General features: G+C 41.5%; 1 protein-coding gene across 4 annotated transcripts; it reads right to left on the bottom strand.

The window, feature by feature from the left end:
- Positions 1–642: 642 nt before the first annotated feature.
- Positions 643–40,345, bottom strand: ZNF507 (zinc finger protein 507). 4 transcript variants are annotated; one of them, XM_044256244.1, is made up of 8 exons: positions 40,197–40,345; positions 38,668–38,761; positions 37,169–37,291; positions 30,607–32,741; positions 29,078–29,195; positions 25,401–25,515; positions 4,575–4,709; positions 643–4,462 (listed from the first exon to the last, which is right to left on the bottom strand). In XM_044256244.1, exons 4-8 carry the CDS (start codon positions 32,737–32,739, stop codon positions 4,096–4,098), a joined length of 2,868 nt encoding a protein of 955 aa, XP_044112179.1. In that variant the 5' UTR covers positions 32,740–32,741; positions 37,169–37,291; positions 38,668–38,761; positions 40,197–40,345; the 3' UTR covers positions 643–4,095. The 4 variants fall into 4 exon arrangements, with proteins under 4 accessions (XP_044112179.1, XP_044112180.1, XP_044112181.1 ...); XM_044256245.1 differs by having other exon boundaries at positions 37,169–37,287; XM_044256247.1 differs by lacking the exons at positions 643–4,462; positions 4,575–4,709 and adding an exon at positions 21,626–22,556.
- Between the last annotated feature and the right edge of the window lie 20,603 nt (positions 40,346–60,948).

Raw genomic sequence — 60,948 nt, 5'->3', positions numbered from 1 at the left:
TTACAAAATAGGGGATGGAATTACATTGCTGCAAGGGATAAAGGACAGATTATAGCTCCTGAGAAGAAGCATGTGGCCTCAGACACTTTAAGCTGAGCTGGCCTAGGATGCTGGGGCACAAATGGGTAAATGAGAGCAACGACAGAGTCGGATGATGTTAGCGTCACGTGTCAACGCAACAAACAAATCTAGTTAAAAAAAAAAAAAGCTTTGATATAGACCACAAAATGATCAAGGTGTAAATATACCACTGTAGATTTTGGCCTTCAGTAAAAAAATGCTGATTGTTATTAACAGAGCTGGTCTTCAGCACTGTCACTATCAGAACTGAAGGTGTCTAAAAATGATTGGGAAGATAAAAATGGAAAACCGTGTAGCAGGGAAGAAAAAGAGCTTCAAAAGTAGACTGAATTTTTAAAATGATTAAAATGATCTAAGTGCTTTTCCAATTATTTTTATATAACAGGGTTTAATGCTAGTTGATAATTTACCAAGTTCCCAAAGGGTAATCTTAAGCCATAATCGTAAGCTCAAGCCTTGAGAAGTTCTTCAGTATTTAAACCTAACTTTCCAAGTGATCAAATCAACATTTCTAAGATAAAAATGGATAAGAACCTTTTGGTAAGAAAACGTAGAGGCAAGTGTTTTTAACAAAAAATTTATTACCAAAATACAATATTAAAGTCAATACATGACAAACTCCTGTAAAGCAAAATAAATTATTCTAACATTGTACAGTATTTCCAAAGGTAGTTAAAGAAGCACTATAGACCTTGCTTCACTGTTTGTGGAACAGATGAACTGTTCTACCATGAACACAGTCCTAGAGTTTTAGGCTTTAAGGCATGCAGCTCGATGTGCAGGATAATTTTACAAAATGCAAATCATCCTATTTTAATAAGATACAGTGTCAGAATTAACTGTAGTCTTTACATGTCAGTGTTCCAGAAATTTTTAGACTTTGGCTATAGAAGCAATGCCATAGTGTTACACAATACTCATTTCTTAAAAAAATACATGTATTCATGTCCATGAATATCAAACTCAAATTTCTATTAAATATATTTTATAGAATATTACTTAGAGCACCTTGCTGTACAATAAAAAAAGATTAAATAAGTGTCTATGAAAACTAAAAATATAATAAGTCTCAATAGAGAAGCCTGCTTGTCTTTGTCAAGCCAAGTACATTGTGGGAAGATACAATGTAAACATGGGTGCCCACCATCTGCTTTGTGAGAAACGACAGAAAATAAAGAAGCCACCAGTAACTACCTCAAATAGGATGAGAGATCTAGAACAAAGGCTTCCGTCAGTGCCCGTACACCGCACCGGACACAGAACTAAAGTCTACAGGCAGGGCACTGGGAGAACAGTGGGGCCGCCCACCACCTTCTGGGTTATCAGAGGAGGAAAGAAAATGCTGGCCCCCTGGAAAGTATTACTTGTAATCATCAGAATGCATCATCTTGTCCCCTTTCCACCTTTGCCTCATATCTAGTACGTTTCTTTTAAAAACTATTTTTACTATCAAATCTTAGAACTCCAAAGTGGAAAACAAATACTATGAGCTTTATTATGGCAAAAGATCTACTACAAGTAAAATGTTATTCCTATAAGGAGAATTCCTGCTGATTATTGAAATAGCTATCTCCTCTACAATTAAAATTGCATACTTAGCCTTCATTATTACTTTTAGAAATGTTCAATTGTTTGTAGTAGAGACACTGTTCATTTAAGGCTTGCCACAGAATGCTAACAGGAAGGTACAGAACACCAATGGCATATGGGTCCTCCTATCGTCCTGGGGAAAGCGTGTGAGGATATTCTAGGCTAGAATCGGATGAATGTGAAAGATTTTGAACTTCTGGATTAATTTTTTCTCCATGAGTTAGGTAAATTTCAAATCCATGATTCCAAATGGAAAATTTAAGTAACAATCAATGGAAGTGGTTTAGGGAACTGAAGGTAATTTAGAAAGTCACTATTGATGTTTTTGGGATTTTGGGGGGTTATTAATATTTTCCAAATGATTACATGAAATTAAAACCAAGGAAACGTTATAAAACAAAATCTGGCTACTAAGGGGGTTAATTTTCAGAGTAGGTGGTAAAAATGGAACCACTTAAAATACTTAAATTTGAAATGAAATAGAATTGTATTTTAATTCTGAAAACATGAGAAAATATAAATCCACATGCAGTGAATTTGGGTAATATAATTTAGTATATATATAAGTTCATTTTATCTTTTTAAAAACCACTTATCAGAAATGGAGTAACTCTCATAAATAAGTTAAAGCTACCTAAATCAAACGACTGCAAAGTTAGGATCAATTCTGTTTAAATATCATCAACATGAGATTAAAAAAAAATTTAAACAATGTTTCAAGATGGCCTGGCCCCACTTGAGTAGTTCCTGATATGACCTTAAAAATATTCATTCATTCAACCCATACCTGGAGTTTGGGAATTCTTTCCTAAAGGTGTCTACGGAGTACTCCACTCAAGAAATTGTTTTCAGTGTGTTCTAAGGTTATCACAGTCACAGCCTCAGCACTAGAAGGTGTTAGAAATCAAGTTCAGGAAGAGCACCATGAAGATGGTGCACTGCGTGGTGCACCCGCCTTTTGACTTGTGCGCAGAATTTACTTTGACAAAACAACACAAAAATAAATGATCAGCACTACCAAAGCGAAAACAAAACACCCCTGTTCTCTTCACTTCGAACACGCTATACTAAAACGGTGTAACTGATGAGCAGCTTACATGTATCCTGTGGCGAGTTTTAGAGCAAAAGCACTGGTCGTTGGTCTTCCACAGGTCCTACTGCCCACTGACAAAATGGAATATCCGAGCTGGGAGAAACCCTGTGGACCTGCCAAATGTTTGTTATTACAAGTTTTATAAACAACCTGAATTTTTACTAGAGTGTAGCCACATCTGATTATACCTCTCATGCTAAATACAACTAGATTAATAAGCTTCCGGAAGAGTCAGATCTCAGCAGCAGTACTCATTTTAAGAGGATTCTGAATTTCACCACTCTTCCCCCAAATGATTTTTATTTAAGAGTTCCAAGTACTTCCAAGGTCTGATGATCAAATGCAGCTTTTCATACTTTGTTGCCTGAATAGACCTTTGTGATACCACACTTGGTCTGGTTTGGGAAAGAGGACTACAGAGCCCGTGTAGCTACGAAGAAAACTGCGGTGTTCTGTCAGGCACTTTGAAAAGAGCCTTTGGGAATGTGCTGCGCTAAAGGAGTCCCCATATTCACGAACCTCCTCATTTGGTTTGAGGCTGGTGGGAACTCACCTATTTTCTCCTTTGCTCACAAGAAATTCCCTGTAAATTTAAGACAGTAAGTTACGTCTTAAATGCCTACTTATACTCTGGATTTGGATTCAGAGGTTTCTTTAAGAAGTAATGTTTCTTTAAAAAAAAAAAAAAGATAAATACTGTATCTTAGAATGAGCATAGGATTAATTCCTATCAATTTGGGGGAAAATTCAGGTAGATCATTTCAAAGCCCTCTGGTGATCTTTTCCTTGTTGACTCTGTTGGGGACAGTGAAAATCCCTCAAGAGAGCAGCCTCCCACTGCCCCCAAGAGGCCTGTCCCTCTAGAGCTGGCCCGTCCAAGTTCAGAAGGAAGAAGAAAAACTAAACTCTGCTTAAGATTGTGACAGTTCTACAAGTTTTAGCATAGTTCCAGAAAAGCTCTTTCTTAATTCTTTTGCTTGCATTTCTACACTATGATAAGCTTTGAATAATAAATACACTCAATACTCAGAAGAGGTAACAGGGTAACACAGGGTTACGTCTTTGCTTCCTGCTCAAACCACTTCCCCTCACTCAGAATATTTAAATATCATTAGCGTGTATCCACTTGGAATTTTTTTTTATTACACTGCAAATTTGGTTCTGAAGTCACATGTGTCTCCTCAAAAAAACCAAAAACCAAAACCCAAATACCACACCAACTACTTCTTCTGTGTCTAGTAAGTTACTTCAGTTACTTGATAGCGCAAAGGGGAAACCGTGGTTTAAAGGATTTCTCTTCTACCGTGTTCCTCTTCAAGACATTATTCAATCTAATTTGTGTTTAAAGTGGTGCCGTGGTCCTTATTTAGGATGATGTTTACAATCTCACCCTCATGCTCTTTCATATGATCCAAGAGATTTTCTTTGCTGGTAGATTCGAAGCCACAGATACAACAACAGAAGAGTAAGACACAATACTCCATGCCAGGAGGCACCAGACTGGAGTTTTTTTCTAAACTATATGAGGTATTACTTGTAGGGCTCAGTTTCTCATTGTCGTTGGAAGCGACAACTTCGCCAGGAGCCTGGGAAATCAGCTCTGAGGATGATATCAAATTTTCCGAACTTCCAGTGACAGGATCGGCTCTTTCCTCGCTGCTGTTTAAGAGCGTCTTTGCAGGGGATTTCCCCAAAACTCTTAAAAACAAAACACAACACACCAAACGCTGAGCTGGTTATACTGTAAGACTAGCAGGTTTAACTCTCTCTTTAGCTTACGTACAACAGGGAAAGAGGTAGGATCAGGTACCTGCCGCTCTGTGAAATGGCGTCATTGATGGCCTTGTTCACTTGTTCATAGTTGTAATTTTGGTCACTTGCATGCTTCCACATGTGAGACTTCAAAGACGGAGGATGGCTGCACACGTACCCACACAGAGAGCATCTGAAAGACACGTGTGAGAGGCAGAACGATCCCGTGACATCACTCGAAGAATTATAGTGATTCTGTAACAGTTATGAAAAGTCCTTCTCCGGAAGCCTTATGAGACATCCTATCTCCCTAAACCTAAGACATTACTGATTGTAAGAGACGTATTGATTTTGGAGGCTAAAGTGTCCTAGAAGAGATATCCGAGAATCAATAAAATTAAGTGTTTTCTGCTATAAAAATTTTATTAGCATCATGACAAACATCCCAGATTACTTTGGCTATTATAGTTATTTGGAAAGATTTCTAATATAGTAAAATACAACATCTTTGCTCTAAATTACTTAAATAACTACACAAAGAAAGAAAAATACATAAAATCAATACTCTATACCACTCTATTTTTTAAGAAAGTAAAAAGGGGGCACCTGGATGGCTCAGTTGGCCAAACGTCTGCCTTTGGCACAGGTCATGATCCCAAAGTCCTAGGATCGAGCCCAGCATCAGGCTCCTTGCTCAGTGGGGAGTCTGTTTGTTCCTCTCCCTCGACCCCTTCCCCCTGCTCATGCTCTCTCAAATAAATAAAATCTTTAAAAAAAAAAGACTGAAAAGGAATTAAATAACTTTAACATGAACTCTGCTTATTTACAGATCCACAGAAAATGGAAGTAGTCCTTAAAAGCATCAACAATTTAGATGTCATAAATAAAACTATTAATTAGTAATCTTTAAAAAGTTTCTATTCAAAATAACATTTGTTTCACATAACTGGTTATACTTGGTAAAATCTGAATAGAATGAAGTATTTAAAAAAAGTAAAAAAAAAAAAAATAGACTTCTTGGGAATAAATTCTTTTAGCACTTTTAGGTTTATCCCTTTTCCCCCTGCATCCAGTTCCCCCTCTTAGTAACATCTTGCATCAGTGTGAAGTACCAGTTAGAAATAGTGAACCAAAATGGATACACCATTATTAACAGCTGACTGTTCACTGTTGGTGTTACACAGTTCTGTGACAATGCATAATGTCACGTATCCACCATGACAAATCCTAAAGGATAATTTCCCTGCCTGAAACATCCCCTGTGCTCTATGTATTCAGCCCTCCCACCCTCTTAATCCCTGACAGTCACTGAGTCTTTTGCTGTCTCCATAGTTTTGCCTTTTCTAGAATGACACAGTTGGAATCATACAGAATGTAGCCTAAGGACTGGTTTCGTTCATGAAGCCGTATGTAGTTAAAGTTCCTTCACGTGTTTTCATGCCTGAGAGTTCTTATCACCAAATAACAGTCCACTGTCCAGAGGCACCATAATTTGTTTATCCATTCACCTTCTGAAGGCTATCTGGGCTGCTTCTGTATTTCGGTGATCATGAATAAAGTTGCCGTAAACATACATGGGCAGCTTTTTCGATGGATATGAATTTTCATCTTTTGGGTAAATACCTATGAACACAACTGCTGGAGTGGATGGTAAAATTATGTTTATTTTTTATTTCATTTTTATTTTTCAAGATTTTATTTTTAATTAATCTCTATACCGAACGTGGGGCCTGAACTCCCAACCCTGAGACTAAGAGTCGCATGTTCTATGGAAGGACCCAACCAGGTGCCCTGCAAATATAGTTTGTAAAAGAAATTTTTGTTGAATACTTCAGCAGAAGCCTAACAAATCAGCTAACTTAGCTGAACTCTTCACAACAGTAAGAGACATGCTCACTAATAATGAAACACAAAGAAAACAAAAGGGCACAGGTAAATACAATTAAACAGGCAAGGTCTGAACTCTCCCTCTAACCCGCTTTCAACTTTATGACAGAAGCAGCAGTATTAGCTTTTATTACACGTCCTGAGGCATCAGGTCCAAGGCTAGTGAAGGGCCTTCTACCTCAGGAAACACTAGGCCATTTAAAGGCAATAAACGTGCAATTCCTGGAAGAACTTCCATAAATTCAAACATAAAAAAGATGTCCAATTTTCATTAATAAGCAGAAAAATGCATCATGCCCACAAGCCTGACAAAGGTGAGTAAGTCTGATAATGCCATTTTTGTAGAGATGTGAAGAAATGGAAATGTCTGTAAGAACAAGTACTGTGGAGAGTAACTCTTTGAAGACTGAAGAGGGGCACACATCTGTGACCATGTAGTACAGATGTAGTATAGATGTAGTATAACAAGAATAAAGATATTCTTGTTTTCACCAGGGCACATATGCAAGAATCATCACCACTGTAGCCATGACCAGTTAAAAAAAAAAAAAAAAAAGGATGCAACTCACAGCCACTGTTTTCCCACAAGGAAATGGAAATAAAATGGTTTATCTTCTTCCTTCCTTTCTTTTTAAAGATTTTACTTATTTATGTGGCAAAGAGAGACACAGCGAGAGAGGGACACAAGCAGGGGGAGTGGCAGACTGAGAAAGAAACAGGATCCCCGAGAAAGGAGGCCGATGTGGGGCTCGATCCCAGGACCCCAAGATCATGACCTGAGCCGAAGGCAGATGCTTAAGGACTGAGCCACCCAGGTGCCCCAAAATGGTTTATTTTCATATAAAGGAACATTACACTCTGCCTAAAATGAAAGAACTAGATGTATACTTGTCACTATGAACCAATGAAAAGAAAAAGTAACTAAAAGATTTGTTTAGTATATCATTTAAATAAATTGTGAAAATACCAAAACCAGTATATATTAATATATACATATATGTGTACACACACACACACACACACACACACACAGTCTTGAAAAAATGTTAGGAAATGATACATATTAGTATCAGGACAATGGGAAGGAAGGGGAGAAGTTTTAGCTGTCCCTGTTTTACTTCTTCAAAATGTGGTAAGATGTTTGAAAGGTTTTAGTATTTAAAATATTTTAAAACTGTTATCCCAATCTCTTTAAGACTTTATAGCTTGCATAATAATTTTATGATTGGCCACACACAGAAAACTAGCCTTAAATCACTTTATTTTGCATATATATATATATATATATATATACACACATATACATACATACATCTCTCTCTCTCTATATATATATATATACACATATACATATACATATACATACATACATATCTCTATGTATCTGGGATGCAGTACTTTTCTCTTTTTAAGTGGTCTCCACACCAGAGCCCAACGAGGGGCTTGAACTCACAACCCTAAGATCAAGACCTGAGCTGAAATGAAGAGTTGGACACTTAACTGACTGAGCCACTAAGGCGCCCCATGAGTGCAGTACTTTTCTGACACATTCCAATAAATCTGTTTCACTAATATCTAGAAAAGGGCTGGCAGCTGGTGATCACTCCCATCTCCATGCCATTAAGCTCAGCGTCCATGTCTGACTATACTTGCTACACTGTGGGGTTAAGTGTGCTCTGGTACAGTCCCTGGACTGGTCCCTTGAAAGGAGAGACTGCCCTGCACCACTGTGGCCTGGCACCCAGGTCTACACTGAGCAAGTGGGAGTGAAACAGCCAAGGCCAAGAGATGCCCACTCATTCCCACCAGAACTTTCACCAAGCACAATGCCTCAATGGATGTCAAACACTTCCACAGTAATTTATAATATACACACCTTTATAATTGTATTAGAAAAGGGGGAAATATACATAAACTTCTGACTCTTCAGATTACTTGTCTCCTTGTATGGATTAAGACTCTTGCCCTGAAACCTCACTGGAAAACTCTGTACCCAGGTGAACGGCAGAACGCTGCACGTGAAAGCATCCTCTGAATGAAAAGTCAGTCTTAGCCAATGAGAACTTTATACTTCGAGAAAAATGGGCCAAAAAGAAATGTCAGAAATTGCAAATTTATCCCATTGGAACATCTCCAATATTACTCAAATCTTTTAAAAATAAGAGCAGTGAATTATTCAGTTAAAGAATAGTTTTTTTTTTAAAGCAAACTACTTTAGAATAGTTTTTTAGAGTTTTACAAAAAAGTTGAGTTCTTCCTATTGTTAACATCTTTTACTGCTGAAGTATATCTATCATAAATAAGAAGCCAAAGTTGATACGTTATTATTATTAACTAAAGTTCATACTGTATTCAGATTTTCTTGGTTTTCTCCTTTTTCTACTCCAGAATCCTATCTAGGATACCATGTTACATTCCTATCTAGGATACCATGTGACAGTTAGTAATCATATATCCTCTGATCTTCTAGACTTTAATAGTTTCTCAGACTTTGAAGAATACTGGCCAGATATTTTATAGAATGTCCCTCAATTTGGTTTTGTCTGATGTCTTTCTCATGTTTAGGGTAGGGTAATGGGCTTGTTGGAGGAGGAAAACCAAGGGGTATAGTGCTATTCTCATCACATAATACTGTCACAACATGAACAATGTTGGTGCTGACCTTGAGGTCAAGTTTCTCCACAGGAAAGTTGGGCTTTCTTATCTCCTTTCCACCCTGCACACTTTGAATCAAAGTCACAATGTGCAGTCCACACCTCACTTAAAAGAGGGGGAATTAGTTATCTATGTAAAATTACTGGGAATTTTGCACAGGAGCTTTCCCTATTCTCATCCATTTATTTATTCAATCATTAATGTCAGTATGGACTGCTGCATATTTTATAGTCTGGGATATAATTCAATACTACATTACTTATTTTACTGCTGAAATCAGTGGGGGCTCCTCCAACTGGCTCCCATGTCCTGCTGACATACTCCCATTGTTTTGTCTGTTGAGCATGTCCCTTACTTTTTGGCACTACAATCTGCTCCAGGCTACAATCTACCTATGTAGATCAGTCATTTCTCTAAGTCATTTGTCTTTTTCCTTTTATTGGTATTAGAAACCAAGATTTGGGTGTTCAATTTCCCCCCCTTTTTTTAGGCATACTTATTTTAGAAAGAGAGTGAGCTTGCAAGGTGGAGCAGAGGGTGCAAAGGGAGAGGGAGAATCCAAGCAGACTCCCCACTGAGCATGGGGCCCGATGCGGGGCTCGATCTTAACAACCCTAAGATCATGACCTTAGCTGAAATGAAGAGTTGGATGCTTAACTGAAAGAGACACTCAGGCACCCCTGAATTGCTTTATTTTTATAAATAACTTACTTCCTGACTTCAACAATTCATTGTGGAAAATTAGAAATACGCAAAAGTATACAAAGAAAACAAAAATCACTTATAGCTTAACCACTAGATGTAACCAGTATTATTTTGATGTGTGCTTCCAAATCTTTTTTTTTTTTTAAAGATTTTATTTATTTGACTGACAGATCACAACTGACACAAATGACTGACAGAGAGGCAGGCAGAGAGAGAAAGAAGGGAGGAAGCAGGCTCCCCGCTGAGCAGGGAGCCCGCCGCGGGGCCCCATCCCAAGACCCTGGGATCATGACCTGAGCTGAAGGCAGAGGCTTTAACCCACTGAGCCACCCAGGCGCCCCTGTGCTTCCCAATCTTAAAATAGTTTATAAAACTGGAATCATGCAGGTTAACTGTTTTGTTAATATTCCTCAATATGACTTAAATTTTCTATGATAAAATATTTATGGCTGCCCACAATTCCATTCCTGATGGAACTGGTGAAATTCCATCCATAATTCTCTATCAAGTTATGCAAAAAATGTAATTCTAAAAATGGACAATCAAACAACAACAACAACAACAACAACAACAAACCAACAAAACAAAACAAACAAACAAAAAAAAACCCCTGACAATCATGACCTTCTGGTTTCAGGTCCAGCCCATAAGAAGACGGACAGTAACTGATGACTTGCTGGCTGTTAGACCCGAGTATAAGAGTTAAAAACATGAAGGGACGCAATCACAGGGGGCCCTCCATACTTTTTTCAATTTAACTCCTGGAGTTCTATCAGGCTCTTAGTGAATGTTGGAGAAAAATCCTTCTATGTCTTGGCAGGTGGAGAGTTAAAAGAGCCACTTCAAAATATGCCATATCATTCTGTCCTTAACATGGTCCAACCCTAGGACAAATGCTTTAACCAGATCCTCACTTGCTGGAGTTTACCGAAGCACCAGTGGCCTGGAGGGAAGGCAAATACCCAACTCCAGCTCACTCCAGCTATCTTGTCCCACAAAGATGGGGACTGAGAAGCACACGTGAAGTTCTGTCCGGAGGCACAGACTCACTACACAATTGACACCCAATCACAGGACTATAGAATGCATCCCCTTGCCCCACATAGTACCCACTACTAAAGGCCTATTTACAGCACTGCTGTTTACCTAGCTCATCACGCCTGGCTATCAAGAAAAAAATGACAAAATTTAATACCAAGAGATAAAAACCGAAGCTTAAAGAGACACAGCAAGTGTCAGAACAAGACTGACATATGGTGGGACATTGGAATGATTTGTGACTTACACAACTGGTGATTTACACAACTATGATTAATATGCTGAGAGTGCTAGTAAGTACAATACACAGTGTGCAGTAACAGATGGGTAGTGAAAGCAGAGAGATAAAAAGTCTAACAAAGAACCAAAAACACGCACAAAAACCTGGAGATAAAAAATATGTCGCAATAATGAAGAATGCCTTTAAGGGGCTTATTAGTAGACAGGACATGACTGAGGAAAGAATTTCTGAGCTTAATGATATCTCAGTAGAAATCTCCAAAATTGGAAAGCAAAGAGAAAAGACACTGGAAAAAACAAACAAAAATATACAACCAATAAAGGTGTAACATGCATGTAACAGGAATAGAGAGAAGAAAAGAAATAGAGGAAATATTTTTAAACAATAATAACTGAGAATTTCCCCAAATTAATGTCAGACACCAAACTGCAAGTCTAAGAAGCTCAGAGAATACCAAGCAGAATAAATGGAAGAAGAACTACATGTAGGCATATTATTTTTGAACTATAAAAAATAAAAGAAAAAAAATCACAAAAGAAGCCAGAGGGAAAAAATACTGTAACTATAAAAGAGTGAAGGTAAGAATTTTATCTGACTTCTCAGAAATCAGGCAAACAAGAGAATGGAGTGAAATACTTCAAGTATTGAGGGAAAAAACAACCAACCTAGAATTCTGTAGCCAGCAAAATTTTTCTTCAAAAGTAAATCAAGGCTATCTTAGACAGACAAAAAAATTGAAGCACTTTGCTGCCAGCAGACCAGCAAGAAATTGTCTTACAACAAATGTTAACATTTACAAGTATTTCTCCAGAAAGAAGGCAAATGATATAGGCCAGAAATGTGGATGTACATAAGGAAAGAAAGAGAATATTTAATAAACCCTCATTTTTCTTATTCTTAATTGATCTAATAATAATTTGCTCAAAATAATATCAATAATGTACCTGATTATATATGCTTATGTATGTGTATACACACACACACACCATTATGTATAAATGAAATTAATGACAGAAATGATACAAGGATGGGAGAGAAGAATTAGATTATTATTATGATTTTTAAAGATTTTATTTATTTATTTGACAGAGAGAGAGACACAGTGAGAGAAGGAACACAAGCAGGGGGAGTGGATCCCAGGACCCTGGGATCATGACCTGTGCTGAAGGCAGATGCTTAATGACTGAGTCACCCAGATGCCCAGAATTAGGATTATTTTATTATAAGGTACTTGTATTCCCCATGAAGTTGGTGTAATGTTATCTGAATGTGGACTGGATTAGTTGTAAATGTATATTGCAATGTCTAGGGAAACCACTACTAAAAAGTAAAAAAAGAAGTGTAACTGATAAGCTAAAAAAGAAAAGAAAATGAAATCATACCACATCTTCAATCAAAAGCACAAATGGCAGAGAAAGAGCAAAAGAAAAAACAGGAACAAAGAACAAAGGCAACAAACAGAAAATGGTAACAAATATGGTAAATATAAATTCAATGATAGCAACAATAATTTTGAACAGCAGTGGTCTAACAATACTAATTAAAAGACAGAGGTAGTTGGGAGTGGATTAAAGACAAGAATCAACCACATGTTGTCCATAAAAAACCCATTTTAACTACAAATACACACAGAGATGAAAAGTAGCTGGATGGAGATACATACACCACACTAATACTAATTAAAAGAAAGCAAGAGTCCTCTATTCATTTTAGACAAGGCTGACTTCAGAGTAAAGGAAAGTGATCATGACTTGAGGAAAAAGAGGGGTACTACATAATGATCAAGGGGTCAATTCTCCAAGACAGATGGTCGTTAATATGGTGTGCCAAACAAAAGATGAAACTATATGAGGCAAAAACTGATAGAACTGCCAGGAGGAACAGATTAACCCACTACTGTAGTGGAAGACTTGAGCAGCACCTCTCACAGATCGGCAGACATCACTGAACTCAGTACCACCCCTGATCAGCTGGGTGTAACTGACATCTGTAGACTACTTCACCCAACAGCGGCAGAATACAAATTCTCAAACTCACATGGAATATTCACCCAGACAGACCACACCTTTGGCCACAACACCCCTGAACAAATTTAACAGAAGAGAAACCATGCTGTCAAACCACAATGGAATTAAGGTAAAATAACAAAAATAGTGAAAAATCTCAAAATATTTGGATATTAAACAACACACTTAGAGTGAACAAAATGGTATAGTATTTTGAAATAATGAAAAAGCAACTATCAAAATGTGTGGAATCCAGCAAAAGCAATGCTTGGAGGGAAACTGACAGCACTGAATGCACAGATTAGAAAAAAAAAAATCTAAAATCAATCATTTAAGTTTTCACTTTAGGAAACTAGGGGAAAAAATTAAGAGACTAAACCCAAATAGGTAGGAAAAAAAAAGACAGGAAAAAGGTCTAGAATAGCCAACAAATACTGAAGGAGAACCAAGCTGAAGAAGGGACACTGTACAACCATGGAATCAATTAAGAGATCAGCGGTCACTAGGAGTTTGGAGTGTGTGTGTGTGTGTGTGTTGTGGGGGCGTTGACAAGCACGGGGAGCACAGGGGATTTTTAGGGCTATGAAACTACTCTGTGTGATACTGTTATTACTGTAATGGTAGATACATGTCATTATACATTTGTTCAAACACACAGAATGTCCACCAAGAGTGAACCCGAAAGTAAACTCTGGACTTTGGATGATAATGATTTGTCACTGCAGGTTCATCAGCTATAAGGAATATACGCCTCTGGCGGAAAATACTGATAATGAAAGAGGCTATAAATGTATGGAACAGGGAGTATATGGGAAGTCTTTGTACTTCTGCTCGATATTACAATGAACCTAAACTGCTCTAAAAAATAAAGACTCAGTCTTTAAAAAGACTGACAGCCCTATATTAAGAATTTTAGGCACTTAAAGCTTTTTTTTTTTTTAAAGAGGATTTCATTTATTTATTTGACAGAGATCACAAGTAGGCAGAGAGAGAGAGAGAGAGTGAGAGAGGAGGAAGCAGGCTCTCCACTGAGCAGAGAGCCTGACTCGGGACTCGATCCCAGAACCCTGAGATCATGACCCGAGCTGAAGGCAGAGTCTTAACCACTGAGCCACCCAGGCGCCCCATAGGCACTTAAAGCTTTTGATACAAAAAGTCACTGAGAACATTGCCTGTAAACTCTAATATTTGTACCAGTATGTGTTCATTCTTTTAGAAGATACTTAGAGTAGAAATTAGGGAAAGAAATGAAGTATCAATGTTCTTTTCAAAGGACTACTGGGTCCTATGTCTAAAGTCAACAGAAAATAGCTAGTTTCTTTGTATTCAAATTAGCTTGGGCCTTAAAGTTTCAGAGTTTTTAAAAAAGTTGTTCAAAGTCTTTCTACAAAGTTAGAATCACACTGATACGGAAACCTGGCAAGTACAATTGAAAAAAAAAAAACAACTACATACCAAATCTCAGTTACGGATATCAACACAGATTATTCTGAATAGAATGCTAGCAAAGAGATTCCCACAGTGCACTGAAAGAATAATATACCATGACGAAGGGAAGCTTATTCCAAGAATACAGAGAACTCAGTATTAGGAATTTATTATTATCATTCACCATTTGAAAGGATAAAAAGAGAAGTCACATTTTCCCTGTTGTTGCTGAGACTTAATCTAAAGAAATTCAACAACCACTTAAACAAAATTTTTTACGACAGAAATCTTTTTTTTCCCCCCGAGAAAGAGTATGCTTGTGTGTGTTGGGGGCCAAGGGAGGACAGAGAGAATCCCAAGCAGGCTACATACCCTGCGAAGGGCCTGATACAGAGCGTGCGACCCTGAAATCATGACCTAAGCCTAAATCGAGAATTGGACGCTTAACCAACTGAGCCACCCAGGAGCCCCCTTAATATATTTTAATATGAATAAGTCCTTAAAATCCTCAAGAGTGGAAAAGAGAGAGAGAGTGTGTGTGCAAGAGCAGTGTATGGAATGACTAAGCCCTAATCCTAGGAGCATTGACCTTAGGTTGGTAGCAATTTTCTGAAGGGACACAAACAATGGTAAATATTCACAGAAAGATCCAAATATGAGAAAGGTGGGAAAATATTGGTTAACTGGTAAATAAGGTTAAGCACTTATTAAAATAATTTTCAACTGATTAGAGGAGAAGGATACTATAGGAGAACCCCAACTTTGAAGTTTTGTATAGGTAGCTTACACTTATTTCTACCTGCTTTTTAAAGAACAGGTTTCCTTTAGCTAAAGCACTATTTCCCCACTTTCCATTCCCTCTGCATTCTTCCTCTACAATTCCATGGAGGAAACCAAATTCTCCTAGTTTACAAAAAGAAAGTGAACTATTATTATACGATCATCTTGTTTTATTCACTTTGCTTACCATACACTTATTTTTCTGAAATTCTGTTGTTTACTTATTGTCTATCTTCTTTCATGAAGGTATTGTTAACATAAAAAAAAAATAAAGCTGCCAGTTATTTATCAGGGAAAAAACTGGGTTTATTCAGGAATAACAGAGAATTGCAATCTGGGGCAAAAGAACTTTGGCAAAACCAAGTCTTCTGAACAAAGAATAGGGATGCCCTTTCACAGAGGAAAGCACGAATTGGGAAGACTGTCATAAATAAAAAATCCACTGCGGTAAAGTGGGAACTAGAAGCATAGTGGGTTTTCAGTGGCGGAGCTGTGACGATCTGTCACTGCCTGTGCTAGCTGGGTGGTGGTGAGGAGGTAAGCCTTTCCCTCTCCTGCTGGGAGAGTAAAGTAGTATCCACCTGCAAGATCCTGGTCTTCCTGCGGGGTCTGCAACTGACAATGAGTGGTAGGGCCCGAGAGCTCCCCCTGCTGCACCTGCAACTCCATTCTAGTGAAGTTTCCCTTTACTGACCTTCACAGTATAAATGCCATGAGACAGAAAACGCACAGGTGACCCTATACCAACCTGACCAAAATACATGCAGTACCGCAACAAAATATGTTTTGAAACAGAGAGCTATCTATGTCTAACAGATCATTTCTAACCATGTTACCAGCAGACCATCAACATCCCTATTTTCCAATTACTCCATATACTGGCAGAAAAAAAACCCAAACAAACCCAAAAAGCAAAGCAAAAAACCCTACTGACACAGCAACAGCAGCAGCACACTTACATGACATCACTTACCACAATTTTGTTTTGCTTTTTTAGTGGACCTACCTGATGCTCTGATGACAATCCCCTTTGGTACCTCAGTTATTCCAATCTATCAAGGCAAAGTGTACGTGCAATATTTGGAAACAATAAGCACCCTAACAGATCAACTGCTGGTGCAGCCTCTGAATAAGGCTGGACCAAAGCTTTGGAATACCAGAAAGAACCCTATTATTCCGTAGGCCAATAAAGTCACATCCACATTTGTATGAAAAATGAGATTTCTTCCCAGTGCAAGAAAGCTACATTGAAACCTGTGATATTGTGATTTCCAGTAAGAAATATGTATTTGGGGTATGCCTAGGGATGGCAGTCGGTTAAGTGTCTGCCTTTGGCTCAGGTCGTGATCCCAAGGTCCTGGGACTGAGTCCCACATAGGGCTCCTTGCTCAGCAGGGGACCTGCTTCTGCCATTGCCTGCTATTCTCCCTGCTTGTGCTCCTCTCTTCATCTCTCTCTCTGACAAATAAATAAGCAATCTTGAAAAAGGAAAAAAAAAAAAAAGATATATTTAGTCTTTGTCCCCATTCCTAGCAGAGTTTCAAAACTTTTGGAAGTCAAGTAGGAGAGGAATCTGATGTCTTTTGTTATGTTAATGATGTAATCTTCTGACCCCCTCAAGGTAACCTAAGGATGGGGGCTGGTTGTCAGAGGAGCCAAGAATGGGACTGGAAGGTGGAAGGTTGGAACGTTCAGTCTCCCCTTCCTGGAGGAGAGGGGCTGGACTAAGTAATGAAGCCTCCATAAAACACAAAAGGATGTTCTGAGAGTTGGTGACCACATGAAAGTGCTGGGAGAGTGGTACCCAGAGAGGAAATGGAAGCTCTGCCCCTCTGGGGCCTTGCCCTGTGAAATTCCTCATCTGCCTACTCATCTGTATCCTTTATATCCTTCAAAAGAAACTGGTAAACATAAGTAAACTGGTTTCCTGAGTTTTGCGAGCTGGTCTAGCAAACCTCTGATTTATGGTCAGTTGGTTAGGAGCACAGGTGACGAGGAAGTGGGGACAGTCTTGTGGAATGGAGCCCCTCACCAGTGAGACCTGAGGCTATCTCCAGGATTCAGTTTGTAAGACCCGTGGCCCAGTCAGTGTCCGCTGAGAACTGAGTTAATTGCTTGATGGTGTAGAAAAACACACATGGCTTCTCATAATTTGGCTAAAAAACTGAAAAAACAAAAAAACCACAAAACCAAACCAAAACAAAACCCAAAGACTGAATTTTTCCATAGGCTTTCTCTTATTTTTCACGGGTCAGTTACCAGGAAAATAAGAATGTGGTTCAAACACCCTCTTTTCTTGGCCTTGGACTGTACTCGGACCTTACTCCAGGTATGATTCAATTAGAAACAGCTGCCTTGAGGGATTAGGTAGAAGAAAGCAGAACTTGGGGACGTTCTACAAGATCTGAAATGACCTGAGTAGGATTTGAATACACACAAAAAGATGTCGATAAAAATTCTGCAGTAGGGTTTGTCTTACCACATTTGTTTCCTATGTTTTCAAAGGAATAAATAACTAAGGTTCAGAAAAGTGGCCACTTTAAATTTTGTGAAGAACCCAAGAAATCTTTATGCCACTGTGAAAAACAAACTTCTTTGGTACATCCCTTCAATATAAAACATATTGTTTTCCTTCAAATTAAACTATCTGTTCTGTTTCCTTAAAAGAAATTCAAGTTTTTCAAAGACTTGAGCTTTTCCACAAGCCAAGAAAATTGACTGAAATTCAACATGCCTTCATATTGAGACTGAAGAAATCTGTAACTAGTGGAAGTGCTGGTCTGTGACTTCCAAGGGGAGTTCATAGAAGTAGTAATAGTGCCTGCCTACTGGTAATCTAAGCATTCACTCTGGGGCACTGGCACAGCTGGGATGTCCTCATGGAGAAATCATGCATATGTTCCTGCGGAAAGCCCTGGCCGAGGCCCTCACCAACAGCTAGTAGCAACCACCAACTTGGGGAGGGAGCCTTCAGATGGGGTCACCTCCAGCCTTCAAGTCTGTGCTAAGGCCCCAGACCTTCTGGAACAGAGACAAGCCATTCCTGTAGTGCCCTTTCTGAATCCCTGAGCATAATAAAACTGCTGCTGTTTTATACCACTAAACTGGGGTGGTTTGGCATGCAGTGGTGGTAGGCATCTCTAAGAGTTTTCTGGCATACCTGAGACAGGCAAATTTTAATTCACCCAGTTCCTGTTTGCACATCTGTGAAATTGGGACAGTAATATTTCTAAGTACGGGGCCATTATAAGGCTTAAAAGTGAGCTCACAAAAATAAAGTGCTTAGCACACGTTAAAAAAAATGTTGACGGTTATTATAATTTCCAATATTTTTATAGTTATAGAAAGACCAGACTTTATTCAATGACTGACTATAAGGAGAGGCAGCCTTGTCATTCCAAAATGTCATTTCCACTGCTTAAAACATTCCTGGATTTTGGGCGCCTGGGTGACTCAGTGAGTTAAGTGTCTGCCTTTGCCTCAGGTCATGATTCCCACATCAGGCTCTCTCTGCTCAGCCGGGAGCCTACTTCTCCCTCTCCCTATGCCCCTAATCCAGCTTGTACTCCCTCATTGTCTGTCTCTCAAATAAATAAAAAATATCTTTTAAAAGAAAAAACCCAACTTTCCTGGATTTCATTTAAAAAGTATTTTTCTTTTAGTTTTAGTGTCATATTAGAAAACTAGGCTCATTAATACAAAAATACAGTATTTTAGATTCAGCTGATGTGCATCCCCGAAAATCAGAATCATTATCCTATGAGCACACATTTTCACTTCTAATTTATGTACCTCACAAGGCTATTTCAAAAACACCAATATCAGTTTCAGAGTATAAAGACCCATAAGTCCTAACTACAAAGAAAAAGATTAATAAATTTGACTATATTAAAGATAGAAATTTGTTTGTCAAAAACATCACTGTGAATAGAAAGATAAGCCACAGTTTAGAAGAGATAAGCAATATATGTAACAAAGAACCTATATTCTGAACACAGAACTGCTACAAACCAGTAAGAAAAATGGCAGATAATCCAATAAAGAAACAGACAATAGCACACAAATGAAAAGATACTCAACCTCACAAATCATTAGGGAAATGCAAATTAGAACCAGAACAACATACCTCTCCACACCTACCAGAATCATCAAAATTAAAGAGTGACAATACAAAGTGTTGGTGAGAATATGAACTGATATAGTCACTGTACATTTTAGATAATTGCTGAGCATCTACGAAGGCAGAATGTATATCTGTGCCTTATTACCCAGATACTCTGTTCCTAGGCATAAACCCAATGAAAATGGCCTTGTTTCATATATACACTGAGAAACACATAAAAGAATGTTCAGGCACTTGAGCAACTCAGTTGGTTAAGTGTCTGCCTTTGGCTCAGGTCATGTCCTAGGGCTCCAGGGATGAAGCCCTGCATCAGGCTCCTTGCTCAGTGGGAAGTCTGTTTCTTCCTCTCCCTCTGCTCTTGCCCCTGTTCATGCTCAATCTCAAATAAATTAAGAAAATCTTGTATATATAAAATAGAATGCTCAAAAGGCATTATCTGCAATAAAGGGGAAATAGGGCAATAATCCAAACATCTACCATTAGTAGAATAAATGAATGAATGGCTAGTCTTACAACGGAATACCACACAGCAATGAAAAGGAATGCATTAGTACCACATTAAATTATACATAGTGATGATGAGAAAAAAAGCCAGACATAAAAGAATGTGCACTGGGGTGATGGGCTGGTTCAGCTGAAAAAAATCTTGAGGTCGTGAGTTCCAGCCCCATGCTGGGTGTAGAGCTTATTTAAAAAAACTTAAAAAAAAAATAGATGTACTACATGATTTCATTTCTGTTAAGTTCAAAGAAGAGCAAAACTAATTTCTGATGTTAAAGGTCAAATGGATGCCTAGGTTGGTCTGTCAGTTACACTGTCTGACTTTTGCTATCAGCTCAGGTCTTGATCTTACAGAGTTGTTGAGTTCAAGCCATGTGCTGGGGTCTACTCAAGTCAAGAGAGTTAGGGGATAGAGGCTAAGGGAGAAGGGAGGAGAAAGGTAGTCAGTGCCTGGAAGGCCCCAAGAAGAGGGTGCTGCAGAGGAGCTGGCAATGGCTTATTTCTTGGTCTGAATAGTTTTAAGAAGTTTAATTTGTGACCCAACCATCAGGTTGTACACTTCAAGTTTATGCAATTTTCAGGATGTGCACTACCTTAAATTAAAAAGTATTAAAAATTTTAGAGAAAGACCATCAACCAAATGCAATGTTTGGACCTTGTTTAGCTGCTGATTTGAACAAACTTACTTTGAAAGTATATCTGAAACATTTAGGGGAAATATTGGGTATTTCTGGCCTCGGTATTAAAACAGGACTCTTAAAAAATTCAACATTCCTATCTGGGCAGCTCTTTTTCTTAAGGAGGAAAAAAGCATAGTAATTCCACTATAAGTTTATTTTCAAAACACAACTTACAGAACCAGAGCCATTTCACAGATGAGAAAAACTATCAGTCAACATTTACTGAGCACCTAACACACGCCAGGCAGTGTACCAAGTACTTTAGTCCAAAGCCTGTTCCTTCTTTCTCATGTTGCCTCTCCTACCTCTTGCCATGCCATGGTGTAGTTTCAAAATGTAAGGACTAATACAAGTGTGTTTATTTTTTAATTTTAATTTTTAATTTTACGGGGGAGGAAGGGCAGTTGGAGAAGGAATTCCATGCCCAGTGCACAGCCCAACGTGGAGCTCTGTCTCACAACCCTGAGACTGTGACCAAGATTGTGACAGCCACTGTGCTCCATGCCTAGTGAGAGCACAGCCCAATGTGGAGTTCTATCTTACAACCCTGAGATCGTGACCAAGCTGAAATTAAGCATCATATGCTTAACAGACTGAGTCACGCAGGTGCCCTTCAAGTGTCTTTCCAAGGGAGAATTGGTTCAGTGTTAGACAGTGAGAAGGGAACTTGGTAATTTGAGGAAAATGTGTTGTCACCCCATCTTCCATTTCTAGCCAGTCACGAAAGTAATATTGGGGGATGTAAACTAGGAGGAATTCTAGAACTGTAATGTTAAACTTAAGAGGATAATCTATTCTTTGAAAATCCTGAATGGAGCCCTTTAACGGTGGTGGGGTCAATGTTATAAACATCAGGTATATGGTTTACATGGAAATTCCTTTTAAAAAAAATTTTTTTTTAAAGATTTTATTTATTAATTTGACAGATGGAGATCACAAGTAGGCAGAGAAGCAGGCAGAGAGAGAGGAGGAAGCAGGCTCCCTGCTGAGCAGAGAGCCTCATGTGGGGCTCGATCCCAGGACCCTGGGATCATGACCTGAGCCGAAGACAGAGGCTTTAACCCACTAAGCCACCCAGGTGCCCCTACATGGAAATTCCTTAATGAAGCACTGAAAAACAAAGTTTGTTCCACTTGGTAATGCAACATTTGGGGTGGGATGATGCCTTTTTCATCTTTCTGTGTCCTCACAAAGGAATGGCAAATAGCTCTCTTCCTTCTGTGACAGGGACAGAGTTTCTGAGATGACCCTGGAAGCAAAGGAGCAGGAGAAGAAAACCAGCTCCTTTGATGTCCCAGGAAATATGGTGGGCGTTTAATACAACTGACCTCACTCAGTACTCACAAAGCTTTATGAGCAAGGCAGTATTCTCCCGTTTCATATGGGAAAGCAGGCTTACCCTGTAAAAACATCCACAATGTCACCCAGCTGGGCACAGGTGTGTGGCATAGGCCTGAGACTCAAAAGCATGAGTGCTGCATAAGACACTGGGCTGCCTCTAAGGCAACACAGCACAGGGATCTCAGCTGTGACATTTCTACTTGGGAGTAGCATCTCTCTTGTAAAAGAAATAAGCTATGCCTGTCTATCCAGAAATAGGATTACTCTTTGTTTCTAAAATGAGAGGGCAATAGCACTTCTGGGGAGGGGGTTAAGGGAGGTGATGTTACACAATGAATCAGTGACAAAGGACGAGGATAGAAACTGGGCCCAATGAATATTACTTACTGGGTGCTTAGTTTGTGACAGGATGTTGCATATGGTATTGAATTTAGTCTTCATGCCTGCCCTGTAAAGCAGGTGCCTTAATTATCCTCATTTTAGAAAAGACAGGACCAAGCATAATAGGTTGAAATAGTTTCCCCAACGTAATATGTGCCATTAAGTCAGAGAGCTCAGATTCAATCGCAGGACTATCTGCCCCTGGAACCAGGCTCTTCTTAACTAGTACATGAAGCGGGATGGCCCAGATCACACAAATGGGTTCCGTGAAGGACTGGAATGGAAGCATAAAAAGGAAAGGTTTGTGCAAAGAACAGTTACACATACTGCAGAAAACCTATTATATAACAGGCATATTAAAACACCAACGCACCTGTTCTGCCCTTGTGCAAAGACTAGAAGTTGCACAACAAGGAACTCTAACTCCATGAAAAATTCATCATTGCTCCTGGTAAGCGTGTTTTTTTTTTTTTTAAAGATTTTATTTATTTACTTGACAGACAGAGATCACAAGTAGGCAGAGAGGCAGAGAGAGAGGAGGAAGCAGGCTCCCTGCTGAGCAGAGAGCCCGATGTGGGGTTCGATCCCAGGACCCTGGGATCATGACCTGAGCCGAAAGCAGAAGCTTAACCCACTGAGCCACCCAGGTGCCCGGTAAGCGTGTTTCTGAACAAAAAGTAGGTATACGGCATGGATTCTGAGAAAAGCAGCCCAAACTCTGACCAGTAAGTGTATAAGGCGGCAAAACTGAACGAAGCATACATTCAACTGGCTAGAAAGACTACGGTGATTACTCGGGTTAAATGAGACTTCAAGAACGCGATGCTAACTGGCTTGAATCAAGCAATATTGACAAGGAAGAGGAAGTCCTAGAAGCTTACTGGAATACACTGTGTTAATTCACAATCCCATGTGGATTTAAAGTATCTACAGAAGGTCAAAAAAAGAGTCCCAAGATTTGACTGTTTAAAAATAAGACTTTTGATAATCAGAGAAAGACAACTATCATATGATCTCCCTGATATGAGGAAGTGGAGATGCAACATGGGGGGTTAAGGGGGTAGGAGAAGAATAAATGAAACAAGATGGGATTGGGAGGGAGACAAACCATAAGTGACTCTTAATCTCACAAAACAAACTGAGGGTTGCTGGGGGGAGGGGGGTTGGGAGAAGTGGGGTGGGGCTATGGACACTGGGGAGGGTATGTGCTATGGTGAGTGCTGTGAAGTGTGTAAACCTGGCGATTCACAGACCTGTACCCCTGGGGATAAAAATATATTATGTGTTTATAAAAAATAAAATAAAAAAAATAAGACTTTTGAGAAAATGTTCATAATTACAGGGAGCGGGACATAAGACATTTCTCCTAAGACATAAGCACTCAGGCTAAACCCAGTGACCAAGTATCGTGTGAATAATCCTGGAAAGTAACACATGAATACCACTTTCTTGTAAGAGGAGGAGGATTCTCATAGTACATTGCCCACTGGTAGGAAGAACCTAGGACAATCACAACCAACCCTAGGAATCTGTGAATATCTTAAGAACATAAGAAAACATAAACTCTAGGACACCAAAAACTATCAAAGTTCTTTTTTAAGCTCTAAGACTAATTTACTCAGGTAGATGTGAAGACTCCTCTAGAGAGCCAGAATCTTTCATAAACTTATCATAACTGTCTATTTGAGAGTTCACTTATTTATTATTTATCTACAAATTTCATGAAAGAGGTATAATAACCTTTTGATCATGACTATACTCTAATAGCCCAGCACAGCTCCTGGAACATAGTATTGCTCAATAAATACTTCTCAATGAATCTAATTCTAGATCCAAAGAACGTTATTTTATTCTTGCCTGGATCACATGAATTTGGCATAGGATATCATTACATTTAAAAATAAAGATACCCAAAATATAAAGGCAAAACTTTCTCCTCTTATCAGATGAACCAGTGTCCTCTTTCCATCACGTTCTTCTAAATGCTACCTAGTAACAATCATAAATGATACATGCTAAGTACCTATTACTGCTCATCTATAATTTCTGGCATGAAGTTGTTGATAATGGTTAATGGCCTTCATTGTATTCTGGGGAAAAATCTTTCTTAGGGATCCTAGTTTTAAAAATGTTCGAAATAAAAACACAATGAGATAAGGCCAAACACCTTCCATAGAGCTATGAGACTTGGCAAATGAATACACTGAGGATTGATTATAAATATATAAATAAGAATGATTATAAATAAGTTTGCAAATGTTATATTATAGCATCAAATAATGGCATTTTCAAGCACAGTCTGTCAGGTTTTCATTTAGCTACTAATACAGTGGGCAAGTTTCCCACACTGTGTCATACCTATATAAAAAACTGGGGAGAGAAGTTAAAATGTGAAACAGTTTTGATAAGCCATTGAAAAAGATCATGCCCTTGGCCTAGCGCAATTAGTCACGGTGACGGTCTCAGCTTTGAGTAGGATCCTGAAACTCCATTGTGGCTGCAAGTGGAACAGATTGCCTTGGGACAGGGGGACCTTCTGCAAAAATGTCTGTACTTTTAGCACACAAACAACATGCAGCTTATTCTCAAGAGCTGAAGTGTACTTAGGAAATAATGATTTCTATCTTTCTATCTTGATCACCTGAGAACGTCTTTATTTCCTGAAAACAAGTATTAGAATTGGCTTTTGTGGAAAATCAAGTAACAAAATTAAATGATAGCTTAATTTTCAAAAAAAACCCTCTTTCATGGGGAATTTTATTGCTTTTAAGTTTTAAGCATCTTTTGTTGGAATATGGAGCAGTTAAACCTCCAAATTACTGAAATGTACTCAAAGCACTGAAGATTACTATGGTAATTTATACCCACATGAAACTGAGAACATCAAACTGACAGATGTAGATAGCTTCCTCTATTTCAACTAGATGAAATGCCGGTTGTCCTAAGACAAAAGCTTAAAGTTCATATTTCTTAACAAACTAGACAACACTCACCAGTAGTGAGTTTCTTTGTACCTACCTTGTGTTTAAACAGGTGTTATGAATCTTTAATTCTATTTTTTTCTTTACTGTAAAATATTCTAATACAAGCATTAAAACTTGAGGATCATCACACTTACCTGTATGGCTTGTCAGAGTTATGGATTCGTCTGTGGTTTCTGACTCCAACGTATGTTGTACTTGTATAATCGCACACATCACATCTATATTGTTTCTGGACTGAAGACTTAGTCCCTAGACAAGGGATTGGAGAGCTTTAGCGAAATGCACTGATTAGATACAAATGACACAGTTTCCACTGTAACTGAATATTTATAACACACAGTATTAATATTTCAATCAAGGCTTTCTCATTTATTAAAATTAACAAGTTTGAACACGGCTTTCCAGGTTCTCCTGCAACTAGACTATCAGCAGATATAAGCTGAACATCATCTGACCTGTAAATACAAATACATTGGGTTAGTTTATGCATAACCTTGTACAAAATGCTAGAAGGTAATAAACTTGATGCCAGCTGCCCTGCTGACTGTGCAGCAGCTGAATTAACCAGAGATACACCGTTGATCTGAAAGGTGGTCTAACTGATATTGGATACACTGTCTTAAGGAAACACTGATTTGCCAACAAGCTGTGATTTCATACTCTAATACAACATTACACAGTATGCCGCAAGGCAGATATAACAAACTCTAGATAAAAAGACTAAAGCTTTTTTACCCTGCGGGTTTCTTTTTTTACAACTGAAAGCCAGCTATCACTGCAAGAACGGAAGGAAAAAACCAGCACGAATTATTCAGTGCTAAATAATATCGTATAATCATACCCAGCAAACCGACAGGTGACAAGGGTAAGTGTTATCACTAATGGGAGTGTGCCACTCTCTGGAATCCAGAAGACATGGATCCAGTGGAAAAGAGGCCATGTTACCACCCTCACTCTGCAGCAATCAGGGTAAGCCTGAGACAAAACAAGCTGGATGCCTTGATCATGTAAAACTGTTCCTGAAGATATTCAACACTCTCTTTACTCTTCTGTAAGCACAAAATCTGCAGGCCATTCACAGCCTGACTGCTTTATATTCAGAAACAAAGCAAGCATGGAAAGCTGGAGAATAAGCCAGAACAGGAAGGAAGCTTAGGTAGAACACTAGCACACAGTACAGAATCGTAAAACTGCTGGCACAAAAGAAACCCACGCTGAAATTTCAACAAAGAAAATCCTTAAGTTAAATTTAAGCTTTCTAAAATTGAAATTTTCTTTTGCCTGTAACTACTTTTGCCAGGCAGAACAAAATGTCCTAATTTCCTGGTGTAAGTCTACAACATTAATATACACACTAATCATAATTATAATTTAAGTATTACTCTTAATTGGTAGGTTAAAAACTTGGACTTGATTATAAGTGGCACTGTTCCAAATTCAGTTTTTTTAAAAAAAACCTGAAAAAATGAAGTGTGAAATATTGGATAATGGTTTTGTGTGAGAAATATTACAGATCAATGACAACTAATAAAAATGACAGATGGAAAAACTTAATATAGCACAGAATGAGAGCCCGTGCTACTTCAAGCAACTGTTTCCAGTAGAAAGAATATTAGATTTAGAAGTTCAAAACTCTGGGCTTTGTCCTTGCTCTTCCACCTAGTACCAGGGTGATCATGGGCAAAAGCATTTTATCTGGTGAGGACTCAGTTTTCTCATCTACAAAATGGAAATTCTAGAACCTCCCAGCATGGTTTACTCAGAAAGCAGAGAACCCTCTTCACTGCAGTCTGCGTGTCACCTGCATGTTTGTGTCAGATCTCTTGACCTGTCCCTAGCTGTAGACTCCCCTGAGGGCAGAGATCTGTGTGTTCTGTTTATGCCGAATTTCCAGAGCTTTGCGAATTTTATGTTTGCAATAAGGAACAATTTAATTAAATTTCACGAAGGAGCACCATATGAAAGTGCTTTGCCCATGGCTCTAGGAGAGCACCTGTGACGTTAGCTGACACCCGTCAGTACAGTTTGGTCTTCCTCCCCGGCTGTAGTCCGCACAGGCACTGGATGCCTTCACTGGACTGCTGGAAGCAAGCTCAGGATGGGCACTCCATACCTTTTGGCAGAAAGAATGTCTGAAACACCACTACACTGTGTCTCAGAGTCAAAAACATGTCCTATATAACGTAGGTTATAACCTAACCCCATCAGAGTGGGGAGAGGCAGAGGCTGGGGACCACTGAGGCACACATCCCCCAACTTGTTCATTAATTTTATTAAGTGGCTAAAGAAGTTCTAGCAAGGCATGAATTTCTTTGACCTTCTTTGTGAGCAAAACACTTTGTTTCTTGGCCTGACAACCAGATTTCCGAAGATTTAATACTGAATTAATAAAGTGTCAACATTTAAGTATGCAGGAGATTATCAGTCATCTGAAGCATTTTACTATTATCACAGAGAAGAAAAATGGAATGAAGTGAGAGAAAAACAGACATGGCAAGCAGTTTAAATCCATACATTTAACCCCAAGAAATAGCAGAATGCACTAAGAAAAGATGCTGTAAAATGGGGATATGGTGGACAGATGCTATCACCGTAAAGCTCAAACTGGTTACTTTAATTTTGAGCTGACATTTTAATCTTTTTTATTAAAATTGTGAGTTCTAATTTGTTAACCCATTTGGACAGTTTTATAAACTACTGCTTTGGAAGATGGTGCTAGAAAAGCCATTCCACCACTAGTATTAACCGCAGGTGGTGCCACTGAGTAGTATTTACTTTATTCCTTCATTAGGGATTTATGGTCCAACAACATCAAATGTTTTAATGTCTCCTTTAAAGGGGAATATGGAAACATAATGAATTAAAATAAAAGGAGGCATTTAGGGCTATTTTGTAAAAAGGAAACAAAACTGTTTTAGCTCAGCCATCTATTGCAGAAACAGATGCTATGTCATAAACTCCTTTTGTTTTGGATAGTTTTACAGGGATGACATCTGTTTGACAAGGGAATTTTGGTGCTACAGTGGTGTCAAAATCAGTTCTTTCAGAAACATTCTTGAATCAGTTATGCTTTCTGGGGTATAATTTAATGAAACATTACGCTAAAACATTTTACTCTGCAGTTGTTTCTAACTTTAATTCTTGGGAAATCTAAAAAGGAAAGTCACCCCAATATGTTTTATTTCCCATAAACACTACGTACAGCACTTGAGACACTTAAAGTATATCAATTTAAGAGAGCTGATGCAAGGAAGCACGGTTTATTACGCTTTATCCCTAATTCTCCGGATGTGGCATCCGCCTTTTCATGGAACTCTAATTAAATCTTTTGATTCTAATATTCCTATTAGCAGAAACTCGGCCAACTAGTACCTAAATAGTGCATAAAAAGATCTTGTGCGTGGTTTTTTTCTGAATAATGCAGATGAAATCTGGCAGCCATACTTGGTTAAGAATAAGATCTCAGCAGGAAGCCTCACTTAAAGTTTGAGGTGAGAGCCTGCCGTCTGCAAAAGCTTCCCCAACTTGTTGGTATGTCACCCAAGGGTTTATGCTGGACTTGGCTCTGACAGGACAGCATAAATTTCAACCTACTATTTACCTACAGTGTTGAAGCCGAGTACTTACTAATACAGTGTTTCATTCAATACCTCAGGAACACAGGTTAAGATTCACTCCACAGTATGAAAAGAGAGAATATAGGCAGCTTTAGTCCTGAAATTAACCCACATGACAACTAAGCTTTTTAAGAAAACTTTCTATACTACTCATGCAGCCTGGACCAAAAAAAAAAAAAAAATTGCACAGATACCTTCCTGAATACATTTTCCATCAGTTGTATCACCGGCAATCCTTGACTCATTAGAAGTTGCTACTGACAAGGTATCTGGAAGACTGTGTTGCTCTCTCTCATGGTTCCTCAGCTGACTCTAAAAAAATTGAGAAATATTCACATGTAACCTTCGATAAATACACCTGCACTGTTACTCAGAGACTGGAGAAGCAGTTAATTGCTTTCACGGCCTAGTACCTAAAACACATTATCAGTATTTTAAAATCAAATGTGCTAAAAGATTACCTGACTTATTTGACAGTTTATGGGAAGAAATACTCTAGGAAAATCACAGTCCATCAAAATGGCAGCTCTTTGTGCCTTTTCCGAGACAAATCCCCTGCTACCCCCTGCTTATGCACGGCACGTGCATACTTACTTACACACTGGCCTGCCAGCGGAGGAAAGAGCAGAGCACTCAGAATAACCCAATGCTTTCATAAAAATAAATCCAAACAGCAATTGTTTTGCTGGACTCCTGGTAATTTTTCTTTCAATATCAACTAAATGTGCCAGAGAGACCTAAATGGAACCGTTCCTCCACGGGATCTTCTCCCCCACCTCCACAATCAAGACTGCAGGAGCCAAAGGAACTTCGGGAACCTGCTTTTGCTGCCCATTTGGATGCACTGCTTGTCTGGTAGCCTGAGACCACTTCGGATTTTCATGAGGGCAACCCAAGTAGGCAGTGAAATCTCAGACTCAAAGACTTTTTTATTCCTGAGCTAGACCCCCAACTCTGGGGAATCTGAGAGAAAAAGCCTACATCCCAGCTACCCTTTAAGCACACTTTCCTCCCACCGAACAGTCAACTGAAACACGAGAGAAGGAAAGTTTGAAACTAATGAGTGAATCCAGTTTCCTTTACAGAAACAGTATCTCATGCTGGTTGTTGGTTTTAAGGTAGCATGTAAGACGAAGATCAGTCAAAATAGTCCTTGAAAGTCCCTTAAACTGCCCATAAAACAACACATGTGGCTCTGTTTCCACTTGACTATCTTTCATTAAGTCCAAAACAGCTTATTTTCCCTCCTGCAATGACACAGATCACTACTGGCTGGTTGTGGAGCTCAAGTGAATGAGCTACATTTTGGGGTCATGGAAGATGAAAAATAGCTATTTTTTTGCGCTGATGATGTAGGATTACATTTGTGTAAATCAAATATGTGTACGTCCCTCCACCGTACATTCCCTTGTAATTACCCTGCAATTTAAAATCAACACATTTAAAAAAAGATATCTACACTAAAACTAAAGCAGTAAACACAGAAACCGTTAAGGAGGCGGTCGGCAGGGAAAACAATCCTACACCAGAAATTCTGATGACCTAGATTTCAGTCCCAATTTTAATACTAATTCAGTTGGGAGCCTCTGGGCAAATTATCCAACTTCCCTAGGTCTCAGTTTCCTTATCTATAAAATGAGGTGGTCGGGCTCTCTCTACCAAGCTTCCTCCTGACTCTAAAAATCTGAAGGTTCTCTGAATGACTTCCTGAACCAATGCTTACCTTATAATGAAAAGACTCTTGGCACTGCTTGCACTGGTATATTCTTGTTTTACAGTGGTTGATCATGTGGTTTTCCAGATCTTTGCTGTTGTCAGCTATGTGCTCACAGATAGGACACTGATACGGCTGTCTCTGCCGATGGACTCGCAAGTGCTGCTTGATGTAGCCCTTGTTCCCGCTGGCGTAGTGACACAGGCGGCAGCGGTAGGGCCGATCAGCATTGGGGATGTACTCCACCACGCTGCTTCCCGACAGGCTCGCCTCGCTGTTTGGTTGGCACTGGGCGTTGTCCTGCAACTCTTTCAAAATGTCGTCATCTGAAGCATTTTGGTCTGTCCTTTCCCTCAGCTTTTCAATGACAGTCAGTAAGGACATGCTGATGCCTGTCTTAACTTGCCCATCGGACAATTCCTGCCTACCCTCCGGGAGTGCTACCAATGTCGAGTTGCTTTGGTTAAAAGTTGTTAATCCATCTGCGGAGTTTTTGAGTGGTGACATCATTTTAGAGTATGCCGCCAATGTGCTATCTACTTGCCTTTGTCCGGTGTCTGGATCTAGAAGGTTTATGTTCCCGTAGTGCCCGAGGTTGGCTCTCGTCAGTTCTGCAGCTCGTATGGGCATTGTGACGAGGGCTTCTGCGGCTAACGAGTGTAGTCTGAGAGACTCAGAATTTGTTCTCCTTCGGCCTGGTGGGGCGTTCTCATCAGCAGCCAGTCCTTTGTTTATTAACTCACTGTCTTTCTTCTCTGGACTGCTCCAGCCTATGATCAGTCCCCCAATATCAACAGTACATTTATCAGCTCGATAAACTTCATCTCTTCCTTCACACCCGATCTGGGATTCTGTGGGGTTCAGGTTTTTGCCCTCTTCGATTTCAGCATTCATGAGGAAATGCTTCTGCGGAAGAGTTTCTTCCGCACTCGGGAGACGCTCCACTATCACGTTAACGTGGCCTTTTTTGTTTGGGCTGCTACTAATGATTTTCTGTGCAGATGAAAGCAGACTGTCGGCAATCAGATTCTCCTCCACATCAGAAATCACCTCCAGCATTTCTTCCTCGTTAGGGTCAAGAGTAACCGACTGACCCAGATGAACTCCCCCTTCCACACTCTGTTCCAAAGGAGACGAAGAGGATAACGTTTCTGAGCTGCAAATCTGTACTTGTACTGAAGGCCCGTTGTGGATACTCAGTTCATTGTCTCCAATAGCAATGACTACTGCGTCCAGCCCACCCGGCTCAGCAGCCACTGAAGAGTCCAGCAAGCCTAGGGGCTCGTTTTCATTTTCGAAGATTGGATAGGAGCAATCGACCTCCCCGGCATGCTTCCAAGCATGTGTTTTCAACATTCTCTGCTGGCCACAGGTGTAACTACAGAACAAGCAGCGGTACATGCCATACTGTTCATATGCATACCACTTCCTCTTACCCATCTCTGTCACGGGTGCATTTTGGGCGGGGTGAGCTTGCGGACTGTCCACACTCATGGCGGTATCAGAAGTGGTTTCACTCTTTCTTTCTGTCGGTCTCTGAGACAAAGAGTTGGAGGGGCTTATACACTGTAGGGCTTTGGGTTGAGCGCGACTGTTGGCATCATTTTCATGGTCATTTACCACGTGAGCTTCAAGTTCCTCTTGGCTTTTAGATGTGATGTGGCACTCCGAGCACATCAGAATCACTTCATTCTGGTGACCATGCTGCTTGATATGATCTTTTAACACAGAAAACGATGACGACAGAAACTTGCATAGGCTACACTGGTAAGACATAGCCTTCCCATCATTCTGGGCAAGAGAGCCAGTGGTGAAGTGTATCTGTGACATCTCAGTCTTTCTAATCTCGGCAGCAGGTGACTGGGTTACTTTAGCTGGAATCTCGCAAAGTTCTTGGGCTTCAAGAGAGTGTGCTGCAGTACTGGAACGTGAGCGTTTCTTCCCAATTAAGAGACATTTTTGTGACTTTTCATGTTCTACTATCTTGCTTAACTTCTGGATAACATGGATTAATGGATCTGTTTTAACTTTTCTTTGTTCATCAATTTCCAATGATGAACTGATGACAGTTTCAGCAGCCAACAGAGCCTCTTGTTCTCCAATATCTGGCACCAACATGGCAACACTGCTGCTTTCTTCCATATCTAGAAAGGATAACATACAACAGAAAGAAATAACCAGATTATAGGTATCCCAGGTATGTAATCACAGGAAACTGAAACTAATCTTAGAGTTTAAACGAATCTCTGTATTCTCTAACCTGGGAGCTCCGTATCAGTATACCTGGGTATGCCCAATAGAGACTTAAACTGTTCACAACTTCTCTTTGGAGTGCCGTTCCCTATCAAGACTGATGATGATCTTTCCATCGATTTCTTTCTTTGGAAATGACTTTAACAATTTGAAACTCCTTTTTCTTCACTTTCTTTCCCCTAGACATCTAGCTGGGTCCAATCAGTACCCCTCTCTTTTGCCCAATGCCAAAAAACAGGACTCCTATTCCTTGACTGAAAGAACACAGGCATTCCCAGGGCATGTGGAACCACCTCAAGTTACTACAAAGTACTATTCTTTAAGGCCAATACATGATTGACACAATTCTTGGGAGACAACTTCTTACACCAAATATAATTATAATTTTATTATTAAAACCATACAGTTTTTCCTCCCCAGATCTTTGGAATTATGAAAATACAGCTGTGAACCTCTTGTAAAGGGCAGAGTAAATTTTCAGAAGTACTATGCAAACGAAACTACATAAAAGCAATGATCTAGTTCCTTCTTTTACTTCCTTCGATTTATCTTCCTGAAGATAAACCACAAACCATGCTGTGGTTTTTTCCTAGAAGCCGTATTAGTGGTCAACTACTACTCATATGCATGTATGTTCTTCATTCTTTTCTTTCTTTTTTTTTTCCCTGAAAGGGAGTGGGGCATCAGAGAAGGAAAACAACTGGTGTTTCAGGTCTACATATTCGAAGTCCTTAAAAGGGGTTCTCTGTAAGTTCTAGCAATGCACTACAGCCAAGGAAGTTACAAAACAAAAAATACTCACAATATCTTTCCGCCTAGATCTTGAATCCTCTATTTCCTGGCAGTACTTTCATTTCAAACATTTCCTTTGGCTCAAAGTGAGATTAATTTGTTGACTTGGATCACATTTTTCAGTTTAGGCTTTTTTCCAGCAACAAGTTTTGTTTTTCCACATTTTAGGTGCATTCTGGAGTCTTACTCACAACATTCAATAAAAGCCAGCAAAATTTTTAGTGGCACCAGCTACAGACCAAAGACCATACTATTCTTAAACTCCAGTTACAGGCTCTGAATTCTTATTTTAGGAGGTGAATAATGGCTTCTCTCCCCCCAGGTGGCTGAATCAACACGGAAGGGCCCTTCAGCCCTGCCAAGATCAGACCTAACTCCTGCTAGACCCTACCAGTGCTCTGACCAGCTGCAGTGCCAGTCCTCCCATATCTACTCTTGGCAACAGTGATGGCTTTTCCTCTCTGATTTTTCTGCTCTTTCTGGCACACAAACTTACTATATCTAGGTCCACATCAGGCAAAAATGCAAACATTTTACACTTGGTTTCTTTAGTACTACTTCTTCTCTCCTTCCCTGATGGTCTGTCCAATGTGATCAGTTTTCTTTTCTTCTCCATGTCCAACTGCACTCGTGGCAAGGAACGCATTCCATAGCCATTACAACAGTGACTGCTACCCCATCTCAGATGGCTGGCCCTTTAGCTACTCTCTCCCTTCAACAACCCGAGGGCATAACCTCTCAAAAGACTATGGAGTCCCTTTCCATCTTTCTCAAGTAGGAAGAGTTAATATTTTTAAATCCCTATAAAATCTTAAGTCACTAATGAAGGGATCAGTATGGGAAAAATTTCTCTGGGAAAATCCTTTGTGACTTTGTAAGTTACCTTACTGCCTGACAATTTCACGTTTTTAGGCCAAAGGGCACTGTGGCTCTTTCTGTGACTACTGATTTCCCTTTAAGGTCACTCAAGGCTTTTTTTTTCTTTCGGTTCAATTATTAAATGCAAATTAGTTAAGTAATTGTTAGTAACAGGAATCCTTGGACATTTAGTTTCTTGTACAAGATCTGGTGGTCTACTGTAGACCTAAGGTGTCCTTCTCAATGAAATGTGACATCCATGTAGGCTGATTGATAGTCTGCAAGTTGACAAGTGACTACTGGCTCAACAGACTTTGCATACCCACAGGGTTACAAAGGTGATTCACGTTATCCCTCTTCTACTTCATGACAGAATAGGAAAGAGAGCAGTGCAAATTGCTCCCTGTGGATATTTCAGTGTGTAACCTTAAAAAGAAAGTAAAATGAAGAGGAGGAGTTCATTTTATCTGAAGAAAAAGACTAATACAAAAGAAACTGACAAAACATTCCGATTTTAAAAGCGGTGTCTGCTCAGGCATTAAGAGCTAATGGAAATTTGCAGCAGATGCTCCAATTTTCCCTGAACATTTATGTAAGTACCTCATTTTAGAGGCTGCATACATTTGGGGATAAGTACAGAAATGGCAGCTATAAAACAGATATGACAACATAAAATACATCACGAAACACCTGAAAAACCAGTTTGAGTCTACACAGCAGAATCGTACAAGTCTCGTCTCATTAAACAAAAGTCTCTGTTAGAAAAGGTTAGATAAACAGCTCATGATAAAGTATACACAAGGAGGGAGTTAAGCTGACCTTAAGGCCAATCCTTTAAATTTTCACAAAAATTTCCTTTGGGCCACCAATGTGCACATATATATGGGATTCCATGTCAAGTGAAGTAAAATTTGGGTGGGGGGGAAGAGATGAAAAGAAGGAGTACAAATACAATCCCAGTGGCTCAATGATGATGACAACACGGATTATGAACACGTCATACTATCCATGACCTTCAACAGATCAATGTAAATGAAACTTTAAAAAATGGTTGGGACACCTGGGTGGCTCAGTTGGTTAAGTGCCTGCCTTCGGCTCAGGTCATGATCCCAGCGTCCTGGGATCGAGTCCCGCATAGGGCTCCTTGCTCAGCAGGGAGCCTGCTTCTCCCTCTGCCTCTGCCTGCCATTCTGTTTGCCTGTGCTCGCTCTCTCTCCCTCTCTCTCTGATAAATAAATAAATAAATCTTAAAAAAAAAAAAAAAAAAAAAAAAGACTATGGTTAAAGAGGTGGGTGGAGGGGGGGATGAAGTAGGAATGGCAAATTTTGTAACTGAAGTTGAGTGATGAGTACCCAGGAATTACTCATACTGTTCTTTCTACTGCGTACATGTTTAAAACTTTTCATAATAAAAAGCTGTAGTAAAAGCTGTTATATGAACGGCATTAAACAAAACATGATTATGGAAAAAAATTCACAGTACTCATGGTTTAAAACTGAGTTGACTGGATAGGACAAACATATTTAGAAGTTAAAAGAAAATTAACAGCTTTTAAATAATGAAACAGTATACATGATAAAATAGTCAGAAGGCAACAGCTAATGACCAAACCCTAATAAAAACTGAAAAGCTAGTTTTGGTCTAGGAAGATAAGGAAAAGCTTTATGAAGAGGTGGGAGGTACACTGTATTCTAAAAGATGGCTGTGCCAGATGTCAACCATTTGCCCCTCTGGGCTCAGTGTCTCCTTTTCTCCACTCTGTTCTCTGCCTCAGGAGGTATTACATCATTAGACTCCTATGCCCTCTGGTTCCTGGTTGCCCGTGGGGAGCCACGACAGGAGATCAGAGGAACGCAGCAGAGTGAGACCAGGGTATTCATGTCCTTGGTTCCCTCCCTCTAGGTCACCTTGGATTGGCCATGTTCAATGGAAGGCCATTCTCTCCAGGCAGGGGGCTCTGCAAGACTTTCCTGCTTCTGGTAACTCTTCCTTCTCCTGACACTGCTAGCATCAGATAATTGCATTACCCCTGTAGTTTGCCTACATCTTTATGAAGTCCTACATCTTTATTAAGAGTATCTTTGTAAATATATCCTTCTTGAATTATTCTAATTAGAGTGCTTCAGTTGCTCTTTTGGAATTCTGTTAACACAAGGGTAAGACTGACAAGGAAAACAGCCATAACATTATTATATTTTCATAAACAAGAATAAACCTGCTATCTAATTATCTGGTTAGTGAAAAGACCAATATGGCTGAATAGGAAGATTTACAGAAAGAGGAAAGACCAGAGGCATCAGTAAAGTAGGGAGCTCCTTGTTTGGAATCTTTAGACATAACATTAGACAAAATATAACAAACTGTTACAAATAAATAAATACAAATTGCATCCCAAGCCAGAAAAGTTCTACAATCCTTCCACTCAGTCTCAAATTTTTCCTAGACGACAGGACAGGTTTCCCCAGCTAGCTGAAAGTAGAAATTTCCTACGAGATCTTTTAGAAGCCAAAATGATGTCAAGTGAAGAAGGAATGACCCTTAAATTATATGGAAGAAGTTCTGCGTGTTCCCCAAATCAAAAGTAACCTCTTAGGCTTTTCTGATACCTCAGGACACACCTTGCTAACGAATGCACAAAACAGATCAAGATAAAGCACAGATGCTCACAGACACAGTTCAAAGCTCTGGTGCCTTGATGCTGAGATGCTGAGTGCAGTTCTTGGGCAGGGAAGGAGCTTGGTGGGGCCACTCTTGCTGCTGGGGGTACGTGCTGCCTCTATTAATGGCTTGCTGCAAAACAAAGATTAAAAATTACTTTTGGTTTTCATCCTTTTTTTTTTGTAGAAGTGAAATCTTTGGATTTCTTTCAGTTAGAGAAAATAGGTACTTTTGTAGATCCTTCATAAAAGCGAAATGGCAGAAAGCAAACTGAAAAGTGGGGGAGACCTGTATTCCACAGCCTAAGCTTGTAATTAATGTCTTTCCCAAGAAAAGAACCAAATTATTTCTGTTGTCTTTCTTTCCTTATAATTTACTACTTGGTTTCTTTGTACATCTAATTAGTTCTTTTCAGTTATAGCATATGGTTATCATAAGTAAAATCAAGTTGAACAATTCTTGTGGGCCTGAGGGGAACTGGAGAAAGGCTATAATTTTCTGTGTGTGTGCAAAGGCAGTTTGCTATTTTATAAAGAACTTTTTCTTTCAGACTTACAATTTGTTCTTTCCCAACTAAAGATTGTGTGAAGTAATGACCAATTTCCCATTCTTCTACATTATCATAATCCTAAAATACAAAACATTTGCTCCAGTCAAAAGGCAGAAGTTCCTCTTCTAGAGTACCCTCAGTCAGCTGTGTGACCTTAGGCAAGTCACTGTTTCTGCGGGTTTTATTCAGATTCCTCAGATGTAAAACAAGAGACTGGTACTGGATGAACTTTCATGTTCCTAAATTATGAACTGTCTATAAAAAATTACCTTGAGATTGCTTACACATTTATAGATTTATCTTACTGTCAGCTATAATTTATTTGAATTAAAATCTCCTTAGCTTAATGTGATTAATTGCCACTAAGAAAAAAACAGTATCAATATCACAAGTACATGAATTTCTTAATCTAAAATTTCTTAGTTGGCATCTAGCCTGAGAGAATATTCTAATTTGGCAGCCATGGTGAAGACATAAGGCCTAACTAACATTAACCAATATTAAGATTTAACATTTATTAAGCACCTATAATGTGCCAAGCACAGTGCTGGTGACTACAAAAATAAGAAAGAAGAAATCCTTGTCCTCCAAGTGCTTACCATCCAGGGGGCAGTGCCTATGCAAACTTGTGTATTCATGTTATTTCTGATAATAGTAGCCTCTTTTTTGCACTTAAGGAATCTGAGGCTCACAGATGTAAAGTAATAACTGGCTTAAGAATTGGAATCCAGACCTATCCGATTCTAAATCCCCTTTCTTAATACTCCAATTTCCCTCTTACATCTCAGTGAGAACATATATGTATAAGAATCAATACTGAAAAGAGTTAACAGCCTTAGAGCAAGGCTGTATCAAACATGTTAGCCTGTTTGATCTTAGTAACACTCTGGATCAGGCCAGGTGGGTGTTACACAACTTTACAAATAAGGAAACACTCAGTATGGTTTAAGTGACTTACCCAAGGTTACATGGCTGTCAAGTGGCAGAGCCAATGTCTTTCAAATCAATTCCTGAAATTAACACAGTCCCTTGGATCAATCTTCAGAATTCAGCTGTGGCCAAGAATGAAAGTATATAGTATCAAACATTTCATTTTCTTGGTGAAACAAAGTAATGATTTCTTTTGGCAGTGAAAAATTTCCCAATATTCTATGTGAAAAACTCAGAGGAATGTTCATGCAATCCAATCATGTGATGCAAATTTACATAATTTCCCTAACAAGTAGACTATGATTTTGCACAAGTTTGGGAAAAAAACTGCTCTGGAAACTTCTCCCAATAATTGTGTATTTTGTTTTAGCTCAGAATTTAACTAGTTGACTCAAAATACTATTGGTTTTGCTGATACCTTTCTAATGAATAAGGATCTATAAATTGTATACTGCTATTTTAATCTTAACCAAAAATACAATCTAAAGGATGATTCTGCAAACTTCAAACAGTTCTGCAAGCACATCGGGCATGAAAAGAGAGGACAGATTGACCTATATATCTTCTAATGCAGTTTCCTGCCCTGGTCCTTGCTACTGTTTCTTATACCAACTAGACTTAATCTCAAAAATCGAATAATGCCTGTCCGTTTCTCCTAGAATGCAGCTATCTTATCGATTATGGTTAAGTAAATAGTTCGTTGCCAGGGCAGAAAGCACGTCTTTGGTCCTCCCCTGAAGTTAATTTTAAACGAGTTAGTGAGGTAAAGGAATGAAGGGCCAGGCTTTCTCTTTTAATCAATAACGCAACGCATACACTGAGTCAAAGGAGAGTACCGAAGAAAGTACAAGCTCAGGGAGGTGATAAATCCAGTAATTGCCTGATAAAAGAGATGCAGACTGATAGTAAATTACAGCCCACCGCAGTAACTAAAAAGATCGCCTACGGGTTGGGATGATGGCCTCCGCCTAATTAATCATCCAGGCCTTCCACACAAACCATTCACTCCGGATGCCCGCAGGTCTTAAAAGGTGGGAGCTTTTTTTAAAACTGATCTCAGTGATCTCTGGGGACACCAGTTCACCGAAAAGGTTCGTAATAGGGGCAGAAGGCTAGGATTTTCTGCACTAGCTTTTTCTATACCAAGAATTGGCTACAGGGCTGGGGCGATGGGGCCTGAGAAAAGTAATCAGGAGATGCGGTGAGGACACCGTCGTGAGCTTTACCGCGGCTGCCCTAAGCGGTTTCACATCTGCTGGGGGGAAGGAAGCAACGAACGCCTTGAAGGCCCGCCTGCAGACCAGGCTGGTGACAGTATGCGGAGAGCGGCAGTTTTCCCCCCACCCCCCGCGGCAGGGCAAGCCCGGGGTCTCCGCTGGCCTTGCTGTGGGCGGCGAAGAGCACTGGAAGAGGACGCGGAACTTAGGGCATGGCGGGCACCGGGCGGTGTCGCCCAGCTAAAGAGGAAGCGGACGCCGGTAGAGGCCTGAGGGGAGGACGCACATGGCCGGCGGCGGCGCTACCTGCGGGCGGAGGGGCGGCCCCGGGGCGCGGTACCTGCGGTCGGGCGGCGGCTGCTGCTTCCGCGAGCCTCCTTTGGCCGGCCAGGAGCCCGGCCGTGCCCTCGCCCTCGTCCTCGCCCACCTCTCTCCCAGCTCTTTTCCCTCTTTTCCCCCGCTTTTCCCCTCCTTATCCGGAGCTCCAAAATGGCGGCGCTGGGGACGGATCACGTGAGCCTCGGGCAGGTCAGGTGACCCGAGTGGCGGGCCGCGGGGCGGGGCGATGCGCAGGCCCCGCCCACGGGCATCCTGGGGCATTCCGGCTGGGCCGGCGCGGAGAAGGTACTTTGGCTGCTCGGGGTAGTCCTGGTCCTGGGTGGGTTCGGGTCTGGGGCGACGGCCTCCAAAGGCGTCTACGTTGTCCTCTCAGTGGTTGCCTGGGCCAAAAAGTAGGTGTGTCTCCCTCCCCACGTCGCCCCAGTCTGCTGCTAGCTTCATCACTCCATCTCCTCCCTAGTTGGCTTTTCACCATGATCACAGGCACTCTTCAGCCCTATGCATATGAATTTGTTCCTGCGCTTGTGGCGCTACGCTTTTTGTGGCGTTCTTGGCTAAAATGGAGAGGTCCTAGCTGGGTTTGTGGCTGGACTTCAAGTATGACTGGTGAGGGGCAGGGCTAGCCCTGGGTAATCTATTTGCTTGAGAGAAGATTTCCAGGGCAAGAATTCATCCTAGGGGTTATGGCCTGACTTGGTAGCTCCACGGAGTAACACGACCTCAGTCCTTCTGCGGGCATCATGGTGTTTGTCATTTGGCTCTGTTTTTATTAGTGACGTACACACCGGGGTTATAAGCAGCCTTGTTTTGGTTCCCCTGCGAAAAAAGCAAAATACAAAGGGACTGAAGCATTTCATCCAACTTCACAGAGAATGCGGGACTGTTTTGGTACCTTAGGAGCTACATAGCAGGTGTTTTGGTCTGGACTCCGTAGGTGGGCCAGGAGCAGTAGGAAGGGAGCAAACCTAAGATTCCCGTCACGGTAATGGATTGGACTTGTTCATTGAGATAGCCCTTGGGGACTTCCAGATGTATTAGAAGTCTTTGCAGTTGGCTGGGGTCTCAATTTTCAAGTGGGAGAAATACCTAGCAAAACTTGGGCTCTGTTCAGACAGGTCAGTAATACTCCTCACTGTACCTCAGGATACAAATTTGCCTGAATTGGCAGGGTTGGGAAACCAGGAACGTTTGAGAGTTCTCTTAATCTACAAGACTCCTTTGACAGTTGGACCAAATAGCTAAGGAAGAAGGAAAAATAAAGTGTTGGGCAGTTTTTTTTTTTCGATAAAAGAGATTAAGCAGGAGATGACCGTGGAAGGGGAAAAGGAAAAAAATAAGGAAAACCAGAAATATATGAAGAGGAGAAAGGGAGAACAATTAATGTGCAAATTTCTTTCCTTTTCTTGATCTATATGAATAATCCTAGTTTATAACTATCTGAAGAGAAAATTTCCTTTAGAAATAACTGTAACTGTAACATCCATGAATCCAAAAGTGGACAGAAGTCAGAGAATTATTTGATCAGGGAAGAGGGCAAAAACAAAGTGGGGAAATTGTGATCTAGGGAAAATAAGGGACTTCTCAACAAGAGAAGATAAGTGTATCTGTCTGAAGTTTCTGTGGTCATCTTTTCTGGAATACACCAATTATTTTTCGATGTCCCTCTTATAGGACAAGGTTAGGTAGAACTTTGTGGCCCACTTCCTGGCTCGGAGGTGTGGCCTGTGATGGATGCTGGCTCGTGGTAGGAGTGTCACCTCTATCCTGGGAGCATTTAGTTGCCAGTGAAGTTGCTTCCAGGGTACCGTTTTCCCTGCTGACTTGATGACTGGCAGTGTTCAAAATGGTGGCCACCTTGTCAGCCTCCATCTTAGCATAGCAGCAGAGAGCCGAGCCTCCAGCTGTCCCACAGTGGATATGTAGGGTGAGGAAGTCACCAACCCTTGGGGCTGTTTGTTACTGCAGCATAGCATGGCTCCTGCTGACTGACATTCTTCCTCCCCACACTGATGTAGTGGGAAGAGGCAGAACCAATAGAAAGAAACCAGTCAGATAGCAATGTTAATGAATTAGAACCTTGATTCCTGAAGACAGAGAAGGTGTAAGGCACAGAACTGATAGGAAAACATTAGCAACTTCAAAAAAAACCACTGGAGCAAAACCTCAGTATTTTTCTTTTCCTGTACAAGAGCTCTCCAGAGAATTACAGTAAACATTTTTTTGAAAGATTTATTTATTTGACAGAGAGAGAGAGATCACAAGTAGGCAGAGAGGCAGGCAGAGAGAGGAAGGGAAGCAGGCTCCCTGCTGAGCAGAGAGCCCAATGCGGGGCTTGATCCCAGGACCCTGAGACAATGACCTGAGCTGAAGGCAGAGGCTTTAACCCACTGAGCCAGTCAGGCACCCCTACAGTAAACATTTTTAAGTCAGAAGTGCAAAGACACTCAGATGTAGTGAATGTCTTTGAACCACTGAACTTGTGGTCATCTCACCAAACTCTGCTGAGTACCTTCCACTTGCCACAGAATGTTATTTGTCATGATTTAATTAACCGATCATAGTAAGATTTAGTGTTACAGATAGGAAACTTGCTGACTCCGTTCTCTCGCACCTACTCTGGAATCTGATTCTGTCTCCAGATGAGAGATGGCCGGGATAACTGGATCCCTATCTCCACGTATCTCATCATTCCACTTTGTGATCATTAATTAGTGGAGGAGCTTAAAGATTTTGCTTCTACAAGTATCATGGGTCTATATCTTCTACAATGACCAGGGTGTTTGATAGTACGTGGCATGCGCTTGACGACCTCAACAAGAACGCTGTTTAAATTTTGAGAATGCTAAGGGCAGTGCAGCGAGTTAAGTTGCCAAGGTGATGAGTGGTTGTAAACTGAATGAGGCATTGAACCAGTCGAAACTAGAGAATACCAACTTGTTCCCAGCCATGATACTTATAAAGGACACCTTGTCTTTGGTGTAATAAGATTAGATTAGATTTCTTTTGACAGGATTAATCGTGTAAGTCTTTGGCACAGCACAGAAAATTGGAGGAGACATGTTAGCCTGTATTTCTTTTAGTTGTAATTTTTATCTTGACCTTTAAAAACATATCCTTTGAATATACTGCCTCAAAAAAGGAAAGATGGTGGAGGGGTGGCAGGAGGCGGTGGGGGGGGTGTTATAACTAAAAGGAGAAAAAAAAAAAGAGAGTAGTGGTGTGAACTGAGAAGATAAACACAAACATTTCCCCTGACTTTCTGTTTAGCTCCAGTGGGACTGTGAGCAGGTGGGCTCCATCTTTCTGATGTTTTTTCATCCTGTCTGTAAAACAAGAAGTTCAATTTATCTTTTTTTTTTTTTTTTTTTTTTGAGCTTCAGATGTCTGGTATATGGAAGTACAGAGTTTAATTATAGGAGTCCTCCGGATTCAAAATGGGACTTCATCGTTAAGAATAATGGCAAGGCTTGATTTTATTAATGAATGAAAGGATTGCTTGATGTAAGTCAGAAGGAATGTAAGATTAAAAGACATGATATATTATTATATATACAGCTGTCAGTAATAAATTAACATTAGCTCTAGGTTCCTTACACTTTGCATCCTGAATATACACCTAGAAATACTTCATAATTACAGTTCAGATCTCGAGAATCATCATAAATTATCCATCTGTCATTCATTCTCTGCTAAAAGCCACAGACCTACATTATTTCCGCAGCACATTGACATCTAAAATCTCTGGTGCTACGAGACACACATATTAATTTATTTCTTACCGAGGACCTGAATAAGCCAGAAGGATACCCAGTGACCAGTGATGGCTAGGACAGATTGGAGGAAGAGCAGCTGTTGTGAGAGTTAGGGGCTACTCTAGCTAATAATACTTACTTCCAGCTTAGCTGTTTGGGGTCTGAGCCACCGACTAGTTTAGAAGAAGCCCACCGAGGAGCTCAGACCGTCCTAGCATCTAAGGCAGCCCTGCCGTCCAGGTAGTGATGGAATTCTGTATCGACTTCCCTTAACCCCTGGTACTGGCTTCTAGGCGGGCCCTGGGAATAAGGACAGGAATCCACAGTGGGGACATCTAGTGGCTTCCCTGGAAGGTGCATTCAAGCCCCAGAGCCCTCCAGTGGGAAGGGGGACATGATGAGCCTTGTCAAGCTAACCCAGGTCCGACCTCTGGGTCCCTGAATCGGCCTACACGAATTTGGTTTCTGGCAGAGATTCCCTGAATTCATGTTGATTTATGGTTGGGATCCAGGAAAGGCAGCAGCAGGCTGGGAGTGGAGGTGGAGAGGGGCTGCTTCTGAGGACGTTGGGAGGCTCCTTCCAGTCTGGTCTGCATATGCGCAGGCTGGTGCGCTGCGCAGTGTGGCTCAGCCGAGCTGCCGCGGAGCAGGGAGCTCGCCTCCGCCAGACTGTCTCTCTGCTTCAACGCAGACTGGTTATTGGAACGCTCAAGCAATTTTCAGTCGTCTTTGTCAATAAAGTCAGTCTCTTTCCCACAACGGGAATGAAAATGAGATTCTGAGGCCTCCGGAGGGCTGTCTCCTTTGGTCACTTTATCTGCCCGGGAGCCTCAGCCGAGGTGGGCAGCAGCTATTTGCAATGTCCAAAACCCCGTTGACAGGTAATACCACCTGCTTCTGAGCGGACGAGGTGATTATAATAGGATACTGTTAAATTCTTCTCGGAAAGGCGGTTTCCTTAACGCAGTGACCTTTATTGATGAGAGGGGCAGGGGAAGAAAATGAAAAGAAGGAGAAGAAGATGAAGAAGGATGCTAAGAGGAAAAGTAACTGCTAATCAAACCAAGAGGGCCTGGCTAAGGGGTAATCCGGCGACCTAAAAATGTGTCGTTTGTTATTTTGACAGCTCTTCTTGAGGTGATAGACTAGGATAGGAGGCCAGTGGCAGCATCATTAGCTGGCTGGGAGCTCCACTTCTTGCTTCCTGAAGACGTCCATAAATGGACACCCATAGATAGCAAGTCGTCTCCCTCCTGGGGTCTCCCAGCTCTGAGGGAAGAACCAAGCCTAAAAGGCATTGTTTAGTTTTAGACCCTCTAGGAGGCTTCTTTCATTGACAAAGAAACAAGAGCGAGAAAGAAGAGGGAAAATGCGCATGGCTCCCAGGGGTCATCCATGCTGGATTTTTATGCCCTTTCTGGCCACGAAGCTCCAGCAAGTCATAAGGTTGGCAGGGCCCAGTGGTAATCTGTTGTGAGTTGGAAATGGCACGTGCAGGATCAGGCACGAATGGGGCTCCCTGAGCAGGTAGCAAGACTTGCGTGTCGTTCACTCTCTCTTGCATCTGGAAGGATCTCTTGGCACATGGAAGGAGAGCCCTATGACCAGCTGATGCGAGGGAAAAGTGGCCCGAGTTAAGTTTCTGAACAGATTTGCTTGGTATGTGGAAGGAAACGGACCAATACGAATGGAGGTGCCAAGTGGGATTGGACACAGGGCGTCTCTCTGGGTCGTGGAGGCAGCTCTGCCTGGCCTGGGGGGCTTGTGGTGGGGAGCAGGCTGAGCTCTGGCTAGAATGTCACCCTGGGGCTGGGGCTGGCCCAGGCACAGACAGGCATCGAGCATCTGCTGAGGGCCTTCCTGGGCCAGGGCCCTGTGTTCGGGGCTCTGTTTGTCTTATTTCACACATCTTTGTGGACTGAGCTCTGTGGTCATTAATTACATATGTAATCCCTGCCTTACCATCTGTCTACCCTAGTGGAGAATGAGTTCCAAGAGCCCAGGGAGCTTGTTAGTCTTGTTCATTGATATTCCCCCCTGGCTTAGTATAGGGCTTGGAACATAGGTACACTCAATACACATTCATTGATTGAATGAAAAAGTGATTTCATTCAGCAGACACACTCCTAGGCATGGATTTTATTTGAGGACCAGCTTGAAAGCTGTCTTTTGGGAAGATCCCGCATCAGATTGGGAACCGAGGGCTTGGGAGAGAGAAGAAACATGGCATCCAGTTAGGGACCTGAGAGCTGGTCTTGGAGAAGCCCTCAGAATCCAGGCTATACCCTGGGTTTCTCCCTGAGCTCAAATTCTATTAACTGTTCACTAGCTGTGTGAGCTAGGGCAAGTTACTTAACCTCTCTGTGTTTCTGTTACTTCATCTGTAAAATGGGGATAGTGACACCTATCTCACAGAGTTGTTGAAAAGATTCAGGGACAGAATGTATAGGAAACCGTAATGCCCCTGGCCTCTAGGAAATGATTAGTAAACAATATGTATTATTATTGCAAAGGTTCAGGTTGGAACGATACTTCATGGGAGGGAGAGATGGAGACAAGGGACACTAAACGAAGAACCTGTCGCATTTGAGGCTAATTGGCAACAGTGTGTGAGGTGGAGGGCCAGTGAGCATCTCTGTTCATTCAGTGCGCCCTCGGTGGGAAGCACAGACAGCTCTTGGCTCCAGCACTGATGACAGAGTCAGGCACAGAAGTCGGGGGACACACGGAAAAGAAGAGGCCAGAATCATCCAGCTACTCTAAAATCAGCTTCTCAGTTGTAGAAGTTGATGTGAGCCCAGTTAGTCATGTCACATATGACTACGTGGGTTTTAAGCCTATTTTTCCTAAACGCGGATTTTCTTGGCAACGGAATGCGTGCTAACACCCTAAGATTTAGTTACATTTTGGTTAAGAAGTCCAGAAGACTTTGGACTTGGCTTTGAAAAATTGAAAGTGAATTGAATTTGCATTATTTAAGTGGCTTATTCAGATTAACACTGCTATCTCTTCAGATTTAAAATTTCAAAGACTCAAAGATTTGATATTTCAGCAGCAACAATGACATCTAGGGGTTGGTTTCTACAGGTTTAATCTTAGATATATAGCCTCTGCATTTTGAAGAATGAGGGTGCTAACATGTTTATTCAATCCAAAATGATGTTGATTCAATCCAAAATGTCTGGACTGTGTGAACTTGGTTGATGGCTAGGGCAACATTGATGGATCAGAGAAAAGAAAAATCTGGAAGTGGTTTCTGCTGTCATCTAAGAAACCTACTTTCCTTCTAAAATTGCAAAACTTCTCATTTTGCTTAATATACTCATTTATATATTCATTCCCGCCCCCCTCCCCCGACCTTTTAACCAGAAATATGCCATGTTCCACTTTTCCCCTGTGGAAGACAGAATTGCCTTCCCTTCATGGGGAGGGGCTGGGGCCCCAGGTTCTGGCTCCTTCCAGCTTTTTCTGTTTCCATTCTTGGATGAGCCAGTGGAAGGAGTCTTCGACAGTTCTCCTCCTCTCTACCCTATGTTTTTACCAGATTCTTTTAATACAGTTTTAAAAGATTTTTAAATTTATTTTAGAGAGAGAGAGGAGAGCAACAGTGCCTCAGTGGGAGGGGCAGAGGAAGAGGTAGAGAGAATCTCAGACTTTGCACTGAGCATGGGGCTGGATGTGCGGCTCGATTTCATGACCTTGCTGTCACAACCCGAGCTGAAACCAAGAGTGGGACACTTAACCGACTATGCCACCCAGGCTCCCTGTTTGCCAGATTCTTTTAAATGAGGCCTCGATCCTTCTTTTGATTTTTTGGCTTTGACTCTGCGGTTTAGAGGCAGCCTTTGTGCTGTGTAAGTTAGTCAGCTAACAGTGTTGGTTGAGTACCTGCTGGATACACTCTTGTCCATGCGTGTGTGTGTGTGTGTGTGTCCCACTGGGGTTCAGGGGGGAATGAGAGGGACCTACAAGGCAATATATATATGTTAGCCCATGAAAAGCAATTTATTTAGAGGACACCAAACATACATGTTAATAGGAAATAAATTATACATGAAAACATCTATGAACATACTGGAAAAATTCACAAATATTCAGATGATATTTAAAGTTCCTTTCAGCATGAAATTCCTGTGATTTTTGTGTAGATTAAAATTAGTACCCTGTTACACTGATGCATGATAATGTCGGTGTCAGCACAAGAATTATCTTTTTTTTTTTTTTTTAATGGTCTAGTGAAAGTAATGCCAGAACCCATCTCCATGGGTGAGTATGAGTTGACCCTCAATGTTACCAAGCTGTGAAGGTCATTTCTGGTTTGTAGAACTGTAGGCAGTGGCCTGAGGGTAGTAAGACCCAACTGCACCCCCTTGGGGATGTAGTATCCTACCATTTAACTTTCTGATGATGGGATGATGGGCCAGATAACCCTTTTGTTTCAACCCCTGCTGTTGACTTTTTCTTTTCTCTCCTAGTCTCTCCACCCAGTTTCCTGCCTTAGCGAGTAGAGTGAACCAAAGTGATGTGTTACTGGGCTGTCAATGTCACCTTCTGAACAGTCCTCAGATCTTTTCCTTTCCAGCAATGCCCCAGATCTCCAGTGGCTTCTGACAAAGGTCCAGACCTTTATCCAGACTTGGGGTCAGCCCTCATGTTCCCGCCTGCTTCCCCAGCCTCATTCCCTCCCAGCCAACCATTCTCACAGCTGGTTTCCCAGCTGCATCAAGCTTGGTGTCCTCCTACCTCTTCCCTGTCTTCTCCTGGTCTCCATAAAGAGCCAGTGTCTCAGGCAAGCCTTCCCTGACTACCGTGACCAGGTTGAAATGCCTTTGTCCTCTCTTTGGTGCCTTGTGCTTTTTGATTGCAAGCTCTCACATCAACCCCCTCCCATAAATGGCAAATTCTTTGAGGTCATCTGACGTGTGTGTCAGTGTGGTGCCTGGCGCTGGTGTGTGCCGATGAGAAACAATGAATGAATGAATGAATAAGTGAATGAGTGATGCGTGTAGTGGAGTCTGTCTTGGGTGACTGAGATCCTTGTAGTGCTTCAGGTTCCTCAGCCCAATATCAGATCGCTCTGTGATGACTTGGTGCTTCAGGCTGCTGTAACAGAAAGCCATAGATCGCAAGGCTTATAAACATCAGACATTTGTTTCTCACGTTTTGGGAGGCTGGGAAGTTTAAGGGAAGGCACTGGCAGCTTCAGAGTCTGGTGATGGCCTGCTTCCTGGTTTGTAGACAGTTGTCCTCACACAGCAGTAGGGGCCAGGGTGGTCTCTGGGGTTTCTTTTATATAAGGCTCTCATTTCATTCACAGGGGCTCTCCCCTAATGATCTGATCATCTTCCCCAAATCCTACCTCCTGATACCATCACCTTGAGGATAGGTCTCAACATAAGAATTTGGGGGTGTGGGTTAACACGACGTTCCATCTGTAGCCTTCTGTTTGATTGTGTAGAATGGAGAAGTAGATGGCAGACAACGTGGGTCCCATCTCTGTGGGTTCTAGGCCTCGTTGAGGAAATTCTGATTTAAATGAATACATTACATTACATTACCGGACCTCAGTGTTGAGTATAGAAAGGTCCAGCTCTTTGAGTAAGCTCATTAATCAAAGCTCCTCCTGCACATGGACACTAAAATGATGTAGAAGAAAAGGGCCCCTGTGGGAAAGAAAAGGGTCCCTATGGCCAGTTTTGCATCTATGGGGAAGTTCGTCTGTGTTGGCTGAGCACTCCCGTAATCCAAACCCAGGCAGAGCCCCAGAGGGGGACTTGCCTTCCCAGCCCCAGGGAAGAACTGCATTCCACTCCCTCATGGAAAGAATTTTCTGAATCATTTGCCTCGCTATCCTCAGGTTAAGCATAGTCTTGATGTTTAATCTATAAGGGAGAGATTATCAAGTGACATCTTGATTTGGAGCAGAGGTTTGTAATTTGTAATCTAGTTTGAATGAAAAATAGGAGTCAACTCAAGGAGACATCGTGTTTGTGCCCAGAGACTTCCCTCGGGGTATCTTTCTAATTATTACTTTTTTTTTTTTCGTTTTTATCCTAGATTTCAAAGTCAAGAGAAATAGCATAACATGGAGCACAGAGTCTGGGCTGGATTGCCTGCATCTATTCCCTAGCCCTGTCATTTATTTAGCTGTGTGACCTTGGGCACATCACTTTGCCTGTCTCTGCCCCAGTTCCTGACCTTTGAACAGTGCCCCTGCAGAAAGCACGGTTTCCGTGTTAGCTGTGATGATTCCTTGAAAAGAGTTGGAGGTGTGCTTTTGCCTATCCCAATGCTTTTATGGTTTGCAAACTCTCATCCACTTGTGTAAGTTCTAAAGCATGTAAGGTGTGCGTGGTGCTGAGTGAGATGCTGGAGGGACATCCCTGCTTTCAGGCATATTGTCTAGTTGAGGAGAGGAGGGTCAAACCTCTAAGCAGAATATACTGACTCCATTTATTCCTTCAACAAATGCTTCTTGGGCATCTGCTGTGTGCCAGGGACTGTGCTAGGCACTAGGAACATGGCCATGGGAAGGGCAGACCAGATCTCTACTCTTGTGGACCTTAGAATTGAGTGAGGGAGGTGGAAGCAGACAGGTAATCAGGCAGACCAGTAAGTAGCCTGGCCACGGCACAAGGAAGGAACGAAAGCAGTGGGAGGGCGGAAAGCCTGCTGGGTGGGAGTCAGTCACCGTTTTCAAGAAGTGGAGTGTTCCAGAGGGGCTTCCTGGAGGAAGACCAGAAGGATGAAATCCAGGAATTGGGGGATTGCAAAATGAAAGAGTCCAGGATGAGCTACACTGAGCTCAGGCAGGCCAAGAGGCCACCTGGAGAGTCTTGAAGAAAATGACAAGCGTGGGTTGGCAGAGACCCAGAGGAGGGTGTCAGGAGAAGCAGGTCTGCTCACTTTTGTGAAGGGCATTGTGGGGGCTGCTCCAGGTGCCTATAGCCCAGGCCCTAGTGCCGAGCACTTGCCGGTTTCTGCAGCTGGTGCCCCATCAAGCTAAACCCCTTCCCCTCTCCCTTTCGGTATTGGGAGGCTGAAGCAGGTGCGGTGACACCAGTTGAGAGCCCAAGAGCAAATGGGATTTTAAAGTTGTTAGGGCATTTTGGCATCCAGTTCCCCGAGATGAACAAAGTGTCTTGTCTGGTAATTGCAATTAATGGCTCTGCTATTCAAGCATATCCGTCAATAAATCTCCTCTAATAACCGATGGGGCACAGTCGTTGCCATAGTTATGTCTCTAAATTGAGCCCAGGGTAGTTGGCCACGACACTGACCTTCCTGGGGTCAGGCCTACTTCCTGACTGTATGACTCCATATCCCAGGAATTAAAGTTACCCTCCAGATGACTGGCTTTGAGCCAGCTGAAAGACAAGCTCAGCCCGTCGCCTTAACCGCCAGGAGATTTTCTGTAAGTCTCTTAAATGCTGAATGAAAGTCTTTGAAACCCTTTAACGTCAACAGTTGCAGTAATTAGTCCTGTCCAATCCACTTTTGTACAAGCCTGGGATGTAGTCAGTGGGGGAACCACACATCAGCTCTGTGATCCTCGGTGTCATTTATGACAGACCTCACCTCGGATTTCCTGGCTGATGCAGTCAGTGCCTCACCAAGGAGTCCTTGACTTCAGTTCCTCCCTTCTAGAGAATTCCTTCCCTCAACCCCAAGTTCTGTCTTCAGGAGTCTTTCACTTCTCCCATGGGCCCTTATCTTGCAGTCACCACACTGGCTCACTTGGTTAAGGGCTCAACTTCCTGAGACCAGATCTGCTCCCTTTCCTCCTCAACTCATGACATGCCTTGCGTCCTCAGGAGATCTTGGATTTCTAGAAGCCGAGTTGGGAACACCTGATGAGGTGGGGGTATTTTTAAATGCGTCTATTTATATATTTGAGTTGATTGCAGGTAATTACACGGAAGATGGAAGAAGGGATCTGGAAACAAAAATACTCAGTAAAATGGCCTTGCTTAATTCCTATCTGTGTAGAACTCCGGGAGAGGGAGGGATGCAGGGAAGACAATGGAAGCTTCTTTCCTGACTGTGGCCGGGCCCAAGCTTGACTTAAGCTTTCCAAACTCTTGTTTCCATTTCTTTCCGTTTTCACTTTATTTTCTGCCTTCACTCTTTATCTCAGAGTGAATGCTGGAGACTTCTAGAGCTGAAGGACCTCAAGGATGGGAAGGACAGTGAGGCAGGGCCACTGTGGGGTTCATGGGGCAGATGTGAGCCCAGGTCCCACACCACCTTCCTTCCTGGTGGATCCCTCTGACAACAGTGCCGCAGGGTTAAGCGTGTTCATCGTTTCTCCCTGTGTTTCTGTGAGCACAGGGGAGGGGGGTTTCCATACAGCATCCCTTTTTATATAACCCCTGTTTATCCTTTTGTCTCTAACTTTTCTGTAACCTCTGAATAGAATAAAAATGACGGTGTCCTTTCAAAATGGGTAAAGCTTGTCAAAAATCGCTGGGTCAGTGCGGGAACACTCCCAATCTTTTGAACCGTAGCATTTCGAGTTATTACCAGAAGAAAACTAACCAGCCCACACGTGTGGGTCTGGATGGGAAACGTGCATGCTTTTAAAATGCTGCCGCTCTGTGGCTTAGTGTTTTGATGGATGTTTGATGAAATTTGAATGATTAAACAATGTCAAATAGAATTCTGGCTTCCCTGTTAATGACGTGTCATTGAAAGGAGGTATAAAAATAGCAAGAGGTTTGTTTTCATAAAAGAAGGAAAAGGGAAAGGCAAATTAAATCCAATAAAGGCAGGAAACTCAGCAGCTGGAGGCACCCACCTCCTTTCTTTGCCTCCCTCTCTCTGAGCTGTGCACTCCGCTCTGCCTCTGCTGAGCTCTCCATGCGGCCAGCCACTTGATGCTGGGGAACCCCAGTCCATATCCGAGAAGTGGCAGGTGGACTCCCCACCCCATTGCCTTCTCCCAGACTATGGATTATGCCCAGTTTCCAAATGCATATCTTCTGCATCCTGGTGCTGTTTAGTGGGCAGATACAGCGTTCATCATTGTGGTACCTGGGTGTAGGGAAGGAGAAGAATACCCACAATTCTTTGCTGAACCTTGAGTTCCAGTAGAGGGCAGATGGCTGCTGGGGCTGTTCACTGCAATGCAGCTTCTTCACACTGTGTGCCTCGAGCACACGCAGCGTGGACCTGGCAAGCCCAGCCACGGGCTGGCACCAGGAGCAGAAGGACTGGCTCTCATCCTCCTCAAGTTGAAGACTATGGAGGCAGAGGGTCCCCTAGAAAGAGACAGACAGAACCCAAGGAGTCACAGAGAAATTGAAATGAGAATTATCTAGAAGAGTCAGAAGAGAGTGAAAGGCACAAGGAGACTAGGGAAGAAACGCAGGTTTGTGCTGGATCAGAGCAGGCAAACCAGCGAGGGGTAGGCGGTGCCTCCAGCAAGCCCTGACCTCAGCGCACCTTCCCTTAACCGCCCTTTCCTCCTCTTCCTCCCCTGGGGCGGGGGGTCTCCTTTGTCTTTTCTCCGTAGTTTTGATTTTCCCTTTGAACGGCAGTCTGAAGAGGTTTTTAAAACATTTAATTTTTATTTCACATTTCAAGTAGTTAATACATATAGGCAGTATAAAATTTAAGACAAAAATGGGTATACAGTGAAGATCATCTCCCCGTTCCGGTTACTGGCCCCCCAGCTCTTCTACAAAGGGAACCATTGTTAATGGTTTATTGTATTACAAGGAGATTCTAGGCAAATACATACACACAAAGCATATGATACACACTATTTTGCACATTGCTTTTTTTTTTCCTACCCAACCATATGATGTTGGAAATCATGCCATATTGGTATGTATAGAGCTGCCTTGTTGATCTCAAAGGCTGCACAGTGTTCTATTTTATGGATTTACTATAATTTACTTTACAAGTCTTCTGTTGATGGACGTTTAGTTTGTGTCCGATCTTTTGCTGTAATTTCCTGATACGGACATCTTTGTGTCCATGTATGTATATGTCTAAAAAATAAATTTTTGGAAAGGGGATGGCTGGTCAGAGGGTACATGCATTTTAAGATTTGAAAAATATCACCACATTTCCCTCTCTTCTCATTTACATACCACCTTGCCAAACCAGTGTGATCAAAAGTTGATCTTTGACAATCTGTTAGGCAAAACATGTATCTCTCTGAGTGAGTCGGCTCATTGGCATCTCCTTCTCTGTAAACTGTTTGTTCATGCTAAGGGTAGTTTTGATAAATCCATTTGGAAGAGACTCAGGTTCATAGAGGTCACCAACTGGGAAAGATTGAAGAAGGAGAGGAAAAGAGCCAAGTGAGCTTTACGGAGGAAAAATAAACTCGAGGACTATTTCTTTTTCTAAAGAAACCACTGTGCCTGGATTATGCCCTGTCAATATGCCAGTGATGCACAGATGGCTCGACAGTTTGATGAATTGACATTTCTTCCCCTGGACTGTGATAGAGGAGCCTTTCCTCTCGTAGACCTGGTACTCACAATGGCTTCCTCCCATTCCTGGAGTTTGTTTCCGCTGCAAATGGCATATAGAGCCCATTGTTTCATTGCAAATAAAAGTTTAGATTTACCGTGACGTGACCACAATGTGATAGTTTCATCCGTAAAACCCTTGGTTACTTACTTGCTTTAGTGCATTGGACTGAAGTGAGCCACCTCATTTTCAGTGAGTGACCTTGAGGTGGCAGCAACATTACATTCAATTCGGTGATGCACCAAGTCCATTACAAAGGGAAAGTAAAAATTGCAATAAATCAGAATAATACTGATTGTTATAATTTTATTATCAGAGCATTAAGTCAATAAAACTTATCTGAAATGTCATTTGCATTGTATACAATTTTTACTAGTTATCCAGTATGTCTTAAAAGCATGTTTAAAACAACAAAATGAAGAAATCAGTGATAAATTGTGCACAAGCTGGGATTTGTCTCCTGCTCTGGTAAAACTAAATTCTCGTTTGATTCCTTGAATTCTAAAGTATTCTTTTTCAGACTTGAACTATACCATAATGCTTTAACTCTTGCCCAACTGTATTTAATGCCCTATTGTCTGATTACTTATTTTCTTGCAGGTTGTCTGGCCCTTTTTCATTTATGATTTTATATAGGAAGGTCATCTAATATACGGTATCCTTTCGGGAGAGGAGAATGTGGTTGTTTTTTTAAATAATGAGGAATAATGAAACTTATTTATGAAGGAAGTCAGAAAAATTTATTGAAGCATCACTATAAGAGAAAAATGCAAATTAAAAAAAGCTGCTTAATAGCATATTCATTACCAGGGAGCTTCCAAGTAATAAAATAGTTGTGTAAATGGCAGGATATTAGGTGATGTACAATTGCTTGTATCAGGTACAATACATGATTACTATGCATTTTAGTCTTGTCAATTGCTATTACATTATCATAGTATTACTATGTAATTACTTAAGATGCAAGACACTAAGAATGTTTGGGCCTATGTTTTTGCAACTTTTTTTTTTCATTTTATGCCATGGATTACTGACATGTAAGTTATAACAAGTTGGAGAAGTAGATTCTGAATGTGTCCCTGGTTGATAATGTTAATAATGTTCTAGTGATAGATTTGGTCTTGGTCTTTGATTAAACGCTTTTAAAAAATTTATTTATTTGACAGAGAGAGAGAGAGATCACAAGTAGGCAGAGAGAAGGGGGGAAGCAGGCTCTCTTTTGAGCAGAGAGCCCAATGCGGGACTCCATCCCAGGACCTGAGATAATGACCTGAGCGGAAGGCAGAGGCTTAAGCCACTGAGCCACCCAGGCGCCTCCCCACCCCCTCCTTTTTTTTTTTTTTTTTTTTTTTTTAAGATTCACTAATTTTTTAGAGTGAGAATGTAAGTACATGGATGCAAGAGGTAGGGGAAGGGCAGAGAGAGAGAGATGATCTCAAGCAGATTCCCGCTGAGCACGAGCCCATGCAGGGCTGGATCTCCTTGAACCTGAGATCATGACCTGAGCCGAAACCAAGAGTTGGGCACTTGACTGACTGAGTCACACAGGCACTTGTTGATTAAATCTTTTTAAGAAAATGCCAAATTGAGGCACTGTGCTATAGTGGGCAGGCACTGGGCTAGAAGTCAAGAGGCTTGGATCCCCCTTCCAGCTCTGCCACCATTAGTGGCTTGGCCTCTCTGAACTTTGATTACTTTGTACGGCATGTGGCATTGGAGTAAGTGCATGTATGCAATCATTCACTCACTCAACAGACATTCATGAGTGCCGGCAGCGGGTCAGAAACCGTGTTGGGGGCTGGAGATCCTGAGATGAATGAGACACAACCCAGGCTGCGAGGGTCTCACTGTATGGTGGAGGAGGAAAGTGTGTAAACAAAGCCTCATAGCAGGTGTCATGCAGGATGTGATGATGGGGGTCTCACTGGGTGATCATGGCTCATGTAAGAGAACTGAGCACTTCCTCTCTACCAGGTGCTTGATGAGTGCCCTATATGGGTTACTTCTTTTAACCATCCCCCTTACCCGTGCTGCAGAGGAATTAGGACCATCCCGGTATTACAGACAAAAAGAAAAAACAACAACAACAACAACAACAACAAAAAAAAAAACAAAAACAGGTGCAGAGGATTGACCCTTACCAGGAACACCTAGTTAATAGTTGATGAGCTGGGAGTTCTGCACAGGCACTCCTCGTCCGCATGCTATACCACACACGTGTTCCTTTCCTCCCCCTTTATTAATACCCTGTGTCTAAAGAATAGGATGGACTGCTGCGTCATTTCTTATACAACACTCCTAGAGAAGGGGCGAACACCCTCGACAGAGGGAAACTGAAGCATTGCAGAGAGGTGACTTTGACCTTATTCAGGGACTGGGTCATCTGTTAGGTCCATTCTAGCACAACCCTCTGATTATTGGCTAACCCAGAGTGAAAGGAATCTTAAAGACATCTCCACTTGGAATTACTCATGTGGCTAAGAAGTGGAGCCAAGTAGTGGTTGGAAGCAAGGCTCTCAAGTCAGACTGGCTGGGTCAAATCCTGGGGATAAGTCACTTCATGTCTCAGACTCAGTTCATCATCTCTACAATGCGGATACCAATCATGGCTTCCTTGTGGACTTTACTCTGAAGATTAAAGTAGACAATCCCAGTGATGGCTTGAGCCCAGAGCCTGCCATGTTCGAAGTGCTCAGTAAGTATTTTCTATAACTACTGTTATTACTGATGGTCTTTTCCTCTTGGGCAATTGACATAAATAGGTATGTCATAGGAAATCCAAAACAAAATTAAATTAGAAGCTCAAATTTTATCCAAATGCAACTGATACAGAGATCAGAGTAATGTATAGTTAAATGTAAATAATTGAAAAATGCCTTTTGGTAATAGCACAGCATTGTGAATCCCAAATAAGTTGATTATTAGATACTTATTTGTCTTTCATAATAAGTATTGATTTAATTTTGGTGACAGCATCAATTTGAGGGAGCCGGTTGAATATGTTGGGTTGTATTTGTGTGAAGTGGTCTAACAAGACAAGTTCTTTGAATTGCATGGACAGTTGTATGTATTTATAAATTTCAGAATTGACCTGCCCCCCTGGATGCTCTTAGAGCTAGGAGTCTGGCCGTAACCCAGTCCTTTGTATTGGGTAGCTCTTGTCTGTCAGTTTTCACAAAGCCACATATTGCCTTGATAAAGCTTGTTTTATATGTTATGGAATGATCTCAAAAACACATCAGCAAACAGAAGATAAGTCCCAAATGGCTTGCTAATACTGGTTTCTTTGAGAGGGACATTGGGGAAATATCCTCTTTTAGAAAGTGATTGTATTTGCCTGAAATATTAGACCACAGATAGTAGATCACAAAACATGTAAAAACAATTCACAGCTCTCCGAGGCACGGCTTTTCAATATGCACCTGTTGGTGTAAAACCAATGAGCTCTGCAGCTTCTGAGCTTGACCTAAGGGGTCACAGGGCTTGGGAGGATTGTTTTGCTGTTCTGGGATCAGAAAACTCACTGTGATCAATTGCCAGTGTGAGCTGAATTGGGTTCTCAAGGAGGCCTGGTTGTGCACTTCCTGGGCTTCCTGACAGTATTTTCCAGCTCACGGTCATCTTTCTGGTTTTGGTAGTTTGAAAGGACCATGCAGCTTGTCAGAAAAGCAATGGATGGTTTGGCTTCTGGTACTTTGAAGGTGTCACACACACATACACACGCACATGCACACGTGTTCTTGTACACATATGCACATGATACAAAACATATGTGTTTGTGTGCACAGCACATTCTTTACTGTCTTCTTCTCCAAGCTAAGAAGGCCTTTAATTTTTTTCGTAAGTCAAAAGCACTAGTCATTATTGCCACCCAAACCTTTTATTATTGTCACTGAAGTTTCATACTTTGATGGAGTATAGCTTTTATCATCTCCTCGGAGGAGCCCCGTGGTTCTGATTAGCTCTGTGCAGTTCTACCGAAACTTGGAGCACCAAGATTCATCTTCCACAGAGACTGTGATCACCAATTCCCTTGCCCTGATCTTGTGGCAAGGAGGTTTGAAGGTGAGCTGTTTTACCCAGCAAGTGTCCCTTTGCAAAAGGAGCAATGACACACTTGACTGAGCACTTGTTGGTATCAAAACGAATGTGTGCTTTTCTGGAAAGAGGTAGGAGCAGTGTGGGGAGGAAAGCCACGGACTTTTCAAGGTAGGTGGCAGACTTTAATGGAGCTTCATTGAGCATGCTCAGTACCGCTTTGGGTTAGTTTTAAGATTTGGACAAACAAGAGAGAGTCCATGGACAGACTACTTCTGCTGGGGATAGCGCTATCTCTGTCTCCTGCGGAAGAAAATTCTTACTTTCCTCGTGCTTTCATGCAGGATTTCTTGTCATCTATAATCAGGATTTCCACCCCCGCTGGCTGAGTCTGCCCCAAGTCAGACTTCCAAGTGCCTGGGCTCTAAATTATCTTGAGCCTGGAAGGGAAGAAATGGAGAGGTCTAGTTCTTCCAACAAGAACAGAGGGCAGAGAAAGGTTGAAAAATGGATTGAGCTCTTGCCTGGAATGATCCAGAAGAGATTAAAAAAGGCCCATTATCGGGGTCATTTTAGTTCGATGAGTTCAAGATCTCAAGATGGTAACCTGATTGAACTCATCTTCTTTATCGTCATCATCATCATCACCACCATCACCTTCACCTTCTTCTTTTTACTTCAAGCAAAAAGTGTTTGAATTGCAGTGAGGGATTCTGCTGTCCACCCAGAACCATAACTCACCAGGTTAACAGGCTGCTGTGCTTAATGCAAAACAGATCGCCAACCTGGCACTGAGCAATGTGAAATCCAACTAGCTAGAAACTGTGTCTCATTAGAGGTCTTCCACGCAGCAAGCAAATGCACTTGGAAATAGTCATGTGATTCCTTCACAGGAACCACAGAAGTGAAATTTGCTACTGGGAAGTCCATCGATTCCCTTGAATCTGTTTGCAGTTTCTCTTCTTTGATATCTGCCTCTTCTAAAATCTCATCCTTCCCCTGCATCCTCAGTTTGCTTTTGCCCACTCGCCTCCACCAAACACATTAACATCCTGCACGAAGATATTCCATTAAGTTGGCTTCTGGACCCACTGGGATAAGTGTAAAGTCTGGATCTCTCCCTCCCCCAAACAGTTGACTTTAGGCCTCTCCTGCACTTTGCAGATTAGACACAAACACATTTGTGGCAGAGAAAGGACCTGTGTTTGGTTGAGTCTCCACAGAGTGGATGTTTACATTTATGCCAAGATTTCTTCCTAACCTCTGCTCGGCATTTGTTTTTCTGAAGAAGTAGGGGAAGAATCATCATATGCAAACAAAAGCTAAAACATTTCTTATATTGCAGAGCTGAGTGTTACCAGCACTTCTATTTCTTATGAGTTGGCTCCAGAGGCTCCTAAGACTCCTCCTAAAACCACAAAAACAAACAACTCCCGTGTCTCCCTCCCAAGGCTATGGGAAAGGGTTTAACGTTAATCCTGACAGACTGATCACTCATTTCCATCAAAGAGTTGTTAAAGCCAAAAAACTCCAGGAGTCACCCTGAGTTTCTTTTTTCACGTTCCACTTCACTCATTAGTAGGACATGTTGGCTCCATTGCCATCATCCCAGGCCAGCATCATCCTTTACCCAGCGCCCACGAGAACCTCCTTCCTGGCCTCCCTACTGCCACACCTGTTCCCTGCAAACATTCTTCAGACACTGGCCAGAGCCGTCTTTAAAAAGCATAAAATCAGGTCATGTCACTACTGTGCTTGAAATCCCTCAGGGTTTCCTGATGCCCTTAGAACAAAATCCAAACTTTTTGCCAAGGCTCCTGCCTCTTAATCTCATCTGGTACCCTTCTCCCCTGTGCTTTAGCTGTATAGACATTCTTTGTGCCCTGGAGGTCACTGATGGGCCTTTGCATGGGCTGTTGTGGATGCTTAGAAGGCTCTTTCCTTGATGTTTGCCTGGCTGGCTTTATCTCAGCCTGTATGTGTCCATTTAAATGTTGCCTCCTCAGAGAGCCCTTTTCTGACCACCTAGGCTATTCTAGAGGCCTCTCTGACCCTACCAATGTCTCTCAATCCTGTTTTGTTTTCTTCATAGTATTTAAAGTATTCTGAGTCATCATGTCTATGATATGTGTACAACTTGATTGTTGGTCTTCCCTTACCAGAAAGTGTCAGAGGAACAGGGACTCTGTTGTCCTATCCCTCCTGTGTGGAGAGTCAGCACCCGGGACAGCGCCCCACTCTTTGTGCCGCCACTGAAGGCCTGCGTCATCCCGCATTCCCCAGGCCAACACATAAAGTGCTTGAATCCTCTCTGTTTTTGTTTTTATTTTTGTTTCTCTCTTACTATGGTCCCTGGACTTATTTCCTGCCCTCTTGAAAGTTTCTAGTGAACTGTCCTTCCAGTTATACATTTAAAAAAAGACCAACTTAATTTTTTATGTTCAGTTAGCCAATATATAGTACCTCATTAATTTCTGA

The sequence above is a fragment of the Neovison vison genome, chromosome 7 (assembly GCF_020171115.1).
Source record: "Neovison vison isolate M4711 chromosome 7, ASM_NN_V1, whole genome shotgun sequence".
Lineage (NCBI taxonomy): Eukaryota > Metazoa > Chordata > Mammalia > Carnivora > Mustelidae > Neogale > Neogale vison.
The sequence above is the reverse complement of the archived record's forward strand: the minus strand, read 5'-3'. Positions and strand labels throughout refer to the sequence as shown.

Bases quoted from the DNA above. Each gene is read 5' to 3' on its own strand.
- ZNF507 (XM_044256244.1), bottom strand. From the start codon at position 32,739: ATGGAAGAAAGCAGCAGTGTTGCCATGTTGGTGCCAGATATTGGAGAA. The intron at 29,196-30,606 runs GTAAGCATTGGT...CAATTTTTTTAG, and splicing joins AAGAGTCTTTTCATTATAAG to AGTCAGCTGAGGAACCATGA. The intron at 25,516-29,077 runs GTATCTGTGCAA...TCCCTTGTCTAG, and splicing joins TGGAAAATGTATTCAGGAAG to GGACTAAGTCTTCAGTCCAG.